A 72089-nucleotide genomic window follows, 5' to 3' on the forward strand; every position below is an offset into this window, starting at 1 on the left:
CCGGAAGTACCGGTCGAAACGACCGGAACTTCCGGTGGAACAGGAAACTGTGCCCAAAAACAGGATTTTGACACGAACAAAGGTGCACTTGGAGAAGTTGAAGGATATGTCTTAGATGAGATAGGCTTAGGACAGATACGCCAAACTGTGAGATGGTACATGATCACTCATTTTTGCAAATAATGCAAATGAAGGCCAAAAATGAGTGATTTCCCATAAACAAGGAGATGTCAATAAAATCCGATGAAAATCCAAACAACTCCAACTCTTCACGAAGAAGAGTGCGGTGGCCTAGGCCACCATATATGAGTGTTATGATATGGCACCGCGAAGATATATCTTGGGTCCAAACCAATACTCATCATTTAAGCTCACATATCAACATATGATATAACGAGAATGAAATCTTTAATGTTGGCATTATGGGGGGAGGGATAGCTCAATAATTTAAACCGCACTCCCCCTATTTCCATGCCCACATCTAAACCAAATAAAGTTTTGAGACGAAGGTGTGTTTGCAAGATGGTCAGGCTATACTCCTTGAATCAATGATATTTAGCTCATTCCTCAAATAAGTGAACCTTGCTTCATCAAGAGGCTTCGTGAATATATCGGCAAGTTGATCTTTGGTAGGAACATAGATGAGCTCAATATCACCACGGGCAACATGATCCCTAATGAAATGATTCCGGATCTCAATATGCTTCGTTCTTGAATGTTGCACCGGATTATAGGCAATCTTGATAGCACTTTCATTGTCACATAATAGAGGCACTTTGTCACAAATGACACCGTATTCCTTTAAAGTTTGCCTCATCCATAACAATTGAGTGCATCCACTTGCGGCGGCAACATATTCGGCTTCGGCGGTGGAGAGAGATATACAATTTTGCTTCTTAGATGACCAACACACCAAGGACCTACCAAGAAATTGGCAAGCCCCGGAGGTTGATTTCCTATCATCCTTGTCTCCCGCCCAATCCGCATTGGTGTACCCATTGAGAATAAAACTTGAGCCTTTGGGGTACCAAATACCATATCTTGGGGTATCAACCAAATATCGAAAGATTCTCTTGAGAGCTATCATGTGGCTCTCCTTAGGAGAAGCTTGATACCTTGCACACACACCAACACTCAACACTATGTCCGGTCTAGATGCACAAAGGTAAAGCAAGGATCCAATCATGGAGCGATATACCTTTTGATCCACCTCTTTACCATTGGGATCAAGTGCAAGATGACATTTGGTAACCATAGGAGTGGCAACACCTTTCATCTCGGTCATCTTGAACCTCTTGAGCATGTCTTGGAGATATTTTGCTTGGTTGATGAAGGTTCCTCCTCTCAATTGCTTGATCTCAAAACCAAGGAAGAACTTCATCTCTCCCATCATAGACATCTCAAACCTATCGGTCATAAGCTTTGAGAATTCATCATTGAAAGCTTTGTTAGTAGAGCCAAAGATAATATCATCAACATATAATTGGCAAACGAAAAGCTCCCCATTGACCCTCTTAGTAAAAAGAGTGGGATCGATTAGCCCAACATCAAACCCACGGTCTACCAATAATTCCTTAAGGTGCTCATACCAAGCTCTAGGAGCTTGTTTGAGACCATAAAGAGCTTTATCGAGCTTGTAGACATGGTTAGGGAAGTTGAGATCCTCGAACCTGGGGTTGCTTAACATAAACCTCTTCATGCAAAGGACCATTAAGAAATGCACTTTTCACATCCATTTGTTGTAACTTAAAGTTATGATGCGATGCATAAGCAAGAAGGATACGGATGGACTCAAGGCGAGCCACGGGAGCATAGGTTTCTCCAAAGTCAATTCCCTCAACTTGAGAGAATCCTTGAGCCACCAATCTTGCCTTGTTCCTCACAACATTGCCAAACTCATCTTGCTTGTTCTTGAATATCCATTTAGTGCCAATATCATTGCGGCACTCCTTTGGCTTCTCTACTAAGGTCCACACTTTGTTGCGCTTGAAGTTGTTGAGTTCTTCGTGCATAGCTTCCATCCAATCCGAATCTTCAAGGGCTTCAAATACTTTCTTGGGTTCCACTAAGGAGATATAAGCATGATGGTTGCTAAAATTAGCCAATTGCCTTCTTGTGGAAACCTTTGCCCTTATATCACCAAGAACCTTATCATGAGTGTGATCACGAAGCTCAAGGTTCCTTTCTCTTCTTGCTAGACGATGGGCCTCGATCTCCTCCTTGGTTCTTCTTGGCCTTGGAGGTATCACTTGATCAACTTGATCTTTTGGGTCCCCGTCTTGACCTTCAACTTGAGCAACTACAATTTCTTGTGAGTGCTCAACATCATGTGCTTGATCTTGGACATCATTTGGTGCGGAGCAAATATCAAATGGATACTCGTCGGAACCATCATGAATTCTTGGTTGATCTTGACTTTGATCTTGTCCTTGATCTTGTCCTTGATCTTGCCCTTGATCTTGTCCTTGATCTTGCACACTAGAGGGAGGGTTTTGTTCTTGTTCTTGGGTTGGTGCATCATTTGCTTCACTTGATGGGGTTTGTTGATGTTGAGAAGATGAGGGCTCCACCGTGGTAGAGCATAGTCCTTCCCGAGACGCCACACCGTGTCCCTCAATGGGGCGGAAAAATCCCACACCCATTCTTACTATGGCATCTTGAGGTATTTCATCACCTGCACAGACATCAACTTGCCCCACTTGGGAGCCATCATTTTCTTCGAACCTCATACTACAAGATTCAATGATAATCCCGGAGGCTATATCAAAGATTCTATAAGTGTGAGACTCGGCACCGTAACCAACAAATATACCCTCCAAAGCTTTAGGAGCGAATTTAGATAAACGAACTCCTTTGATTTTGTAGAAACACTTACACCCGAACACCTTGAAGTATGAGATATTAGGCTTGTTCCCGGTGAGTATTTCATATGGAGTCTTGTTCAAGCCCTTGCGGAGATAGAGCCGGTTGGAGGAGTGACAAGCGGTGGAGATGGCTTCGGCCCAAAAGTTATAGTGGGATTTATACTCCGCCATCATAGACCTTGCCATATCCATAAGAGTCCGGTTCTTCCTCTCTGCAACACCATTTTGTTGAGGGGTGTAAGCAGCGGAATATTGATGACGAATCCCCTCATCACTAAGAAAATCATTGAGTGTGTAGTTCTTGAACTCGGAGCCGTTGTCACTTCTTATTGCCATAATGAGGAGGTTGTGTTGGCGTTGCACCTCGGTAGCAAAGTCAATGAATATTTGTTGAGTCTCATCTTTCGTCTTGAGAAAGTAGACCCAAGTGTATCTTGAGGAGTCATCGACAATCACCAAGCAATGTTTCTTCGCACCAAGACTTGCATGAGTAACGGGACCAAAGAGATCCACATGAAGGAGCTCCAAGATCCTCTTGGAAGAGATAATGGTCTTGCTTGGATGCGGAGAGTCATGCATTTTGCCTTCAACACAAGCCCTACAAACACGATCTTTGGCAAAATACACATTTTCCATTAGTCCCACAATATGGTTCCCCTTGTGAAGACTTTGCAAAGTTCTCATGTTGACATGGGCTAGGCGGTGATGCCACAACCAACCCACGTCCGCCTTTCCGAATAGGCACATCGCACTTGTCGTGGTGGTCCCCGAAAAGTCCACCACATACAAGTTGTGTTCGCGATACCCAACGAATGCGACTTTTAGAGTCTTGCTCCACAAGAGGACCACAATATCTTTATCAATAAAGACGGTGAAACCCATCTTGCCAAGGGCGGAAACGGAAAGCAAATTGTAACCAAGGGTTTTGACAAGCATGACATCCATAAGAGTAATGTTGTGTGCAACCACAACCTTGCCAAAACCCAATACCTCGGATGTAGAATTATCGCCAAAGGAGACGGTGATATGATTTATGTTGGGCCTCAACTCCTTGACGAGGTTCTTGCCGCCGGTCATATGACTTGTACATCCACTATCAAGTACCCATTTTGAACCTCCGGCGGCATAGTCCTACATGAGATCAATTCTTGGATTTAGGTACCCATTTTTCAATGGGTCCTCTTTTGTTAGCAACAAGGGTCTTTGGAACCCAAATAGACCAAGCAACATAACCATCATATGGACCAACATATTTAGCATAAACATCACCATAATAATCTTTAAAGAGAACATAGTGAGGGTTATCTATTCCCGCACCATCATCATTAATGGTGTTGCCCTTTCGGGGTTCACCATTAGCTTTCTCATGTGCGGGCTTGGTCTTTTTCTTATTTGCCTTTTTAGCCTTGATATTAAAACCAAGTCCCTCCTTCCCATTGTTTGACCTTTGCTTACTCAAAAGGTCATCCAAGGAAAGTTTACTTTGGGGAGAGGAGGCCTTAGCAAGTTCATCCTTCAACCTAGCATTTCCTCAATAATATTTGCATGATCACATGAAGGAGTAGAGGTACTAGGTATGTCATATGAAGCTAGCCTAATTTGAAGTTGCTCATAAGACTCGGAGAGGAGAGAGTATTCACTCTTCAAGGCTTTGTGAGCCTTGTCTAGTTCATCTAGATCCTTCACAAGTTTCTCATGATCAACACCAAATTTGGCCTTTTCCTTTATAAGCACTTTAGTCTTAGCTCTAGCAAGATCTCTAGCTTTAGTGAGCTTGTTAAGTTTATCTTGAGGTTCTTCAAGACTTTCTAGCTTCTCTTCAAGAGATGCTATAGTTTCTTGACATTCCTCAAGAGCATTTTTAAGAGCATGTATTTCTAGAGAGTCTTCTCTCTCTATTTGGCACTTTTTCTCAAGTGTATCATTTAGTTGAGCCATACGAACCATGAGACTTGAAACATGCTTCTTAGTGTTACCTTGTAGGTTACTAATGAAATCATCAAACTCTAGCATTTCTTGTTTCACTTTTAGACTAGCGGGATCAACCCCTAGATCATTAGCAATGTTAGGCATAGAGGGGTTAGGAGATGATACCTCGGAAGATTTAGCCATGAGGCAACTTTCTTCATCCACATGAATGACCTCATTGGGAGATTCACTTGTTGATGAAGAGTTAGTAGCGAGGGAGGCAAGGGCAACCAATCCATTTGAGGTTGCATCTTCTTCATCATCAACATCTTCATCTCCGGAGGTATACTCTTCTTGAGTTGATAGCACAATAGATGTGTCCAAGGTGGACCTTGCCATGAAGCAATGTGCATTCTTGCGTTGAGGGTTCTCATTGGGTGAATCAAAGAGAGATGAAGATGGAATGTTGGTGGTGACAATGGCGGCCACTTCTCTTGAGCTTTCCTCTTCATCATCACTAGCACTTGCAATCTCATCGGAAGAGTATTCTTCATTAGCCACTAGCACAATCCTTGAGGGCCTCTTGCCCTTCTTGTTCTTGTTATAGAATTTCTTGTTGGGGGGCTTTGAATATTTGCCCTTTGAGTCTTTGCTCTTGTCCTTGGGGATGAGCCTTCCACCATTAGTCTCCCTATTCTCATAGGGACATTCGGCTATGAAATGGCGCTTGTCATTGCAATTGTAGCAAGATCTTGTTCTTGGGCCCGAGCTTGAGGGACCCCTTGAGTTGTTTCTCTTGATGTTGTCCTCCTTGGCTTTGGACAGATCAATCCAAAAGGTGTTTGCATGGAATGCCATGTGGTCATGGTAGTGGTGTTCCAAGTCTTCCGGGTAGGTCATGATCCAAGATGCCCTATAAGATTCTTGAGGAATCACTTCTTGCACGGGGTTGACCACCAAGGCAAGGTTGGACCCTTTTGTCATCCCAATGGCACGATTGCGAGAATCATGAGAGTTTTGCTCTAGCACCTTGAGAGCTTGCATCTCGTGCACGGCTTGTTGAGAGGCGAGAGAGGCATAGCATTCTCTTCCGACAAGTGTCTTGACATCAATAGGCTCGAACGGCATCATGCACTCAATGTACTTCTCCTTGATCCAAGAGTCATTAATGTGAGAGGCACCAACAATCCGGAAGGCGTCGGCAACGGTGAGACGTCTTCCATACATGTCTTCATGATCTTCATCCGGAAGCCTCATGAATCCTTCGGCTTTATTCCGAAGAGCATTATACTTGTTCCTTCTTGTGCTCTTGCTTCCAATGCAACTCGCGGCCAAAGCATCCCAAGCATCCTTGGCGGTGGTGAAATGCCGAACACGAGTCAACTCCTTTGTCCCCACGGCGGTTTGAATCATGTGCAAGGCGGTGTTGTTGAGTTGACTATCAACCGCTTCTCTTCTAGTCAACTTCTTGGGGTTGTAAGGGTTGAAGCCTTCCTCGATGATTCTCCAAAGTTCATTGGAGGCACTGCGAACATGAGAGCTAAACTCAAATTGCCAAGTATCGTAATCATTAACGGAAAACTTAGGTGGGTCGCCCCGGATGTTTATATGAGGATGGGGAACCGGTATATCGGGTGATTGGAAAGGTGGAGGTACTCGATTGTAGCTCTCACTTCCACTAGTTCCCTTGGGAGATGCAAAATGGGGGGTTTGTCAGTGTTTGAGTTATCACCATCCATGGGTGTGGTAGCGGAGGGTAATACCGAAGTATCACCCTCTACAACCGCATCCGTGATATTAACCTCTATGGTGGGAGCCACGGGACGGGGAGGAGCCAAAAGCTCGGAAATCATTTTTCTCATGCTTTCCATTTGAGCATCCATGGATGATTTCAACGAGTTGATATCCTCCATGGTGACCGGCCTAGTCTCCCCTTCCGATGGTCCATCGTCCGGCATACTCTTAGGCGGTTAAGCCCGAAATAAGAGCCGAGGCTCTGATACCAATTGAAAGGATCGTATGCCGCACCTAGAGGGGGGGGGGGTGAATAGGTGCTAACCAATTTTTAGTTCCTTTTCAATTTAGGCTTGACACAAAAGGTAAATTCTCTAGATATGCAACTAAGTGAATTTACCTATATGACAAGGCTAACAACTAAGCAAGATATAGCAAGGCAATATAAGAGATAGAATAGGATAGAGGTAACCGAGAGTGGAGCACGCGATGACACGGAGATGATTCCCGTAGTTTCCTTCCTTTGCAAGAAGGTACGTCTACGTTTGGAGGAGTGTGGTTGCTACGAAAGCCAAACCAACAGCCACGAAGGCTTCACTCAAATCTCCGGTGAGCAACGCCACGAAGGCCTAGCCCACTTCCACTAAGGGATTTCCTCGAGGCGGAAACCGAGCCTTTACAAGGTTCTTGGGGCACACATCCACAACCAAATTGGAGGCTCCCAAATCTGTTACAACACAACAATCAACAACAATACATCAACACAAATCAACTAGGGAACCAAATAGGAACACTAGCATGAGATCCCTCAAACAAGAGAGGGGGAAATGAAGAACGCTTCGGTGAGGATGTAGATCGGTTTCTTCTCCTTCGAATCCCCAAAGATCAAGAGCTTTGGTTGGGGGAGGAAGGAGATCTTGCAAATCTTGTGTTCTTGAGGTGGCTCTAATGGTGGTGAAGCTTGGCAAATTTTTCTTGCAATGATTGAGCAACTTGTCCCTTTGGAGAAGAAAGCTATTTATATGGGTGGAGCTTTCAGATCTGACCGTTGGGGACGAATTTCACTTACACCGGAAGTTCCGGCCAGGATGGCCGGAAGTTCCGGCTTCCACCGGAAGTACCGGCCATCCGGGCCGGAACTTTCGCCTCTGATAAGATTCCTGCAAAACAAAAGAAGGGGCGGAACTTGGGCGGAACTTCCGGTGACCGGAAGTTCCGGCCAAGTTCTGGCCAAGTTCCGAAAACTTGCGAAAACCTTACTGGACTATACTGAGCCACAAACTCGGAATTCCGGAACTTGTCCGGAAGTTGGGCGGAAGTTCCGCTGGGCGGAACTTCCGGCCAACTTCACCGGAACTTCCGGTCAGGAAGAAAGGAGCTGTGGCCAAACTGCGCTGAGGAGCATCTGCTGAATAAGCCAGGGCAGAACTTCCGCCTGCTGGGGCCGGAACTTCCGCCAGTCACAGAAAAACTGCAGAACTTCAGAACAGCTAAAGCAATTCACCGATCCAACATAATTTTTGATAGCTTGTACCTGTCTACATCAACACACATAAAAATATACATAGTGTTGACGTCAAACACACAAAACCCAAAAGGGCGGGAAATGTTCTTTCAATAATGCAATAAGCAAAGGAAAACTAGACAAGCTCAATTTCAAAATTTTAAGCATATAGAGAGGTGTTTTAGTAACATGAAAACTTCTACAACCATATTTTCATCTCTCATAATAACTTTCAGTAGTATAATGAGCAAACTCAACAATATAACTGTCACATAAAGCATTCTTATCATGAGTCTCATGCATAAAATTATTACTCTCCACATAAACATAGTCAATTTTATTAGTAATAGTGGGAGCAAATTCAACAACGTAGCTATCATTATTATTCTCATCATCAAATATAGGAGGCATATTGTAATCATAATCAAATTTATCCTCCATAACAGGCGGCAACAAAAGACTACTATCATTATAATCATCATAAATAGGAGGCAAAGTATCATCAAAGTAAATTTTCTCCTCAATTCTTGGGGGACTAAAAAGATCATGCTCATAAAAACCAGCTTCCCCAAGCTTAGAATTTTCCATATCATTAGCAACAATGGTATTCAAAGTGTTCATACTAATATGTTCCATGGGTTTTTTAATTTTCGGATCAAACCATCCATGTCTTAACTCAGGAAAAAGAATAAGAAGCTCATTGTTGTCCATTATGCCAAACCAGTGTAAACAAGAAACAAAAAGATGCAATTGCAGGATCTAAAGGAAATAGCTTCGAGCACACACACAATGGCGCCAGAAAAGTACTTATTACCTGGAACCGGAGTATGAGTGCCTTTTACCTTTCCTCCCCGGCAACGGCGCCAGAAAAGTGCTTGATGTCTACGGGAGCTTCTATTATTGTAGACAGTGTTGGGCCTCCAAGAGCAGAGGTTTGTAGAACAGCAACAAGTTTCCCTTAAGTGGATCACCCAAGGTTTATCGATCTCAGGGAGGAAGAGGTCAAAGATATCCCTCTCAAGCAACCCTGCAACCACAAAGCAAGAAGTCTCTTGTGTCCCCAACACACCTAATACACTTGTCAGATGTATAGGTGCACTAGTTCGGCGAAGAGATAGTGAGATGCAAGTAATATGGATGAGTATGAGTGATAATAGCAATCTGAATGAAATATGGAAGCGAGTAAACATTCAACAAAACAGTAAACAAACGGAGATTCGATGCTTGGAAGCAAGGCCCAGGGATCCTGCTTTCACTAGTGGACACTCTCAACAATGATCACATAATAGGACTACTCTACACTCTGTTGTTGGATGATGAACACCACTAATTGTGTAGGATTACACGAACCCTCAATGCCGGAGTTAACAAGCTCCACAATATTCAATGTTCATATTTAAATAACCTTAGAGTGCAAGATAGATCAACATAACCAAATAGATCACATCAATACCATCATAGTAATAGTTAACTTCACAATCCACAAGAGATCACAATCATAAACTACGCCAAGAACTACATGATGCACACACTGTCCACATTACATCATGGAGGAGGAATAGAATACTTTAATAACATCACTAGAGTAGCACATAGATGAATAGTGATACAAAACTCATATGAATCTCAATCATGTAAAGCAGCTCATGAGATTATTGTATTGAAGTACATAGGAGAGAGATTAACCACATAGCTACAGCGGAGCCCTCAGCCTCGGGGGTGAATTACTCCCTCCTCATCATGGAGACAGCGATGGCGGTGAAGACGGCGGTGGAGATGACTCCGGGGGCAATTCCCCGTCCCGGCAGGGTGCCGGAACAGAGACTTCTGTCCCCCGAATTGGAGTTTCGCGATGGCCGCGGCTCTGGATGGTTTTCTCTGGTTTCGTCGAACGGGGGCGAGGTTTTAGGTCAAGGACGATTAAATAGGCGAAGATGCGGAGTCGGAGGGGCCACGGGGTGCCCACACACTAGGGGGGCGCGCCCCCCTGGGCCGCGCCGCCCTGTGGGGTGGGGCCCCCTGGCTCCCCTCTGACTTTTCTCCGGTGCTCTGGAAGCTTCCTGGAATTATAAGATCTCCGGTGTTGATTTCGTCCGATTCCGAAAATATTTCCTTACTAGGATTTCTGAAACCAAAAACAGCAGAAAACAGCAACTGGCCTTTCGGCATCTCGTCAATAGGTTAGTTCCGTAAAACGCATAAATATGACATAAAGTGTGCATAAAACATGTAGATATCATCAATAATGTGGCATGGAACATAAGAAATTATCGATACGTCAGAGACGTATCAGTGAGCTTCTCCTTGTACTCGCGGCCAACTTCGGCCTGCAGAGGAGCCACGTGCTCATGAACCTGTGGTTGGGTGCTAGCTGAGGGAGCATCTACAGAAGGGAAAATAACAATAAAGCATGAGAAACCAAAAGAGAAAACTACCTCGAGGATAACGACCTCATCGTCAGAACCGGAAGCTTCAGAGGAGAAGTTACCGGGACGCGGGGTGTGGGTGCGGCCCATCTTGAGGTCGGTCCAGTGGATGTAAGGATCGGGGTCGACCTCGTCACGATCCCGCTTCCGCTTCGGGCCTCTTTTCTCCGCGGCGATGCGAGGAAAGCGCTCTTTGGCCTGAAAAAGAATGGAAAGATAGTTAGCCACAATGTGAAAGTTACCGGTACAACAACCCGGATTGCACAATATCTTACTTCAGCAGTTGGAGGGTTGGTGAGAGGCGTGAAGCCCCACTCCCAGTCCATTGGCATATCAGTTTGACAGATCTGCTGAGCTTTAAGCACTATGTCCTCCTTGGTCAGAGCGAGGCCGGTGATCTTGGTGGGATCACGAGGGCCATACATCTCACTTATCTTATGCGCCCGACGCTGGAGGGGAAGCACCCGGCGTGAGATGAAAGTGCAGACGATGTCGTCGGAGCTAATATCCGTATCCTTCTTCAGGTTTTCCATGAAGCGGATAATCCGGTTGGTTTCAATATGGGTAGTCTTCGGATTAAAGGTCCAGTTGGCCTTCGTGGGCACCGCCGGATTGAAAGCCGGCAGGTTGATGAGATCAGCCTCGCCGGTGTTCTTCACATAGAAAAAGGTCTCTTGCCATGCCCGTCATGACTCAAGACCGGAAAACTTATAAAAGGGGCTCCCTTGGCGGGAGCCGATGATGCAAGACCCGCATTGAACGGGGGGTTTGGGTTTAGGAATGTCTTTGCCTTGGACCGAGTTGATCCGAAGGCTAAAGAAGCGAGCAAAAGTCTCCTTCGTGGGATGGAGGCCAATGTAGCCCTCCATGAAGGAGACATAGCAAGAAAGATAAAAAAATGGCATTGCCGGGAAGGTGGTGAGGCTGGAGTCCATAAAAATCCAAGAACTCCCGAAAGAAATCGGAAGCAGGAAGGCCGAAGCCGCGCTCAAAATGAGCAAGAAAAACGACGGACTCACCGGGTTCTAGTACCGGCTCGATCTCGTCGCGCGGAAGCCGGCAGGAAACGCCTGCCGGTATCCTTTGGGAGCGGTAGAGCCAATCTATCTCATGCTGCGTGACGTCGGAACCTTTCCAGGCTCCGCGGGTGATGCCGGAAAGATCTACCCCGGAACCCTGGCCGGAGCCGCCGGTCTCTTGGCCTCTTCCGGTATCGGAGTCCATCCGAGAGATTTCAGCAGAAAGGCTATCGGAGATTGCGCTCTGGCGGCTGCTTGAAGAGGATTCGGAAGAATAGCCCTCGCTAGACATGAGGTTTGAACAATACCGGTTTGTATCGAAAAACAGGTTTCCCAAGATCTACTCTTGCGCGAAGATCTACGAGTAAGAGGAAAAGCAACAAAAAAGGAAAATAAATACCCCAACCAGCCCAAGATCTAAGGAGCAAAGAAGAAAGAGGCAAATGTGTATTGGGCCTAACCTGAGGCGGTGGAGATGCTTAAGGAGAAGGTCACCGGAGAAGTGGCGAGCTCGCGAGCACCGACGGAGGCTGGCGACGGAGAAGGGCGAAACTCGCTGAAGAAATCCCGAAGCGGCGGCGGCGAAGAAACACCGGTGGATCTCTCCGCGGCGAAGATCTTCAGCGTAGCAAGAGCGGCAGCGCAAGTTCGTCGGGAGCAGGGCTCTGGCGGCGACCGGCGGTGACGAGGTTGCAGAGGGCGAAGGGCTCGAAGCACTGGGAAGTAGGCGAATGCGGGGAAAGAGATGAAGTGAAACGGAACTCCCCATTTATAGGAGAAGGAGTTAGTGGGCTGGTAACCATTGGCCCACGACGGTTCGGTTCGCGGGCCGCCACGTGGCACGATGATACACGCATAAAAAACAAAAGGCCACAGGGAGGCCGCACGGATCCGGAACGGCAGCCTGGATACGGTGTGTCGCAGTTAATACGGGCGCAGAAGCCGAAGGGAAGTGACCCCTGGCACAGGCACGTCAGAAACAGTGCGCATGTCTCTGACGGGCACTGTACCCGAGAAATGCTCGACTTCACCGAGGAGGAGTTTAATGACAAAGACACTGGAAGATAAGATACCGGAAGTGCTTTACAAAGAGAGAAAGACGTAAGTCCGGCGAAGATGCCGGAAGATTTAACTGACAACCGGAAAGATTAAACCGGTACCTTATAATATGGAAACCTGGCATGGTCCGTCGGATAAAATCCACCGGACTATACCAGCTTCGGGGACTAATGTTGGGGGATGACCCCCGGTATGCCAAAGGCATGCCAAACCGAATGGTTTGAGCCATCAAGATATCGGTTTACACTACAAGAAAAGTTGCCATGGCCGACGAAGTTGAAGTCGCGCCGTAGTTGCTGGTGTACCATGGCCGACGATTTTTGGTCCCTCCGTGGTGCATGTCAAAACTTTTTTTTTCTCGTTTTTGAGGCCACCTAGCCCGACGAAAGCGGCCAAAACGTCGCGTATGGTGGCCCGGGACGTGGTGCATCTCGAAATCTCGGGTTCGCCGGCCGAGTCAACGCAAATCCGCACCGCCGAGGGATGTAGGGCCCAGATGGCAGCCTCTCTGGCATTGTTTTTTTTCTCGATCGCGCCATCTCGTTCAACGTTCTCCGATCGGGACGTTTACGATGCAGGATCAAGGGTCCCGCATGTCATCCTCTATGAACCAAAATTCTTTCTATTCTTGGATTTTTTTTGACCCCCTGATTTCTGGCTACTTCCTTTTTCTTTTGATCCCTTGCCGCCTTGGAAACGTTGAGACCGTTGCTGCTAAATGGGACCCGCATGTCATCCTCTATGTGCAATCAACTTTCTTTTCTTGGAGTTTTTTTTGGCACCTCAAATTTGGTCACTTGCCTTTTTCTTTCGATCCCCTGCCGCCTCTCAAACGGAGATACCGCTGCTACTACAGCGGACCCGCATGTCATCCTCTATGTACTATAAAACTTTATTTTCTTGAATTATTTTTGGCACCTCATATTTGGTCACTTACCTTTTTCTTTCGATCCCCTGCCGCCTCTCAAACGGTGATACCGCTGCTACTAAATGGGACCCGCATGTCATCCTCTATGTACTATAAAACTTTCTTTTCTTGAATTATTTTTGGCTCCTCATATTTTTTCACTTGCCTTTTTCTTTCGATCCCCTGCCGCCTCTCAAACGGTGATACCGCTGCTGCTAAATGGGACCCGCATGTCATCCTCTATGTACTATAAAACTTTCTTTTCTTGAATTATTTTTGGCTCGATATTTTTTCACTTGCCTTTTTCTTTCGATCTCATGCCACGTTTGAAACGTTGAGGAACCTGCAGGATCATGGGTCCCGCATGTCATCCTCTATGTACTATAAAAGTTCATTTTCTTGGTTTTTTTTCACCCTCTGATTTTTGGCAATTTCTTTTTTTCTTTTGATCCCCTGCCGCCTCTCAAACGGTGATACCGCAGCTCCTAAATGGGACCCGCATGTCATCCTCTATGTACTATAAAACTTTCTTTTCTTGAATTATTTTTGGCTCCTCATATTTGGTCACTTGCCTTTTTCTTTCGATCTCATGCCACGTTTGAAACGTTGAGGAACCTGCTTGGCTCATGGGACCCGCATGTCATCCTCTATGTGCTATAAAAGTTTATTTTCTTTATTTTTTCACCCTCCGATTTTTGGCTATTTCCTTTTTCTTTTGATCCCCCGCCGCCTTGGAAACGTTGGGTAAGTCTGACTCATGGGACCCGCATCTCATCCTCTTTGTACTATCTACTTTCTTTTTCTTTCGATCTCAAGCCGCATTTGAAACGTTGAGACCGCTTCTGCTAAATGGGACCCGCATGTCATCCTCTACGTACAATAAAGTTTCTTTTCTTGGATTATCTTTGGCTCTGATATTTTGTCTCTTGCCTTTTTCTTTCGATCTCATGCCTCCTTTGAAACGTTGAGTAAGCTGCTGGCTCATGGGTCCCGCATGTCATCCTCTACGAACAATAAAAGTTTCCTTTCTTGGAGTTATTTTTTACCCCTAATTTCTGGCTATTTGCCTTTTTCTTTTGATCTCCTGCCCCCTACGAAACGATGAGGACGTCATTGGCAGGTCGGTCCCACATGTCATCCTCTATGAACAATAAAAGTTTCCTTTGGTGGATTTATTTTGAACCCCTAATTAATTTCTGGATATTTCCCCGCCGCCTTGGAATCGTTGAGGATCTTTCGCCTCATGGGTCCCGCATGTCATCCTCTCAGAACGGTAAATGTTTATTTTCTTGGATTTTGTTGACCAAATGATTTTTGGCTTATTTTTTCTTTCGATCACATGCAGCCTTTAAAACGTTGAGGACGCTGCTGGCTCACGGGTCCCACATGTCAACCTCTATGAACAATAAACGCTGAGGATCTTCTTGCCTCATGGGACCCGCATGTCATCCTCTCAGGACGAAAATGTTTCTTTTCTTGGATTTTTTACCAACAGATTTATGGTTTATTTTTTCTTTCCATCCCCTGCCGCCTTTAAAACGTTGGCAATATTTGTTGGCTCATGGGTCCCCGATGTCGACCTCCTCGTACAAGAAACATATGATATCTTGATTATTTTGCGAGACAATAAACAATGTATTGCGCTCGAGCTATTTCAAACGGATAATTAAATCTTTATTTTTACATAAACAAACTTATATGTTGAATCTCCTTGTTTTTTTGTCTTTGCGAAGCATAGGACTTTCCTGTTTTTTTAGAAAATTCGGAACTTTCCTGTTTTGGAGTGGGCTGAAATTGAACGAGTCAAAAGGCCAAGCAGGATAGTTCGATGGCCCAGATGTCCAGATGCAGCCCAATTGAAATCTTTCTTCTTGGATTTTTTCACCCCACGATTTACGGCTACTTCATTTTTCTTTTGGTTACGTGCCGCCTTGGAAACGTTGAGACCGCTGCTGCAAAATGGGACCCGCATGTCATCCTCTACGTACAATAAAATTTCTTTTCTTGGATTATTTTTGGCTCCGATATTTGGTCACTTGCCTTTTTCTTTCGATCCCGTGAAGCCTCTCAAACGGTGATACCGCTTCGCTAATTGGGACCCGCATGTCATCCTCTATGTACAATCAAGTTTCTTTTCTTGAATTATTTTTGGCTCCACGATATTTGGTCACTTGCCTTTTTCTTTCGATCTCATGCCACGTTTGAAACGTTGAGGAACCCGCGGCTCATGGGACCCGCATGTCATCCTCTATGTACTATAAAAGTTCATTTTCTTTGTTTTTTTCACCCTCTGATTTTTGGCTATTTCCTTTTTCTTTTGATCCCGCCGCCTTGGAAACGTTGAGTAAGCTACTAGCTCATGGGACCCGCATGTCATCCTCTATGTCCATCAACTTTATTTTCTTGGATTTTTTTGACCCCTAATTTCTCGGCTACTTTCTTTTTCTTTTGATCTCAAGGCGCATTTGAAACGTTGGGACCGGCTCGCAAAATGGGACCCGCATGTCATCCTCTATGTAAATAAAGTTTCTTTTCTTGGATTATCTTGGGCTCCTGATATTTTGTCACTTGCCTTTTTCTTTCGATCTCATGCCGCCTTTGAAACGTTAAGTAAGCTGCTGGCTCATGGGTCCCGCATGTCATCCTCTATGTACAATAAAAGTTTGATTTCTTGGAGTTATTTTTGCCACGTAAATTCTGGCTATTTGGATTTTTCTTTTGATCTCCTGCCCCCTTTGAAACGATGAGGACGCCATTTGTTGGCAGGTCGGTCCCACATGTCATCCTCTATGAACAATAAAACTTTCCTTTGATGGATTTATTTTTAACCCATAATTAATTTATGGCTATTTCCTTTTTTCTTTGATCCCATGCCGCCTTGGAAACGTTGAGGATGTTGTCGCCTCATCGGTCCCGCATGTCATCCTCTCGAACGATAAATGTTTTCTTTTCTTGGATTTTTACCAAGCGATATTTGGTTTTTTATTTTCGATCCCCTGCCGCCTTTGAAACGTTGACGACGCTGCTGGCTCATGGGTCCCCGATGTCACCTCCCGTACAAGAAACATGTGATATCTTGATTATTTTGCAGACAATAAACAGTGTATTTCGCTCTGAGCTATTGCAAACGGATAAATTAAATCTTTATTTTTACAACTTATATCTTGAATCTCCTTGTTTTTTGTTTTGGCGAAGCATAGGACTTTCCTGTTTTTTTTTGAGAAAAATCCGAACTTTCATGTTCTGGAGTGGGCTGAAATTGTACGAGTCAAAAGGCCCAGAAGGATAGTTCGAAGGCCCAGATGTCCGAGATGCAGCCCAATTGAAATCTTTCTTTTCTTGGATTTTTTCACCCCACGATTTACGGCTACTTCATTTTTCTTTTGGTCCTGTGCCGCCTTGGAAACGTTGAGACCGCTGCAAAATGGGACCCGCATGTCATCCTCTATGTACAATAAAGTTTCTTTTCTTGGATTATTTTTGGCTCCTGATATTTGGTCACTTGCCTTTTTCTTTCGATCTCATGCCACGTTTGAAACGTTGAGGAATCTGCTGACTCATGGGACCCGCATGTCATCCTCTATGTACAATAAAAGTTTGATTTCTTGGATTTTTTTCACCCTCTGATTTTTGGCTATTTCCTTTTTCTTTTGATCCCCTGCCGCCTTTGAAACGTTTAGTAAGCTGCTGGCTCATAGGTCCCACATGTCAGCCTGTATGAACGATAAAGCTTTCCTTTCTTGGAGTTTTTTTTGACCCCCTAATTTCTGGCTACTTTCATTTTCTTTTGATCTCAAGCCGCATTTGAAACGTTGGGACCACTGCCACACAATGGGACCCGCATGTCATCCTCTATGTACAATCAAGTTTCTTTTTTTGGATTATTTTTGGCTCCTGATATTTGGTCACTTGCCTTTTTCTTTCGATCTCATGCCACGTTTGAAACGTTGAGGAACCTGCTGGCTCATGGGACCCGCATATCATCCTCTATGTACTACAAAAGTTTATTTTCTAGGGGTTTTTTTTCACTCTCTGATTTTTGGCTATTTCCTTTTTCTTTTGATCCCCTGCCGCCTTGGAAACGTTGAGTAAGCTGCTAACTCGTGGGACTCGCATGTCATCCTCTATGTACAATCAATTTTCTTTTCTTGGAGTTTTTTTTACCCCCTAATTTCTGGCTACTTTCTTTTTCTTTTGATCTCAAGCCGCATTTGAAACGTTGGGACAGCATGTCATCCTCTATGTACAACAAAAGTTTCTTTTCTTGGATTATTTTTCACCCTCTGATTTTTGGTCACTTGCCTTTTTCTTTCGATCTCATGCCGCCCTTGAAAACGTTGAGGAACCTGCTGGCCCATGGGACCCGCATGTCATCCTCTATGTACTACAAAAGTTTCTTTTCTTGGATTTTTTGACCCGCTGATCTTTGGCTAATTCCTTTTTATTTTCATACCCTACAGCCTTGTAAAGGTTAGTAAGGCTCTTGTGGTGGGACCCGCATGTCATCCTCTATGTACAATCAAGTCTCTTTTCTTGGATTTTTTTACCCCCTTATTTTTGTCACTTGCCTTTTTCGTTCGATCTCATGCAGCCTCTGAAACGTTGAGGAAGCTGCTGGCTCATGGGACCCACAGGTCATCCTCGATACTATAAAAGTTTCTTTTCTTGGATTTTTTTTCACCCTCTTATTTTTGGCTGTTTTCTTTTTCTTTTGATCCCCTGCCGCCTTGGAAACATTGATTAAGCTGCTGACACAAGGGGCCCGCATGTCATCCTCTATGTACAATCAACTTGCAAGATCTTGGGGCGGAAGAGCTTGTATAAGTAGGACCCATATGTCATCCTCTATGTACAATAAAAGTTCCTTTTTCTTGGATTATTTTTTGCTCCTGCTATTTGGTCTCTTTCCTTTTTCTTTCGATCTCATGCCGCCTCTGAAACGTTGAGTAAGGTGCTGGGTCATGGGACCCGCATGCCATCCTCTATGTACAATCAACTTTCTTTTCTGGGAGTCTTTTTTACCCCTAATTTCTGGCTACTCTTTTTCTTTTGATCTCAAGCCGCATTTGAAACGTTGACACCGCTGCTGCAAAATGGGACCCGCATGTCATCTTTTATGTACAATAAAGTTTCTTTTCTTGGATTATTTTTGGCTCCTGATATTTGGTCACTTGTCTTTTTCTTTCGATCTCATGCCCCCTTTGAAACGTTGAGGAAGCTGCTAGCGCATGGGTCCCGCATGTCATACTCTATGAACAATAAAAGTTTCCTTCCTTGGAGTTATTTTGACCGCTAATTTCTGGCTACTTCCTTTTTCTTTTGATCCCCTGCCGCCTTGGAAACGTTGAGTAAGCTGCGACACAAGGGTCCGCATGTCATCCTCTATGTACAATCAACTTGCAAGATCTTGGAGCGAAAGAGCTTGTATAAGTGGGACCCATATGTCATCCTCTATGTACAATAAAAGTTTCTTTTCTTGGATTATTTTTTGCTCCTGATATTTGGTCACTTTCCTTTTTCTTTCTATCTCATGCCGCCACTGAAACGTTGAGTAAGGTGCTGGCTCATGGGACTGTACAATAAAGTTTCATTTCTTAGATTTTTTTACCCACTGATTTTTGCTAACTTGCCTTTTTCTTTTCGATCATATGCCGCCTTTGAAATTGAGGTCGCCGCTGGCTCATGGGTCCCACATGTCAGCCTCTATGAATAATAAACCTTTCCTTTGTTGGATTTATTTTTTACCCCTAATTTCTGGCTATTTGCCTTTTTCTTTTGATCCCCTGCGGCCTTTGAAACGATGAGGACGCTGCTGGCAGGTCGGTCCCACATGTCATCCTCTATTAAGAATAAAATTTCCTTTTTGGATTTATTTTTTACCCCTAACTTCTGGCTATTTGCCTTTTTCTTCTGATCCCTGCCGACTTCGAAATGATGAGGCTGCAGCTGGCAGATCGGTCCCACATGTCAGCCTCTATGAACTATAAATGTTTCCTTTGTAGGATTTATTTTTTACCCCTATTTTCGGGCTACTTGCCTTTTTCTTTGAAACGTTGAGGACGCTACTGTCTCATGGGTCCCACATGGCATCCTCTCTGAACGATAAACCTTCATTTCTTGTTAACGATAGGTTTATCAGTATTATTTCATGAGACTAATACAAGCTCTTTGGCTCCAAGATCTTGCAAGTTGATAGATTAAATCAAGGAATTATTAGGATATGTTTTAAATTTCAAATCCACTTTATGAATTTTTAAAAATACCGTTATCCATGTGGGTATGGAGCGATCAAGGATTTTCATATTGGGCATGAGCAATTTCAAAAATTGGAACCCTACAATTCAAAATAAATAAAAACAACTTTTATGTAGAATCTCCGTGTATTTTTATTTGCCAATCATAGGATCTGTGTTTCATTAGAAAAGGGCCGAAATTGCATGAGCAGAAAGGCCCATTTGTAGTTATTGGGCTTCGACTGCCGGATCAAGTAGACCGATAACAATTACCATGTAGATGTTCCTTGGCAACCCAAAAGTGAAATATTGGGCCCAACAGGGGAAGGTTGAACAGTACTTTTTCTATTGGGAAGGTGGTACATGGGGTTATCCTGACAAAAAAAAATGGAACATGGGTTACTGAAGGTTGCCCATTTGTGCCTAATATGTTTGTTAGCAGGAGCTTTACCTTCCGCTGCCGCCGCTCCGCTTCCGCCGCCGCCGCCATGCCTCGTCGCGGGTCGAGCTACCGGTACGGCGGCGTCTCGAGCTCGGGGTACCGCAGCGTCCGCACGCGCCCCAAATTAAGGTACTTCCTCCTCGGGACGGCACCTACGATAGGCTCGGCTGGCCTTGGGGCATTTACCCCTAGCCTCTTCCATGCTCAAGTTTTTGAAATGTTTCTGGCTCTGTTCAACACTGGATCAAATTTGTCAACATGACCATTCTTATGGAGTAGCAACGAGTTGAATCTCTCAAAACTCTTTAAGTTCTGCAATATAACGACTAATTGGTACTACCTTATACAAAATGATTACATATCCTTATTTTGGAAGCAAGCAATCACACACTTATAGTTTGCTAGTCAGCTGCACGTAACGTTAAAAATCGGCAATTATAATGAATAAACCTGTAATTTTCACTTAAAATGCATTAAGGAGCATCAAATTTGACAAATCAAACCATGTCGTACTGAAAATTGACATGTCTTTTCTGACTACCTTCAAAGCTCCAATCCTTCTTCATCATCTTTGTTGTACCGCACTGATGCAAGTGAATGCGAGCTGCTCGCCAGACGCGACTTCGCGTCCGATATGTGTACTATGCCTTCTCCATCTAGTGCTAGTTACGCCTCTGTGCTAATTAATTCAGCACAAACCTCTGTCATTGCAGCTGTGACTCACCTCGACCATTGGAGCCCAATCACAAGAGCGAGCTCAGTCTCAACCAGAGAGGCATGTGTCTCATGGTTAGCTATCTACAACTTGCTGTCTTACTAAAACCGTGCCTATCATAGAGATCACCTCGCTGGTGTAGCAATGGTTGCAAGTAGCTGCTAGCATGAGCGAAGGGGATAAGGAAGAAAAGATTAAAAAAATGGGTTGGGGCCAACAAGCAGGAAAGCTATCTACTAGCTTTATGGATGTTTCTGGAATTGGGTAGAAAATAGTAGATGACACTGTAGCAGCGAATCCCAGAGACCAAGGCCGTTGGATGATGTCTAATGAACGGCAGAACAAAATCGGCGAAATTAGCTTGAATTTTGATAATAAATCTTGGGCATTTTCCCTCGAACATGATTTATCAACTTTGGGTAGTCTCTGGACTAGTCTCCCTCGTCCACCAATTATTATCATACTACTGCGGAAAGTTGAGGGCAGTCCCTAGTCCCGAGCACTTCGCCCACTTTCCCTGGCCTCATCCCAGAGATCTCACACCAACCACCTCACCGTCGACTAGCCGCCAGTCTACAGCCCTCCGAAGAATCCCCAATGGCGGCGACGCCCCTACTAGAGCGCTCCTCACGCGAGCGCATCATCGAGTCTGGCCCACATGTCTTCCGTGCCTGCCGTGTGTCGGCAAGCACGACCGACTTCTCCGTCGGCGAGCCGCCGGCCGTGGGCGAGGGCGAGGCGTCCCCGTACACTATGACAGTGCACATCTTCTTCTCGAGGACGTACGAGCTCAGGAGGATGGCCGGCCCCCTCCCTGCCCCACTGGATGAGGACGATATCACCACTACACCCTGCGAAGAGGTGGTGCTGGATCTTGGCTTGCCTCCGAGGGAGCTGCGTAGTGGGGGCAATGTCGTGCGAACTATGCGCGAGATTCTTGCCCGTGTATGGCTGCTCAAGAACCTGAACCTCACGGAGGAGGAGTGGGACATCATCATGCCTTACGATGTTATGCACCTGATGTGGCAGCAGGCGTGTCGTCGGGTCGGTTGCCTCCACTTCGACCTCACCCTTAGGGTGGACCACCGGCTCATCGTCAACTTGCCGGCGCTGCAGACGCTTGGGTCCTAGTTGCGCCGGAGGACGGCCACCGCAGCATATGCATCTTTGGGGCTGTCGCAGCGCACAACGGTGCGTCTCCGGGGATGCAAACACCCGTTCCATAGGAAGTGCATCTTCTCCTGGTTTGTAACGAACGCCACCTGCCCTATCTGCCACGATAAAGTGCTGACCCATCTTATTTTCGATTTGTAGCATAGTATGAATAAAACCCCTGTATGATAGGGATGCCATGCCAACTTGAATCCTATGTCAAGAGAAATTCTATTTGATTGTGGTTATAAGATATTCTGCATTAGTTTGATCAAGTATTATCATTCTATTTTCCTATGGGATATGACCCTATGAATCAAACAGCATGGGATTACTTCCACACAATTAATTTTGACCAACTTTTAGTAGGACAACAAACATAAATAATTAGTCATCATGGGATTACAATCCAACAGATAATTGTCTTCAGGACTCATACATTTTCCAAATAGAAAAATCAAAACAAATCATGGTTCTTCATCTCACAGCATGATACAGAGACAAGAGTCTAATCATCATCATCATCATCATCACCTCCGTCTTCATTCTGATATTCGTGCATGGTCTCATCCTGCTCGTCGTGTCCATTCTCCTCCCGAGATTCACCAGGTAGCTTCAGTTTATCCATCTCTTTGTCGACTATGCTAACCTCAACAGTGAAATCTACTTCTCCATCATGTGCAGGGATACCTGTATCCAACGAGGTTTCATCAATGTCAGCAACTTTAGTTTGCATACAACCAGCGAAATCATCTTGCTGGGCACCAATTATTAGATCCGCATTCTCATCCAAATCATATATGTTCCTTGCCACAAACTTTTGCACATCGCCATCCTTTTCTAGATCTGTCTTCCAAGAAAAGTACCTTGGCCGCTTGAGGTACCAAAATATAAGGATCATCCTTGTACCACTGAGCGATAGTATTAAGCGATATGAAATACCCATCATTTACGGCACCTTTGCCCTTGTTTGGATCTTGGTTGTACCAATAACACTTAAATAGAACCACGAGATCGGACAAAGAACCTTATCACTATAAAACAACTGAATAACCTCTTCTATGTGACCATAATGGTCAAATGACTCTGATCTCTTCTTTCTGGTTGTCAAGTGATCTCCACTGGTTGTGATGCCACTATTTCGTGTCTTCAAATGTTGTTCACGCTCATAGGAGCTGTAATGGACACCATTGGCATTGCAAGCTGCAGCTACCAACACCCTCTTATCTGGACCACGTGATAGGACAACGAGATCAGCACTAACAGCGCCTAGATTCTCCGCATGGAGTTTCGAGATCTACGATTACAAAATAGACAAGAGGTCATCTCATGTGAAAACACATAGACAAGTCGAGTGCAATTGAACATCTTACATATTTCTCAAACCAGTCCTGAAACCCACTCCCACGTGCCGATAGCTTTCCATTCGTTTCCATGTACAACCTGCAAAACATAGCCAAGTCAGCTGAATATATTTCATTTTGATACAAGTTCATAGTATATGCGAGGAACTGAGTATTTCGTGTGCATAGTACTCACTTAACATATTCATCGGCCTCTGTGGCATTATTCAGCACATACCAAGACAATTGTTCAAATTCAGACTGCTCTAATGTTTTTCGGTCCTCTTTCCTATTAGCTCAACACCATGATTAAAAACAGATCCTCCAACTTCCAAAATTCTGCGACCCCGGTTGAATCTGGTCTCAATATCAGGAATATATCTTGAGGCAAATGTATATGCTTCAAAGCAATATACGCCAACTGCAATGCAAGCCTCCGGTCTAGCTTTGTTCCTAAGCGTATTCTTGAAAGTGCACGATCGACGTTCTATAGGGTACATCCATCCATCTTGTACCGGACCTCTTAAAAGTGCCTCATCGAGGTAGATGAACAGCCAAATGCACCATCACATCAAAGAAGGCTGGAGGATATATCAGCTCCAGCTTGCACAGGATTCTTGCTATGTCCACCTTAAGACGTTCTACAATAGCTCGCTTAGAGTTTTACTACATATTTCCCTAAAGAACCTTCCCAACTCGCAATCACGTTGTACATATTTGGCTTCACTAAATCTTTAATGCCAATAGCTAAAAGCCTTTGCAGCGAGGATATGACAATCGTGAGTTTTCAACCCTTGGAGCTTGTTTCCTTCAGCATTGAGACAATTTGCAATGTTGGAAGCAAATCCGAACGGGAACATCACACCTCGGAGGTACTCACAAAATAATCTCCTTTTAGGCATCGGCAATGTGAATTCCGCGCCTCCAAATTTATAATGTTTTTCCTTGCCTTTGTTCACTTTGTCATTACGATCCAGTTGCAAGTGCTGTTAACATTCAATGTTGCACAATCAATCCTAGCATTTGAGCTATCTTTTGTCTTGGATGGAATGTTGAGTAATGTGCCGACAATGCTTTGTCACATATATTCTTCTCCATGTGCATGATATCAATATTATGCCGAAGCTTCTTACCAGCCCAATACGGCAAGTCCCAAAGAGTGGTCTGCGCTTATAAAATATTCTCGGTCTATCATTTTCCATTTCCTTCCTCTTGGTACATGCTGCTATTTCACCTCCCATCTTCCTTTTGGTAGCTGCTAGACTCAGTTCATCTCCTCTCTTCTTCCTTTTTCTATCTGCTACTCTGCTGCTGCATCTTACGTATCCTTCTCTGCTGTACTGCTTTGTGGCGGCTGGTGGTTTTCCTGGTTTAACATTTCTGACCGCTTCTAGGTGCGCCTCCAACTCGTGACTCTTAAAGTGCTGCGGTTTAGTCTTTTGCTGTGCACGATCACCAATAAATTGCAATTTTTTTCTATTTTTTCGGAACCGTGATCTAATGGAAGGAAACGACGATGGCCCATATAGCATATCTTGTTTATTATCCTCACTTTGCCACCTGATCAGTATCACGGTGAACACATGCATTATAACCTGATGTTACTCTGCACGACATAGTGCCCAAAGCTGGATAATCATGGGTGCAATACGATCTGAAGCACGTAATAGAAAATTTTGTTCTTTAGGTTGACACACATCCCGTGTAGGGACACCCTACCATAATGTTTGCAAGTCTCTAATAAGAGGCTGCATGAACACATCAAAATCCTTCCCAGGAGATTTGGGACTGGGATGAGTAAGGCCATCATACGATTCGGCGATCGGTGCATGTCCGGAAGCCTGGTTGTAAGGTGTAACTAGTACTGGTCACATGCTATACGAGTTGCTCATGTTGCCAAATGGGTTGAATCCATCTCAGCAGGGCCAAGTCTCGGGTTCCTTGGATCTGCGACAAAATCTGGATGATCCAGGTCGAATTGCTTCCATTCATCGCCATCAGCGGGATGCCTCGATAAATCAGGGGTCGGGCGTGAGAATCTCTTTGTGCCATCTTGTTTCCCGAGATGTTTGTTCTAAAGCAAACAACCTCTGCAATCTTTGTACAAGTGGAAAGTATCTCGAGAACCTTCCAAGGAATCTTTTCTTACCACCAGCTCCATCATGTTTCCATCTTGATTCCTTACATACTTGGACATTCATCGAGGTCATTATACTCCATCCAAAACGATTGCACGATTATTTTTGCAAAAATCAATCTTCTCATATCCAAGTCCCATTACCTTGATGTCTTGCTTCACCTCATAAAAGGATTTTGGCGATCCAGCCCCAGGGAGTGCATCGCTGTATGTCTTCGCAACTGCATTGAACGCTTTATTGGTAATCCCCTGGTATGACTTGTCATGAAGTAATTTCACAATTAATTCGAATCTTGACACAACAGAACCAGGGGCCACTAAGCGCTTAGCATCTTCTATCAGGTCATGGAAAAGAGGCTTTTTGTGATAACCATGGGGCTGTTGGCTTGCATATGGATACAGATCCCGTAACAAATTAGCAGTAGCCTCATCCTGGACGAGATCTTCAGGCTGATAACCATCGGAATAAAGAGGATCAATAATGTCAGGCTGATCATAGTGTTCACCATGGTTAATCCACCTGATATATGTCTGGTCCATCCCATAAATGAATAAATGATCTGAGACTACATGTTGAGGCTTGGACCCAATATTCAAACATACGCAGCATGGACAAATCACTTCCTTTGTCTTGTCGCCGTCAGTAAAATCACTAACGTGCTTCATGAAGTCTTCAATACCACTCAAATATGTTGGTGTGTTTAATGAGTGAAAGAATATCCAAGTTATGTCCATCTGTTGAGGAGATAGATGGTCAGAGAAGCGATAAGCTATTTCAACAAACAGGTCACCTACGAATGTAAGCAAACATACCTGAGCAAACAGGTCGAATATAAAACTATAAATGCTACATTATTTGAGCTGATTTCAGCAAACGAACTGAGTGCAAAACTACGGCTACCTAGCAAACAAATTTTTTTTAGGCTGACCAGTGGGTTTCCCCACTTTGTATTTTTTTATTAATAAAAAGAGGGAAATATGTACAAAAGTTGCTGGAGAGCAGCAACTAAAAGGATCATAGATCCCAAACAGCAAAATATATATAAAATGTTCTACCCATGATATGATTTCCTCTTTGCCTTATGAACAAGGAGAGCAATTTCATCCTTGAATCTCTTGTGCCATCTGTAAATGCTTGGGGGGGAGGGGCGAACAGATCTATCGAAAGCAATACAATACCAACACATTCTTTCTTCTTTTTTGCCGTAATTCCGTCGATCTATTAGCAGTGCAAAGAAGCCAAAAGTAATAAGATTACATACAGGTTCATAGACCACCAGGGCCGTACCTGAGAATACGGAGGGCCTGAGCAAAACAAGAAATAGAGGCCCTCAACATGATCATTGGCAACTAAAATGATTTTATATATACTACTCACTCCATTTCAATAAACAATGCACCCTTGTTTTTCGTATTTTATCTTTGAAAAAATATTAATCTATATCTCTCTATTTAAAAATGATGTTTCAATTTTATGTAGATATACATGTATTTAGATGAGTTTAGTTTGCAGATACATGCAAGTTTTGATGAAGTTGAAACATATTTTTCAGGATGAAGTATATAAAAAAATTGATATAAAACTGGTATCATTAGAAAGTATTTTCCAACACGATTCTAACAATGTTGCTTATGTATTATATGATCGTGATATTGTTGTCCTATTTATTTGGTCAAGGTTCACATTGAAATGTGGTAAAATAAATTAAAAGAAGTGCATCATGTGAAAAAGCAATCTAAGAATTCAAAAGTGCTAATTGTTAGTCGAAACATGACATCATTGAGACAAAATATTAATATTCATTGGAAGACTAACTGAATTAGCTGCACTCGCGATGAAAGAGAAAGAGAAGATATGGGTAAGAGCAAGTACAATAAGGTACAATCTTTTTTTGTTTGTTTGGGTTGCTCATCAAGCTTATCGCTCGATACAATAAGGTACAGTCAGCGGGAGTGGTGTTTGGAACATGGGTGCATAGTGGGTGGTATCATAGAGTACTATCATAGATATGCTATATTTATTATAGTGGAGTATTGAAAATGGCATATATAGAAGGGGATATTGAGAATTGAGAGTGGCATAAACACAACTTCAGTTTTTGTAATGGCATAAACACAACTTGTGAATTGAGGAGTGGCATAGAACCAATTAACACTTGTTTCAATAACAGCCATCAAAAGCCAATCGAACGCACGAGAATGGATACAAAATTTACCATTTTAAGTTTCACGAGAAAATTTAAACTTAAAATTAAATCGCCTAGAAGTTTTTGAAACAAAAATCCAGTAAATCTTATATGTCGGGTTATGCATTCTGGGGAGTTTCATCAGATTCAGCCATATTGTTTATCAATAAACCTCATTTTATGTTTTACAACCAACTTTAAACTTAAAATTCAAACTGTCCAGTAAAAAGAACAACATTCCAAGAAATCTTATATATTTCTTACGCATTCCGCGAAAGATTGGTCGGATTCAAAAAAAATAGTTTGGGAATAAACATTGTTTTAGTCTGGAAACGACTTATTGTAGAGTGATTTTTGGTTGGATACATTCATGTGTGTTCGATTGGCTTTGGATGGCTGATATTGAACCAAAGTCAACGCTGGGCTTTTGACCTGAACGTCACTGGAGCTGCGTCAAAAGTCCAGCCATGACTTTGTCTCAATAACAGCTATCAAAAGCCGATCGAACGCACAGGAATGGATCCAACCAAAAATCACTCAACCGCTGGAATTTTGACACGAAAGTCATCGAAGCTGTGTCCATACTTGCCCAACAGGTTGCGTATGAATGTAAACCAACATATCTGAGCAAACAGGTCGAATATAAAACTATATAACTAAATGCCACGTTATTTGAGCCGATTTCAGCAAACCAACCGAGGTCTATTTTTTAGGCTGGACGGTGGTTTCCTCGCTGTGTATTTTTCTTGTAATAAAAAAGAGGGAAAATGTTCCGGAGAGCAGCAACTAAAAGGATCATAGATCCCAAACAACAAAATCTAGCTAAAAAGGTTATACCCATGATGATAAGCCATGATATGATTTCCTCTTTGCCTTACAAACAAACAAAGGTGTCTGATACGAACGAATTTGAGCAAATAGGTAAAGCGGAAAACAATGTCAAACAAACACATCGAGAGGAAAACAATATCAATCGATCGATTCGAACGAACTAACGAACTTATAAGGGCTGGGCGACGGCGACTGACTTCGATTGAGCTATAATGAATCGTACTTGCCCAGGCCTGAAGATAGCATGCATACCGTGAGGATCTACCAATGACCGCGCTGCCGGTGCGGCTGGAGAAGAACGGCGCCACCAGCGATCGCGGTGACGCAATGATAGACAGCGTGGGGAAGTTTTGGTGCGCGGCCTGGTTCACCGAGGGTGTGTCTAGAGAAGAACAGGCGCTCGAAGGAGGTGTCTAGAGAAGAACAAGGTGGGCTGGGTGCTGAGTTAAAGGCGAGCGTTCGAAATATTGGGCGCGCGTTCGAAAGTTTAGGTGCGCGAGGGAGGTGTCTGCTGAGTTAAAGGCGAGCGTTCGAAATTTCCCTGTCCTCTTCTTTTTTGGGCTAATCTATCTATACCTCTATTCTATCTACATGTTTTTTATTTTTTTTCTATTCTATACATGAGTTTTTGAATTTGAATTTTTTCACTCATCAGCCTTCTTCCGGCCAATGCTCATTTGAAGTAATTGAAGCTGTTGATTTGCAGCTTAGAGGTGCTATCTACCGCTCATCATACAAGGACTCTTCAGATCTAGCCGTGAATGCACGGATTCGTCACCCATCCTTCCCTTGGGTGGCGATGCTGAAAGCCTGAAACACCGGAACCCTCTAGATACTTCGGGATACCTCATCGCCCCACATTATTAAACAGGCCTTTTCCGACACGGGAAGTCAAAAGTTGGGGGCTCCATGCAGTACATATGAATACTCGCTAGCTGCATGGTCTAGAAGCAGACTAGAGTAAATCATCAATTCGTCAAATCAATTGGTGTATAATTTTTTTAGGAGCTAAGACGCCGGCATTAACCATTTTATCAACATGAATGCTTACTACATGACATAAGAAGACTATGTACTTTGGTTTTTCATTTTTCTGATTTTTTAAATTTTGTGCCCATTTGAATCTTGGTCAAATCCTAGGTTTGACCAAGATTAAACAAGTTTAAAACATGAAAATGAAAAGGTAATCATGGATCCTTCTTAGTCACTCTAAAATGAAGCTTTTGGGATGTTCTTGAAATTTCCATGTTTGAAACCCAAAACGACTTCTCTTCATGCTTGACTTCATAAGACAGAGTTTAGGGGTTAGGGGGTAGATACATGATTTGTCTAGTTTGCTTATGTCTAGACCTTGTTTATCAACTTTAATGCTTACTATATGACATAAGAAGACTATGTGCTTTGGTTTTTCATTTTTCTATTTTTTTGAATTTTATGCCCATATATTTGAATCTTTGTCAAATCCTAGGTTTGACCAGGATTTAAACAAGTTTAAAACATGAAAATGAAAAGGTAAGCCTGTATCCTTCTTAGTCACTCTAAAATGAAGCTTTTGGGAGGTTCTTGAAATTTCCATGTTTGAAACCCAAAACCACTTCTCTTCATGATTGACTTCATAAGACAGAGTTTAGGGTTAGGGGTAGATATATACATGATTTTCTGGTTTGAATATGTCTAGACCTTGTTTATCAACTTGAATGCTTACTATATGACATAAGAAAACTATGTGCTTTGGTTTTCATTTTTCCGATTTTTTTATGCCTGTTTGAATCTTTTGGTCAAATCTTAGGTTTGACCAAGAATTAAACAAGTTTAAGACATGAAAATGAAAAGGGGAGCATGCATCCTTCTTAATTAGTCACTCTAAAATGAATTTTGTAAGAGGTTTTTGAAATTTCCATGTTTGAAACCCAAAACCACTTCTCTTCATGCTGGACTTCATAAGACAGAGTTTAGGGGTTAGGGGGTAGAGACATGATTTGTCTAGGTTGAATATGTCTAGACCTTGTTTATCAACTTTAATGCTTGCTATATGACATAAGAAGACTATGTGCTTTGGTTTTTCATTTTTCTATTTTTTTGAATTTTATACCCATATATTTGAATCTTTGTGAAATCCTAGTTTTGACCAGGATTTAAACAAGTTTAGAACATGAAAATGAAAAGGTAAGCCTGGATCATCCTTCTTAGTCACACTCTAAAATGAAGCTTTTGGGAGGTTCTTGGAATTCCAATGTTTGAAACCCAAAACCACTTCTCTTCATGATTAACTTCATAAGACAGAGTTTAGGGTTAGGGGTAGATATATACATGATTTTTCTGGTTTGAATATGTCTAGACCTTGTTTATCAACTTGAATGCTTACTATGTGACATATAGACTATGTGCTTTGGTTTTCATTTTTCTATTTTTTATATTTTATACACATATATTTGAATCTTTGTGAAATCCTGGGTTTGACCAGGATTTAAACAAGTTTAGTACATGAAAATGAAAAAGCTAAGCCTGGATCCTTCTTAGTCACACTCTAAAATGAAGCTTTTGGGAGGTTCTTGAAATATCCATGTTTGAAACCCAAAACCACTTCTCTTCATGATTGACTTCATAAGACAGAGTTTAGGGTTATGGGTAGATATATACATGATTTTCTGGTTTGAATATGTCTAGACCTTATTTATCAACTTGAATGCTTACTATATGACACAAGAAGACTATATGCTTTTGTTTTTCATTTTTCTGATTTTTTTTTTGAATTTTATGCCCGTTTGAATCTTTTGGTCAAATCTTAGGTTTGACCAAGATTTAAACAAGTTTAAGACATGAAAATGAAAAGGGAAGCTTGCATCCTTCTTAGTCACTCTAAAATGAATTTTTAAGAGGTTTTTGAAATTTCCATGTTGGAAACCCAAAACCACTTCTCTTCATGCTTGACTTCATAATACAGAGTTTAGGGGTTAAGGGGGAGATACATGATTTGTCTAGTTTGAATATGTCTAGACCTTGTTTATCAACTTTAATGCTTACTATATGACATAAGAAGACTATGTGCTTTCGTTTTTCATTTTTCTATTTTTTTGTATTTTATACCCATATATTTGAATCTTTGTGAAATCCTAGGTTTGACTAGGATTTAAACAAGTTTAGAACATGAAAGTGAAAAGGTAAGCCTGGATCCTTCTTAGTCACACTCTAAAATGAAGCTTTTGGGAGGTTCTTGAAATTTCCATGTTTGAAACCCAAAACCACTTCTCTTCATAAGACAGAGTTTAGGGTTAGGGGTAGATATATACATGATTTTTCTGGTTTGAATATGTCTAGACCTTGTTTATCAACTTGAATGCTTACTATATGACATAAGAAGACTATATGCTTTTGTTTTTCATTTTTCTGATTTTTTTGAATTTTATGCCCGTTTGAATCTTTTGGTCAAATCTTAGGTTTGACCAAGATTTAAACAAGTTTAAGACAAGAAAATGAAAAGGGAAGCCTGCATCATATCCTTCTTAGTCACTCTAAAATGAATTTTTAAGAGGTTTTTGAAATTTCCATGTTTGAAACCCAAAACCACTTCTCTTCATGCTTGACTTCATAAGACAGAGTTTAGGGTTAGGGGGTAGATACATGATTTGTATGGTTTGAATATGTCTAGACCTTGTTTATCAACTTGAATGCTTACTATATGACATAAGAAGACTATGTACTTTGGTTTTTCATTTTTTTGATTTTTTTAATTTTCTGCCCATTTGAATCTTGGTCAAATCCTAGGTTTGACCAAGATTTAAACAAGTTTAAAACATGAAAATGAAAAGGTAAGCCTGGATCCTTCTTACTCACTCTAAAATGAAGCTTTTTGGGATGTTCTTGAAATTTCCATGTTTGAAACCCAAAATGACTTCTCTGCACTATAGTTTGTACATACTCTCAGATAATCTGGACCGTACTTTGCACCAATGTTTAATGGATCATATGTGCCCAGAAATGGCTCATATTAGAATAGTAGACTCATATTAGTGTTCTTGACATTCTGTAAAATTATCAGATTTTTCGAAGTTTGTTTTTTTGGACAAAATTTTACCAATTTCTAGACAGAACAGAAAATGTCAGTCTTTTTATGCAAATCTGCACATAAATGGCTCAAATTAAAACAGTATACTCGTTTCAGTGTTTTTGATTTCCTATAAAAAAAATAGATTTTCCTGAGAAGTTCTAATTTTTGCCAGAATTTGAAAATTTTGGATTTCTTCTGTGCCCGAAACACCCAAAAGTCGTTCCAAATCTGAAAACTGGATTATTTTGGTCAATACGAAAGTATAAACTGAAATACGACTATTTATTGAACCATTTTCATGTTGTATTGTTGAAAATGGCATAGAAGGGGGTATTGAGAATTGAGAGTGGCATAAACACAACTTCAGTTTTTGGAATGGCATAAACACAACTTGTGAACTGAGGAGTGGCATAAAACCAATTAATCCTAGAACCAATTAACCCCACCAAAAATGGGTGATGCATGTCTCCTTCACCAAAACAGCAATACCTGTCTGAAACAAGTACATGAACACAAGTACACCACCATAATAATAATACTAGGTGACTCAACGACTCAACATTGACTCGACTCAGACACAACTACTACATTGACACAAGTACTAATATAATAAAGTAAGAGTACTAGTTTGTTTACATTTCCACAGGCCAATTTTACGAACAAAATTTCGAAAATTAACCTTCAGAAACTCGGAAGCCAGGTGACACAGCAGTCATCAAGGATTGCAGCTAGTGGTACACAGTGACCTGGTCAAGATCTACCTTGAGCCTGCTTGATGCTTCAGCTCGGAGTTGAGAGCCTTCTCCTGTGACAGCTCGGCCTCTAGTTTGTCCGTCCTAACCGTGAGGTTCAGGATCAGTCCGGCGAGTTTGTCCATGGTCTCCGCCTGGCCGAGGCTCCGCCGCTGGATCTCATTACTCGCAGTGAACGATTTCATGGCGATATCGTCGAGAATGCGAATCCGGATCTTCTCAGTGGCGAGCTCAGAATAAAGTCTCATGCACTCATCGGCGAGGGTGCTTCTGTCCGCCGTCTTGACGCAGAAATCGCCCATAACCATTTCTAAAATGGGCCCGATCTCGTAGCGGGGCTCCTATCAGATGGGGATGGAGCACAAAATCAGAAGTGTACCCAGAGAAGTACCAAGAAAGAGAAAATGGGAATCCCAATTTGCACGAATGTCTATACCTCGCTGCTTTGAGAACTTGGCTCCGTGGAAGATGTTTCCGCAGGCAGGAGGGCTGCGGGAAAACTAAGGCCGCCCGACCTGAATATACGATTGAGAGAAGGTAAGAAAAGGAGGGGATGATAAGTTGTGAAAGACATAGAAAGATGCACAAGAACGGAGGATCGCCTGAAGCTGGCAGTCGTGGGCTGCGACGCCCTTGAAGACTCTTGCGCAGAAGGCACCTCGACAGCAGCACAGGGACGGCATTGCTGGGATTCCCTCAGCTTCGCCGCAGCCGCACGAGCCCTTCGGTGGCGAGACTTGCTCCCGGTCATGGTGGCGAAGTAGTATTCCAAGAGGTAAACAAAGTGGTGAACTGAGGAAGACGGCAAGAGCAAAGGTTAGTCCTTAAATTTGGCCTCCCCGTCTCCTCGGCACCTCGCGAGTAGTAATACTTATCTGGTCAAAGAGCAAACTTCGAGGCAGAGACTTGGTGGGCCATTCATCTCCAACTATACTTCCTCCGATCCGAATGATACCAAATTTTTGAATGACAAATCACCCAAAACAGTATTCCAAGAGTATATGTAAGCTTTCATTTTGGAGTGACTAAGAAGGATGCAGGCTTACCTTTTCATTTTCATGTTATAAACTTGTTTAAATATTGGTTAAACCTATGATTTGACCAAGATCAAATGGGCATAAAAATTCAGAAAAAAATCAAAAAAATGAAAATCAAAGCACATAGTATTATTATGTCATATAGTAAGCATTCAAGTTGATAAACAAGGTCTAAACAACAAACCAGACAAATCATGTATCTACCCCCAACCCTAAACTCTGTCTTATGAAGTCAAGCATGAAGAGAAGTGGTTTTGGGTTTCAAATATGGAAATTTCAAAAAACTCCCAAAAGCTTCTCATTTTAGAGTGACTAAGAAGGATTCATGCTCACCTTTTCATTTTCATGTTTTAAACTTGTTCAAATCTTGGTCAAACTTAGGATTTGACCAAGATTCAAATGGGCATAAAAATTGGGAGGAAGGGTATGAATTACAATTCAAAAAAAAACAAGGTAACTTAAATACTTGGATGACTCATATTAGTGTTCTTGAAATTCTGTAAAATTATCAGATTTTTCGAAGAAGTTTGATTTTTTGGACAAAATTTTACCAATTTCTAGACAACAGAGAAAATGTCAGCCTTTTTATGCAAATCTGCACATAAATGGCTCAAATTAAAATAGTATACTCGTTTCAGTGTTTTTGATTTCCTATAAAAAAATTAGATTTTTCTGAGAAGTTCTAATTTTTGCCAGAATTTGAAAATTTTGGATTTCTTGTGTGCCCGAAACACCCAAAAGTTGCTCCAAATCTGAACACAGGTTTATTTTGGTCAATACGAAAGTATAAACTGAAATACGACTATTTATTGAACTGTTTTCATGTTGCATTGTTGAAAATGGCATAGAAGGGGGTATTGAGAATTGAGAGTGGCATAAACACAACTTCAGTTTTTGGAATGGCATAAACACAACTTGTGAATTGAGGAGTGGCATAGAACCAATTAACCCTAGAACCAATTAACCCCACCAAAAATGGATGATGCATGTCTCCTTCACCAAAACAACAATACCTGTCTGAAACAAGTACATGAACACAAGTACACCACCATAATAATAATACTAGGTGACTCAACGACTCAACATTGACTCGACTCAGACACAACTTTATATAGTAAGCACTCAAGTTGATAAACAAAGTCTAGACATATTCAAACCAAAAAAATCATGTATCTCTACCCCTAACCCTAAACTTTGTCTTAATTATGAAGTCAAGCACGAAGAGAAGTCGTTTTGGGTTTCAAACATGGACATTTCAAAAACCCTCCCAAAAGCTTCATTGTGGTGTGACGTACTAAGAAGGATACATGCTTACATTTTCAACAACCCCCCTAAAAGCTTCATTATAGAGTGACTAAGAAGGATCCAGTCTGGCGGGCTTACCTTTTATTTTATTGTTTTAAACTTGTTCAAACCTAGGATTTGACCAAGATTCAAAATGTGCATCAAAATTCAAAAAAAATATAAAAATTAAAAACCAAATTAAAGCACATAGTGTTCTTATGTCATATAGTAAGCATTAAAGTTGATAAACAAGGTCTTGACACATATTCAAACAAGACAAATCATGTATCTATACCCCTAACCCCTAAACTCTATCTTATGAAGTCAACAACATGCATGAAGAGAAGTGGTTTTGGGTTTCAAACATGGAAATTTCAAAAACCTCCCAAAAGCTTCATTTTAGAGTGACTAATATATATAAGAAGGATCCATGCCTGCTTACCACCTTTTCATTTTCATATTTTAAACTTGTTTAAATTAATCCGTGTCAAATTAAACCAAGGATTTGACCAAAAGATTCAAATGGGCATAAAATTTTAAAAAAAAATCAGAAAAATAAAAAAAGCATATAGTCTTCTTATGTCATATAGTAAGCATTCAAGTTGATAAACAAGGTTTGGACATGCATATTCAAACCTAGGCAAATCATGTATCTATCCCCTAGCCCCTAAACTCTATCTTATGAAGTAAAGCATGAAGAGAAGTGGTTTTGGGTTTCAAACATGAAAATTTCAAGAACATCCCAAAAACTTCATTTTAGAGTGACTAAGAAGGATACAGGCTTCCCCTTTTCATTTTCATGTTTTATACTTGTTTAAATCTTGGTCAAACCTAGGATTTGACAAAGATTCAAATGTGCATCAAAATAAAAAATCAGAAAAATTAAAAACCAAAGCACATAGTTTTCTTATGTCATATAGTTAGCATTAAAGTTGATATAAACAAGGTCTAGATATATTCAAACAAGAAAAATCATGTATCTACCCCTAACCCTAAACTCTGTATGTCTTATGTAGTCAAGCATGAAGAGAAGTACGTGGTTTTGGGTTTCAAACTTGGAAATTTCAAGAACCCCCCAAAAGCTTCATTTTAGAGTGACTAAAGGATCCAGGTCGGGCTTACCTTTTATTTTCATGTTTTAAAATTGTTCAAATCTTGGTCAAACTGAACCTAGGATTTGATCAAGATTCAAATGGGCATAAAATTCCAAAAAAATGAAAAACCAAAGCATATAGCCTTCTTATGTCATATAGTAAGCACTCAAGTTGATAAACAAGGTCTAGACATATTCAAACCAGAAAAATCATGTTTCTACCCCTAGCCCTAAACTTTGTCTTATGAAGTCAAGCACGAAGAGAAGTCGTTTTGGATTTCAAACATGGAAATTTCAAAAACCTTCCCAAAAGCTTCATTTTGGAGTGACTAATTAAGAAGGATACAGGCTTACCTTTTCATTTTCATGTTTTAAACTTGTTTAAATATTGGTTAAGCCTAGGATTTGACCAAGATCAAATGGGCATAAAAATTCAGAAAAAATCAAAAAAATGAAAACCAAAGCACATAGTATTATTATGTCATATAGTAAGCATTCAAGTTGATAAACAAGGTCTAAACAACAAACTAGACAAATCATGTATCTACCCCCTAACCCTAAATTAACTCTGTCTTATGAAGTCAAGCATGAAGAGAAGTGGTTTTGGGTTTCAAACATGGAAATTTCAAAAAACTCCCAAAAGCTTCTTGATACGTCTCCGACGTATTGATAATTTCTTATGTTCCATGCCACATTATTGATGTTATCTACATGTTTTATGCACACTTTATGTCATATTCGTGCATTTTCTGGAACTAACCTATTAACAAGATGCCGAAGTGCCATTCTTTGTTTTCTGCTGTTTTTGGTTTCAGAAATCCTAGTAACGAAATATTCTCGGAATTGGACGAAATCAACGCCCAGGGTCCTATTTTGCCACGAAGCTTCCAGAAGTCCGAAGAAGAGACGAAGAGGGGCCACGAGGGGGCCACACCCTAGGGCGGCGCGGCCCCCCCCTTGGCCGCGCGGCCCTGTGGTGTGGGGCCCTCGTGCCGCCTCTTGACCTGCCCTTCCGCCTACTTAAAGCCTCCGTTGCGAAAACCCCAGTACCGAGAGCCACGATACGGAAAACCTTCCAGAGACGCCGCCGCCGCCGATCCCATCTCGGGGGATCCAGGAGATCGCCTCCGGCACCCTGCCGGAGAGGGGAATCATCTCCCGGAGGACTCTACGCCGCCATGGTCGCCTCCGGAGTGATGTGTGAGTAGTCTACCCCTGGACTATGGGTCCATAGCAGTAGCTAGATGGTTGTCTTCTCCCCATTGTGCTATCATTGTTGGATCTTGTGAGCTGCCTAACATGATCAAGATCATCTATCTGTAATTCTATATGTTGCGTTTGTTGGGATCCGATGAATAGAGAATACTTGTTATGCTGATTATCAAAGCTATGTCTATGTGTTGTTTATGATCTTGCATGCTCTCCGTTATTAGTAGATGCTCTGGCCAAGTTGATGCTAGTAACTCCAAGAGGGAGTATTTATGCTCGATAGTGGGTTCATGTCTCCGTGAATCTGGAGGAGTGACAAGAACCACTAAGGTTACGGATGTGCTGTTGCCACTAGGGATAAAACATTGGTGCTATGTTCAAGGATGTAGTCACTAGTTACATTACGCGCAATACTTAATGCAATTGTCTGTTGTTAGCAACTTAATACTGGAGGGGGTTCGGATGATAACCTGAAGGTGGAATTTTTAGGCATAGATGCAGTTGGATGGCGGTCTATGTACTTTGTCGTAATGCCCAATTAAATCTCACTATACTCATCATAATATGTATGTGCATGGTCATGCCCTCTTTATTTGTCAATTGCCCAACTGTAATTTGTTCACCCAACATGCTGTTTATCTTATGGGAGAGACACCTCTAGTGAACTGTGGACCCCGGTCCAATTCTCTATACTGAAATACAATCTACTGCAATACTGTTCTACTGTTTTCTGCAAACAATCATCTTCCACACAATACGGTTAATCCTTTGTTACAGCAAGCCGGTGAGATTGACAACCTCACTGTTTCGTTGGGGCAAAGTACTTCGGTTGTGTTGTGCAGGTTCCACGTTGGCGCCGGAATCCCTGGTGTTGCGCCGCACTACATCCCGCCGCCATCAACCTTCAACATGCTTCTTGGCTCCTCCTGGTTCGATAAACCTTGGTTTCTTTCTGAGGGAAAACTTGCTGCTGTGCGCATCATACCTTCCTCTTGGGGTTCCCAACGAACGTGTGAGTTACACGCCATCAAGCTCTTTTTCTGGCGCCGTTGCCGGGGAGATCAAGACACGCTGCAAGGGGAGTCTCCACTTCTCAATCTCTTTACTTTGTTTTTGTCTTGCTTAGTTTTATTTACTACTTTGTTTGCTGCACTAAATCAAAATACAAAAAAATTAGTTGCTAGTTTTACTTTATTTGCTATCTTGTTTGCTATATCAAAAACACAAAAAAATTAGTTACTCGCATTTACTTTACTTAATTCATCATGTTTCCTTTTAATTTTACCACGAAAGACATACCGGTAGGACGTTGGTCTATAATTGGGAGAAATAATATAGAAGAATTCTTCAACCATGTTAGTTCCGTTGACGATTTTGAGGATAGACACTTGGTAGACCTTGCCCCTACCTATGAAATTGCTGCTGCTGCTTTAGTTCGCATGTTGGAAACTAAATTTGTTAATCTCAATCCTATAATCCAACACATGTTTCTCACACTTGGCGATATGGAAGAAGGGGAAAAGAAAGATTTTGTTTTAGAAACCCTTCTTAGAGAATTTGGTGGTCTAGCAAGAGAAGCTAGAAAGGTCTTTGCTAAATTTAATATGCTTGGTTCTCATACTAATTTTGTTAGTCTCTTTGAAAAGATGGATATGGATAGAATAAGATACACTAATAATATTGATGATGGTGGGGAGATCAAAGCACCAATACCATGTAAACTCTTAGCTATGAATGATGCACTAGAAAATAACTATGCTTGGCTTGTTCCGGAAAATTTGTTTGATGAGAGTAGCACGCCTAAGACTAATGAAAAGGGAGATGCTAAAACTTATGTATCTAATATACTATGCCTGGTTGAGAAAACTCCGCACCCCGCTGAGAATGCACCACCCTTCGATAATACTTGATGCACACTTTCTGCGCCTAGCTGAAAGGCGTTAAAGAAAAAAGCGCTTATGGGAGACAACCCATGTTTTTACCTACAGTACTTTGTTTTTATTTTGTGTCTTGGAAGTTGTTTACTACTGTAGCAACCTCTCCTTATCTTAGTTTAGTGTTTTGTTGTGCCAAGTAAAGCCGTTGATAGAAAAGTTCATACTAGATTTGGATTACTGCGCAGAAACAGATTTCTTTGCTATCACGAATCTGGGCTGTTTTCCCCTGTAGGTAACTCAGAAAATTATGCCAATTTACGTTAGTGATCCTCAGATATGTACGCAACTTTCATTCAATTTGAGCATTTTCATTTGAGCAAGTCTGGTGCCTCGATAAAATTCGTCAATACGAACTGTTCTGTTTTGACAGATTCTGCCTTTTATTTCGCATTGCCTCTTTTGCTATGTTGGATGAATTTCTTTGATCCATTAATGTCCAGTAGCTTTATGCAATGTCCAGAAGTGTTAAGAATGATTGTGTCACCTCTGAATATGTTAATTTTTATTGTCGCTAACCCTCTAATGAGTTGTTCTAAGTTTGGTGTGGAGGAAGTTTTCAAGGATCAAGAGAGGAGTATGATGCAACATGATCAAGGAGAGTGAAAGCTCTAAGTTTGGGGATGCCCCGGTGGTTCACCCCTGCATATATCAAGAAGACTCAAGCGTCTAAGCTTGGGGATGCCCAAGGCATCCCCTTCTTCATCGACAACATTATCAGGTTCCTCCCCTGAAACTATATTTTTATTCCATCACATCTTATGTGCTTTGCTTGGAGCGTCGGTTTGTTTTTGTTTTTTGTTTTGTTTGAATAAAATGGATCCTAGCATTCACTTTATGGGAGAGAGACACGTTCCGCTGTAGCATATGGACAAGTATGTCCTTAGTTTCTACTCATAGTATTCATGGCGAAGTTTCTCCTTCGTTAAATTGTTATATGGTTGGAATTGGAAAATGATACATGTAGTAATTGCTATAAATGTCTTGGGTAATGTGATACTTGGCAATTGTTGTGCTCATGTTTAAGCTCTTGCATCATATGCTTTGCACCCATTAATGAAGAAATACATAGAGCATGCTAAAATTTGGTTTGCATATTTGGTTTCTCTAAGGTCTAGATAATTTCTAGTATTGAGTTTGAACAACAAGGAAGACGGTGTAGAGTCTTATAATGTTTTCAATATGTCTTTTATGTGAGTATTGCTGCACCGGTTCATCCTTGTATTTGTTTCAAATAAGCCTTGCTAGCCTAAACCTTGTATCGAGAGGGAATACTTCTCATGCATCCAAAATACTTGAGCCAACCACCATGCCATTTGTGTCCACCATACACTCCTACTACATGGTATTATCCGCCATTCCAAAGTAAATTGCTTGAGTGCTACCTTTAAAATTCCATCATTCACCTTTGCAATATATAGCTCATGGGACAAATAGCTTAAAAACTATTGTGGTATTGAATATGTAATTATGCACTTTATCTCTTATTAAGTTGCTTGTTGTGCGATAACCATGTTTACTGGGGACGCCATCAACTATTCATTGTTGAATTTCATGTGAGTTGCTATGCATGTTCGTCTTGTCTGAAGTAAGAGCGATCTACCACCTTATGGTTAAGCATGCATATTGTTAGAGAAGAACATTGGGCCGCTAACTAAAGCCATGATCCATGGTGGAAGTTTCAGTTTTGGACATATATCCTCAATCTCAAATGAGAAAATTATTAATTGTTGTTACATGCTTATGCATAAAAGAGGAGTCCATTATCTGTTGTCTATGTTGTCCCGGTATGGATGTCTAAGTTGAGAATAATCAATAGCGAGAAATCCAATGCGAGCTTTCTCCTTAGACCTTTGTACAGGCGGCATAGAGGTACCCCTTTGTGACACTTGGTTAAAACATGTGCATTGTGATGATCCGGTAGTCCAAGCTAATTAGGACAAGGTGCGGGCACTATTAGTATACTATGCATGAGGCTTGCAACTTGTAAGATATAATTTACATGATACATATGCTTTATTACTACCGTTGACAAAATTGTTTCATGTTTTCAAAATCAAAGCTCTAGCACAAATATAGCAATCGATGCTTTTCCTCTATGGAGGACCATTCTTTTACTTTCAATGTTGAGTCAGTTCACCTATTTCTCTCCACCTTAAGAAGCAAACACTTGTGTGAACTGTGCATTGATTCCTACATACTTGCTTATTGCACTTATTATATTACTCTATGTTGACAATATCCATGAGATATACATGTTACAAGTTGAAAGCAACCGCTGAAACTTAATCTTCCTTTGTGTTGCTTCAATGCTTTTACTTTGAATTATTGCTTTATGAGTTAACTCTTATGCAAGACTTATTGATGCTTGTCTTGAAGTGCTATTCATGAAAAGTCTTTGCTATATGATTCACTTGTTTACTCATGTCATATACATTGTTTTGATCGCTGCATTCACTACATATGCTTTACAAATAGTATGATCAAGGTTATGATGGCATGTCACTCCAGAAATTATCTGTGTTATCGTTTTACCTGCTCGGGACGAGCAGAACTAAGCTTGGGGATGCTGATACGTCTCCGACGTATCGATAATTTCTTATGTTTCATGCCACATTATTGATGTTATCTACATGTTTTATGCACACTTTATGTCATATTCGTGCATTTTCTGGAACTAACCTATTAACAAGATGCCGAAGTGCCGATTCTTGTTTTCTGCTGTTTTTGGTTTCAGAAATCCTAGTAACGAAATATTCTCGGAATTGGACGAAATCAACGCCCAGGGTCCTATTTTGCCACGAAGCTTCCAGAAGTCCGAAGAAGAGACGAAGAGGGGCCACGAGGGGGCCACACCCTAGGGCGGCGCGGCCCCCCCCTTGGCCGCGCGGCCCTGTGGTGTGGGGCCCTCGTGCCGCCTCTTGCTTGCCCTTCCGCCTACTTAAAGCCTCTGTTGCGAAAACCCCAGTACCGAGAGCCACGATACGGAAAACCTTCCAGAGACGCCACCGCCGCCGATCCCATCTCGGGGGATCCAGGAGATCGCCTCCGGCACCCTGCCGGAGAGGGGAATCATCTCCCGGAGGACTCTACGCCGCCATGGTCGCCTCCGGAGTGATGTGTGAGTAGTCTACCCCTGGACTATGGGTCCATAGCAGTAGCTAGATGGTTGTCTTCTCCCCATTGTGCTATCATTGTTGGATCTTGTGAGCTTCCTAACATGATCAAGATCATCTATCTGTAATTCTATATGTTGCGTTTGTTGGGATCCGATGAATAGAGAATACTTGTTATGTTGATTATCAAAGCTATGTCTATGTGTTGTTTATGATCTTGCATGCTCTCCGTTATTAGTAGATGCTCTGGCCAAGTTGATGCTAGTAACTCCAAGAGGGAGTATTTATGCTCGATAGTGGGTTCATGTCTCCGTGAATCTGGAGGAGTGACAAGAACCACTAAGGTTACGGATGTGCTGTTGCCACTAGGGATAAAACATTGGTGATATGTTCAAGGATGTAGTCACTAGTTACATTACGCGCAATACTTAATGCAATTGTCTGTTGTTAGCAACTTAATACTGGAGGGGGTTCGGATGATAACCTGAAGGTGGACTTTTTAGGCATAGATGCAGTTGGATGGCGGTCTATGTACTTTGTCGTAATGCCCAATTAAATCTCACTATACTCATCATAATATGTATGTGCATGGTCATGCCCTCTTTATTTGTCAATTGCCCAACTGTAATTTGTTCACCCAACATGCTGTTTATCTTATGGGAGAGACACCTCTAGTGAACTGTGGACCCCATTCCAATTCTCTATACTGAAATACAATCTACTGCAATACTGTTCTTCTGTTTTCTGCAATCAATCATCTTCCACACAATACGGTTAATCCTTTGTTACAGCAAGCCGGTGAGATTGACAACCTCACTGTTTCGTTGGGGAAAAGTACTTTGGTTGTGTTGTGCAGGTTCCACGTTGGCGCCGGAATCCCTGGTGTTGCGCCGCACTACATCCCGCCGCCATCAACCTTCAACGTGCTTCTTGGCTCCTCCTGGTTCGATAAACCTTGGTTTCTTTCTGAGGGAAAACTTGCTGCTGTGCGCATCATACCTTCCTCTTGGGGTTCCCAACGAACGTGTGATTTACACGCCATCACTTCTCATTTTAGAGTGACTAAGAAGGATTCAGGCTTACCTTTTCATTTTCATGTTTTAAACTTGTTCAAATCTTGGTCAAACTTTGGATTTGACCAAGATTCAAATGGGCATAAAAATTGGGAGGAAGGGTATGAATTACAATTCAAAAAAACAAGGTAACTTAAACACTTGGATGCCCCAAAGATGTGTGGAAGCCCAAAACAATGGCAAAACATGTGCGCACGCTGCATCCAATTCAAGTAGAACACATAGTAGGCATCGATAGTTTGACCTAAATTTGAAATCAAAGAGAAGGTGGTTAGAAAAAATCGAAATTGGCAAAGCAAAGCATGAAATCATAAATTTGTGATGCACTATAGCTATGAAAAGTATCAAACAATGCATACCAAAATGATTTTTTAGAGGAATACTAGTTCAACTTATTTTAATTTTATATTAGTAGCCCAAAATCGAAGTAGTAGTTGGATATTTTTGAACTTGATCTGTAGTAGTGGGCAAAACCCTAGTTTAACCTATTTAATCATAGATTCGTAGGTCGATTTTTCTACTTTTTTATTATTACTATGCAGCACATGTGTGTTTGCCCGTCGAGTGAAACTCGGAGGAAGAGGGATCACTCGGAAGGAGAGAAGAAGGGAGAGAATTATGGTGTCTCCCCTTTTTCGTGTGATGATGTTGACTTTTGTGCAGGGTTTGTCAGTGAGCAGGAGCGAGCGAGCGAGCGAGTCGAGCGAGGCTGAGAATGAGAGAGATTTGTTTTTTGTGTGTGAGAGGGACAACCGAAGGATCCAGAAGGACCCACATACTTCCGATACGCATCCTGATGCGTCTTCTCTTGACAAAGAAAATGGCTGGGAGTTTGCGTACCTATTGCACGTGACTTGTGCTCACTGAAGTGTGGGACCTCACGCATGGGCACCACACGTAAGTGACAGACCTGTTGATGTAAAAACTCGGTTGATTATTATACTACTACATTTATACAAAGTTTCCTATGGATTCAAGGGTACGAAAGCCAAGTTAAATCATTTACATGACATTATTTTTTCCATGAAGCCAAGTTAACTCATTTATCAATTGGTACATTTTGGAGTGACTAAGAAGGATCCAGGCTTACTTTTTCATTTTCATGTTTTAAACATGTTTAAATCTTGGTCAAACCTATGACTTGACCAAGATTCAAATGGGCATAAAAATTCAAAAAAGAAAAAAGAAAAAACAAAAAACAAAAGCACGCCGTCTTCCTATGTCATATAGTAAGCATTCAAGGTGATAAACAAGGTCTAGCATATTCAAACCACAAAAATCATGTGTCTACCCCCTAACCCTAAACAAGGATCCAGGCTTACCCTTTTCATTTTCATGTTTTAAACTTGTTCAAATCTTGGTCAAACTTAGGATTTGATGAAGATTCAAATGGGCGTAAAAATACTTAGAAAAATCATGTACGTATCTACCCCAAACCCTAAACTCTAACTTACGAAGCCAAGCATGAAGAGAAGTGGTTTTGGGTTTCAAACATGGAAATTTCAAAAACGTCCCAAAAGCTTCATTTTAGAGTGACTAAGAAGGATCCATGCTTACCTTTTATTTTCATGTTTTAAACATGTTCAAATCTTGGTCAAACCGTACGTACCTAGGATTTGACCAAGATTCAAATGGGCATAAAAATTCAAAAAAAATGAAAAACCAAAGCACATAGCCTAGCTTCTTATATATGCCATATAGTAAGCACTCAAGTTGATAAACAAAGTCTAGACATATTCAAACCAGAAAAATCATGTATCTACCCCTAACCCTAAACTTTGTCTTAATTATGAAGTCAAGCACGAAGAGAAGTCGTTTTCGGTTTCAAACATGGACATTTAAAAAACCCTCCCAAAAGCTTCATTGTGGTGTGACGTACTAAGAAGGATACATGCTTACATTTTCAACAACCCCCCTAAAAGCTTCATTATAGAGTGACTAAGAAGGATCCAGTCTGGCGGGCTTACCTTTTATTTTCTTGTTTTAAACTTGTTCAAATCTCGGTCAAACCTAGGATTTGACCAAGATTCAAAATGTGCATCAAAATTCAAAAAAAAATTATAAAAATTAAAAACCAAATTAAAGCACATAGTGTTCTGATGTCATATAGTAAGCATTAAAGTTGATAAACAAGGTCTAGACACATATTCAAACAAGACAAATCATGTATCTATACCCCTAACCCCTAAACTCTATCTTATGAAGTCAACAACATGCATGAAGAGAAGTGGTTTTGGGTTTCAAACATGGAAATTTCAAAAACCTCCCAAAAGCTTCATTTTAGAGTGACTAATATATATAAGAAGGATCCATGCCTGCTTACCACCTTTTCATTTTCATATTTTAAACTTGTTTAAATCCGTGTCAAATTAAACCAAGGATTTGACCAAAAGATTCAAATGGGCATAAAATTTAAAAAAAATCAGAAAAATGAAAAACAAAAGCATATAGTCTTCTTATGTCATATACTAAGCATTCAAGTTGATAAACAAGGTTTGGACATGCATATTCAAACCTAGGCAAATCATGTATCTATCCCCTAGCCCCTAAACTATATCTTATGAAGTCAAGCATGAAGAGAAGTGGTTTTGGGTTTCAAACATGAAAATTTCAAGAACATCCCAAAAACTTCATTTTAGAGTGACTAAGAAGGATACAGGCTTCCCCTTTTCATTTTCATGTTTTATACTTGTTTAAATCTTGGTCAAACCTAGGATTTGACAAAGATTCAAATGTGCATCAAAATAAAAAATCAGAAAATTTTAAAACCAAAGCACATAGTTTTCTTATGTCATATAGTTAGCATTAAAGTTGATATAAACAAGGTCTAGATATATTCAAACAAGAAAAATCATGTATCTACCCCTAACCCTAAACTCTGTCTTATGTAGTCAAGCATGAAGAGAAGTGGTTTTGGGTTTCAAACTTGGAAATTTCAAGAACCCCCAAAAGCTTCATTTTAGAGTGACTAAAGGATCCAGGTCGGGCTTACCTTTTATTTTCATGTTTTAAAATTGTTCAAATCTTGGTCAAACCGTACCTAGGATTTGATCAAGATTCAAATGGGCATAAAATTTCAAAAAAAATGAAAAACCAAAGCATATAGCCTTCTTATGTCATATAGTAAGCACTCAAGTTGATAAACAAGGTCTAGACATATTCAAACCAGAAAAATCATGTTTCTACCCCTAGCCCTAAACTTTGTCTTATGAAGTCAAGCACGAAGAGAAGTCGTTTTGGATTTCAAACATGGAAATTTCAAAAACCTTCCCAAAAGCTTCATTTTAGAGTGTGTTATCACCAGAATTTGACCGAATCAGAGGTGGGCCGCGATCAAGATGGGCTTGAAGAATATACATGGAAGAATATACGTGAATCGGCCTTATATGCAAAGTTTGGGCTAGTTTGCCCTTGTATCTGTAATATAGTAGGATACGTGTCGGTTAGTTAGAGTTTGTCTCGTGCACGGTGGGGATTATTCCCAAGTTAGAAAGTCTACGGACTATAAATATGTATCTAGGGTTTATGAAATAAACAACAATCACGTTCACCACAAACCAATCTAGGCGCATCGCCAACTCCCTTGTCTCGAGGGTTTCCTTCCGGGTAAACATCATGCTGCCTAGATCGCATCTTGCGATCTAGGCAGCACAAGTTTATTCGTTGTTCATGCGTTGCTCGTACTGAAGCCTTTTTGATGGCGAGCAACGTAGTTATCTTAGACGTGTTAGGGTTAGCATTGTTCTTCGTATCATATGCTGTTGTAGTGCAACCCTGAGACGTCTAGCCGCCCTTACACCTATCTTAGGTGTAGGGGCGGCACCCCGCTTGATCATTATTTAGTAGATCCGATCCTTTATGGTTGCTCCTTGTTCTTCAAGGATTAGTTTAATATCTGCATAGTTAGGCCTTACAAAGGGTTGAAGGATCCAGCGGCGCGTAGGGTGTAGTTTGCTAGCCCTAGACAGGATGTTCTGGGGATCAACCTCGTGTTGGTTTTTAGGCCTTGTCTAGGATCGGCTTACGAACACCGTGCGCGGCCGCGAGGCTCAATCACGAGTAGGATGTTCCGATTATGCGGTGAAAACCCTAAATCGTAGTAGATCGCTTTAGCTTTATTCTGATCAAGCAGGACCACCATATATTCGTACACCTCGTGCGAATCATGGGTGGATCGGCTCTTCGAGCCGATTCACAGGACAACCTGAGAGCAGATCGAGGCTCGTATTTAATGTTTACGTGTATGCCATGCAGGAAACTAAGCGAGGCATCTTCATCACCTTCCTGACCAGGTATAGGTCAGGTAGCACGCCCTTGCACCAGCATCGGACGTGCGTGCCGGAGTCTTTGCGGGCCGTCGCTCGGAGGGACCAGGGCCAGCCGCAGTCCTGGGAGCCTCCCGGCTCTCCTGTGTTGCCCGTCGCTGCTCGCCGGTGGGTTTCTGACCGCAACACATTCTGGCACGCCCGGTGGGACGATCTTCGACATCAACCACATCGCCATCTACATCTGAGATGGCGGACGGCACCCCAGTCACGTACGAGGATCTGACCGAGGAGCTCAAGAAGAAGTATGACGAGGTCAAAGCAATCCTCGAAGCCGACCTCATCGGCTCTTTTCACAGAACCCGCTCACATGGCATCAGGTGGAAAGGGTTCTCACCTGAAGGCGCGCTCGATGGAGTGGACCTGTCCTCCCCATCAGAAGAACGCACCAGGTCCCTGCGTCAGGAGATTAACTACATGGTGGCTCACTCGCTGCACCGCCATTCCGAGAGCCTGGTGAACAATTTGGAGTGTGTCGCTCTTCGGGTGATCCAGGAAATCATGAGGCATCAGTACTCTCCGTCAGGACCAGCTCTCGGGACTTACCAAGGAGAGATGCTACTCCAGTCCCGTACACCGCTGCCATTCGCGTTGGCAGCACCAGAAGTGCCGAATTCACCGGCATACGTCGTCTACAAGATCGGTGGTGACCCTAGCGACTACCAGTTCTTGCATGAGGCGCCTAAGGAGATCCCTCACGGTTACACGTGCACATACGTGCCAGACTGCAGTAACTGGGCGCTCACAAACCAGACTGCAACAGCAGGGACTTCTGGAAAAGCAGGAGGAACTTCAGCGACAGATCTTGAGAAGCAGACGTGGCTAGCTAAGTATGCCACTCCGACAAACCTCCAGAGCTCAGCTCCTGCAGTTGGCTCAGAGATGGAAAAGCAAGCATGGCTGGCTAAGTATGCCACTCCGGCGAATCTTCAGAGTTCGACTCCTGCAGCCAGCACCGCGGATCAAATCAGTACGATCCTGAGAGACCAGTTCGGCATGGTGCTGAAAAGGAGGACAATCGGCTATTCCAAGCCGTACCCCAATGAGTACGAGTTGATCCCGCTACCACCCAAATATCGGCTCCCTGATTTCTCCAAGTTTAATGGATCAGATGGTTCCAGCTCCATCGAGCATGTGAGCCGATATTTGGCACAGCTGGGCACGATCTCAGCAGCAGATGAACTGCGTGTGAGGTTCTTCGCACAGTCCCTCACAGGATCGGCTTTCGGGTGGTACACATCGCTGCCACCAGACTCAATCCGGACGTGGAAGCAGTTGGAAGAGCAGTTCCACATGCAGTATCACTCAGAGACTTCCGAGGCCGGCATTGCCGATCTAGCACAAGTACGTCAGAAGCGTGGAGAAACTGTGGCAGAATACGTCCAGCGCTTCAGACTTGTTAGGAACCGATGTTATTCGGCTCGTGTGACTGAAACAGAAGCAGTCGAGTTGGCGGTGGTGGGCCTTGCATCACCAATCAAGGATATGGCCTCCCAAGCGGACTACCCTTCACCGGCGCACATGGTTCGGGCGTCGTTATATGAATAGCGCCACCCAGACTTGTACCAGGACAAATTCAAGCGTGCGGTCGTCCTGGTTGAGGCAGATGAAGACGAAGGCTCTGCGGGAGATCAAGAGGTAGCAGTGGCTGAATGGACTCGGGGGGCAACCCCCGTGTCCTGCAAATGGGTTAAGCCACCAGGTCCGCCCAGAGGGTTTGATTTCGACGTAACTAAAACTGAGCAAAATTTTGACCTCTTACTTAAGGAGAAGCAGTTGAAGTTACCCGAAGGCCTCAAAATCCCCACGGTACAGGAGCTGAACGGAAAGCCATACTGCAAATGGCATAACTCGTTCTCCCATACCACCAACGACTGCAGGGTGTGGCGTTAGCAGATCCAAATGGCGATAGAACAAGGACGTCTAATTTTCAACCAGTACGCCATGAAAGTCGACACTCACCCCTTCCCCGCCGTTAACATGGTGGAACGCACGTACCCTGGGAGGTGCCAGCCAAGATTCTCGTTCAACATCAACATGGTAGGACTTGGGCGCCACCCTGGTAAGGACAGAGACGATGGCAGCTGCTCTCGTAGCAAGGACACAGAGGAGGCCGCTCCACGCGATCGGCTCCGTCACGATGGCAAGCGCTACATCACAGAGGGAGAAGTAAGGAATGTGAGATATCAGCGACCTCTCTCTGATCACCTCCTCAACAAGTATGTGAGTCAGTATGACCAACGCCGACGACCCAACGACGATGATGAAAGAGATCGCCTGGCTAGGGACGCCAGGAGACATCGTCGGCATGATCACGATGAGGAGGAGTACGAGCACCGTGCCAAGAAAAATCGAGGGAGCAGGACGACGAGGATAGGCACTGGGATTGTCCCTTCTTCAGGCACTGCTGGGATTCAGGAATGATCCGATTGCCTACAATCGGCAACTGCCCAGAATGTAAACAGAAGAGGAAGGATGCAGCTAACGTGTCCGTGTTCAAACGTCTAGGGCCTCTCCCGCCTCGGAACAAGCACGCTGAGTCCCCTCGGGTGGAAGATCTCGAGGATTTGGAAGACGATGATGAAGAAGAAGACAGGTACCACCGGCCAAGGTGGTGCCCTGATGGACTCAGCCGTTCCCAAAAACGTAGGGTTCAGCGACTGCGTGGCTTGGAGGAAGCCGAAAGGTTATACCTGCACACGCTAAGGAAGGCGCGGCCCGACCTGGCCGCGAAAATTCAACGAACCCTGGATGAAGAGGGTCGACCACAAAAAATGGAGTGGCGCCCCAAGCAAAGGAAAGCCGATGATGAAACATCGGCTGGCACAAACATGGTGTTCATCCTTCCGACGGAGTTTAGTGCTCCAGGATTAGATGAGGCACCCGTGGCACAACTCGACTGCGGCCCACGGCCAGTTATCTTCGAGAAGCCACGAGGTAGAAGCTACAGACATCTGAAGGCCCTGTACTTGCGAGGTTATATCGACAGGAGGCCTGTCAACAAGATTCTAGTAGACACCGGAGCGGCAGTCAACATTATGCCATACTCCATGCTACGTCGGTTGGGACGCTCTAGCTCGGATCTGATCAAGACCAACATGACATTGAGTGATTTCAACGGCCAAGCGTCTGACGCACAAGGTGTTCTGAACGTGGATCTGACCGTAGGAAGGAAAACCATCCCTACGACGTTCTTTATTGTCGATAGCAAGAGCACCTATGCTGTCCTACTCGAAAGAGATTGGATCCACGCCAACTGTTGCATTCCATCCACGATGCACCAATGTGTAATACAGTGGGATGGAGATGAGGTAGAGGTCGTCCAGGCAGATGACTCAGCCGAGATTTCAACGGCTGGCATGAACGCTTGGGAAACAGCAGGCCAAGAGCCACTCTCAGGCATCAATTTGGACGACTGCGAGCACATCGACGTGACAAAGGATGGGGTTAGGCTGGTCTTATCCACCGGCCTGACCGTATAGCAAGAACAAACCTATGGACAAACGTGGCGAGGCCGATCCTTGGGATCGGCCCCAAAGATCTATGGAGGAACATTACAAAACCTTCATTGAGCGATCCAATCGACATGGAGGCCGATTCCAGCAATCGGCCAAAATTATCCTCACCACGCATTCTGCCGGTGTTCAACGTCGATCTAATGGGCAGCGGTTTTACGTCGGCTGATGAGTTGGAAACAATCAACATTGGTCCTACCGGAGCCGACGTGCAAATACAGTGCCTTGGCTAACTACAGAGCCGATATCTGCAGTCACCTGACAGATTCGGCTCGGGGGGGCACCTAATCAGACGAACATGTGCGATACATGTGCGGTGAAATATTGGGGGCCGATAGAAAATCGGCCAGTAAGAACATGTGCGATACATGTGCGGTGAAATATTGGGGGCCGATAGAAAATCGGCCAGTAAAAAAAAATATTCTCATGGTATACAGCCGATGCACGGACATCGACTTTAGAGCTAAGAAACAAAGCCGATGTACAGCCATCGACTCTAGTACAATTACACAGGATCTACCTGCTGCGTGTTCAAGACGCGGATCTTTCACCAAAGTCCAGTTCAGCTGTGAGGCCTTCTGCTTCCTCGAAGGGGTGAACAATGAGAGCTGCCTCAGCTGCAAGGAGCCGATTTTGGTGCCCGAACCTTATCTTCGAGGACTTCCAACCCTTTGCGCCAGTTCAGTAGTATTGACAGAAGCATCAGTTTTGGCATGCAAGGCAGCCTCTTTCTCATTAAGCTATTGGTGTTTCGTCTACAACATCGGCTTTCAGCGGAAGAAAAGTGATCAATGGGGGCAAGTTTGGATGACTCTGCATGGTGGCTGTCTCAGATTACTTGAGTTCAAAGCCCTTTGTTTGATCTGTGCATCCTCACCGCTATTCTCGCCTTGACTGAGGCTCGGGGGGCAGCTGGCCTGGTAGATGCTTTGTTTTAGAAGCCGATTGGGGTGTCATTGGCTGATCCTTCGTCGCAACCTTCTTCAAAAATGGTGAATTCTTGCAGAAGAGGATCACTGGACCTGGTGGGAGGAATTTAAGGGCTCTCTTGAAGACTCCACGTTATCCACCAGATCTCAAAGTCATCAGTTGAAGAATTGAAGGATGGATTGTGATGGACCGATGCGTTGCTATCGGCTCATTAAGCATTGGCTAAGTGGACAAATCGGCAAAATCAGTATGAGGGGAAATCGGCTAAATTAGCTCAAGGGAAATCGGCAAAATCAACTTGGGGAAATTCTTCATTGATAAGCAGGATTTCTTACATGAAGAGCTGATTGCTCTCAAAAGGAAGTACTAGGGGATGCATTGCCCCATCTACTACTACTGATCCTATGCTAATGGTCCTATCTACGGGCCATCGCTGCCCTCGTCGTCGCCGTTGTCACCGCTGTCGGCGCTACTCCCGGCGGGCTCGTCGTCGCTGCTGTAGCGGCCGCCGACAGGACCCTCGTTGTCCTCATCCTCCTCGCCAGCGTCGTTGTCGTCGCTGTCGAAGTCGCTGAGGTTCCCCGGCCAGGGGCAGAAGCGCTTGGCCGGCGGTTCGTCGGAGGAGGTGTCGTCCTCCTCCTCCTCCTTCTCCTCCTCCTCCTCCTCGGGGGAGGTGAAGTCGTCGCAGGAGAAGCGATCGTCATCGCTCTCCTCCTCCGTTTCCCCGTCGGCGAGGAAGCGGAGGTCACTTTTCCCGTCAGTCGAGGACTTGTCGTCCTCGGACCAAACGGAGAAGTCGTGACTAGACTCCTCCCCGGCTTCAATGGCGCGGCGGATGTTGGCCGCGTGGGCCTCCTCCGGGTTCCACTCCGGCGTCGGCTCGCGGGAAGAGGAGGATTGGGTGGAAAGATCCGATGAGGCAGAGGAGGAAGAAGACATGGTGGCGCAGGAGGGCTTTTGGAGTGCTAATGCGAAGGGGATAAAAAGGTGAACTGTTTGGAGCGGTTAAATAAAAGGGGATATAGTGGAGATTCAATGCCACAGCAGTTTCCGAGGAAGTGGTGCCCAAGAAAAAAAAACAACAAAAACTGCCAAGTCACGCGGAGAAGTTGAGAAGGCAAGGCATCATGATGAAGGATACTGCGACGGTTCTGCCACGACATGACCCGATGAAGAAAAGCAGAGTGATTTTGGAATTATCAATTCCAAAACCAGGGGGGCATGTGTTATCACCAGAATTTGACCGAATCAGAGGTGGGCCGCGATCAAGATGGGCTTGAAGAATATACATGGAAGAATATACGTGAATCGGCCTTATATGCAAGGGATTTCTATTTTCGTGCCCCTGCTTCGTTAGTTGTACTCAGTTTTCCCCAGCTCGTTAGTTTTTCCTCAGCTTTCCCCTCCCTCTAGTTTGAAACCCCTCGAAGACGCGGGTTGCCGTCAGGTCAGAGGCCTTACCGTTACCGTTAATCTGACGGGTGGGGCTGCATAGAGGGCAGTTCCTCTCTGACCGTCTCGTGCTGATGCATGGATCGTTTTATTTCCTGATTGTATACACGGTGCTGCCAATGACAAATGGGGCCGCTCTATGGGGCTGCCGCAGCCAATGACCTGTGGGTCGTCTATTTATTTATAGAAAATTATATTGCCGCTCTGTGGGGCCTCCGCAGCCAATGACCACTGTGGCAGGTGACTATTTTCGCAGCTTAATCTAAAGTGACTCTTATGCTAAACATTGTGCATCCCGACGTTGACCTAGCAGTGGCGGCGAGCATAGCCGTTCTGACCATGCCGATATCGGCATCGGCATCGGCATCGTTTGGAGGATGTGGTGCTCGAATAATAGTGGAAATGCGACATTATCTTTTACATGTGCATAATTTATAGAAAATAGTTAGATCTCTAAATCGATGCATATGAAGCTACATATATATTCTTGGTCATAATCCCCTTATCTAAAGGGGATGGATGCATGGCTTCACGTCGTCGTCGCTTTCATCGTCAGTATCTTCGTCATCCGAGTAGTAGTACTTCCTGCACATTGTTCCGTCGAACACCTTCACTGTGAGCACATCATCGCCTTCATATTTGAAGTGTACGAAGCAGCCGAAATCCACACCGTGCGCGATGGCGAATTTCTCCCAGCCCTTGTCGAGGTACATCCGGCCTTGACCGTCAAATAGGACCTCCACGGTCCAGAGACGAGGACCACGATCCAAATTTGCCAGATACACCTTAGTTGGCTCCTGGCCGTCAAGATAGTCCGCAAACTTTTTTGGGAGAGCCTGCAAAGAGATCGAGCGCCGATCGTTTGAAATTAAAGGTTTTTTAGAACATGCCCATAATTAATCACATGCATCATATATGTGGGAACGCGTACGTACCTTCTTGACCAAAGGGTCTTCATAGACGACGATGAAGAACTCCTCTATGATCAATGGCAGTGTTGACGGTGGTGGTGGCAATGATGATGATCCACTTCCCCTTCCCCTTCCCCTTCCCCTTCCCCTTCCCCTTCCGGTCCGCGTCCGAGACGTGGAAGCCATGGCAATGGATCAAGTGTATGTGAACGAAGAAGAGAGAGGCAGAACCTATTGACACAAGGGATGGCCGTGTGGGTGTTTATAAGGGAGAGATGACCGTTGTAGGGGTTTACACAATAAAATAAGGAGGAGGTGAACGTTGGTGGGGGTTTACACAATAAATAAATTAAGGAGGAGATGACCGTTGTGGGGGTTTACACAATAAATTAAGGAGGAGACGACCATTGTGGGGGTATATATCTCAACAAAATTAAAAGTAATGCGGACTATCTTGATGGAAATGGAACTCCGTGATATAGTTTATCATTTTACCGTGAAAAATAATGCCTAAAAGAAATGGTAATTTGTGATAGTTTATCATTTACCGTAATGGCTACAACAAATCGTTGATGGTTTATCATTTTTTGCGTGAAAAGTAATGGCTACAATGGGTGATGGTGTATCATTTTTTGCGTGACAAGTAATGGCTACAACAAAATCGGTGATGGTTTATCGTTTTTTGCGTGAAAAGTAATGGCTACAAGAAATGTGTGATGGTGTATCATTTTTTGCGTGAAAAGTAATGTCTACAACAAAATCGGTGATGGTTTATCGTTTTTTTGCGTGAAAAGTAATGGCTACAAGAAATGGGTGATGGTGTATCATTTTGCGTGAAAAGTAATGTCTACAACAAAATCGGTGATGGTTTATCGTTTTTTTGCGTGAAAAGTAATGGCTACAAGAAATGGGTGATGGTGTATCATTTTGCGTGAAAAGTAATGGCTACAACAAAATCGGTGATGGTTTATCGTTTTTTGCGTGAAAAGTAATGGCTACAAGAAATGGGTGATGGTGTATCATTTTTAGCGTGAAAAGTAATGGCTACAACAAAATCGGTGATGGTTTATCGTTTTTTGCGTGAAAAGTAATGGCTACAACAAATCGGTGATGGTGTATCATTTTTTTGCGTGAAAAGTAATGGCTACAACAAATCGGTGATGGTTTATCATGTTTTGCGTGAAACGTAATGCCTAAAAAGAGTTTATAATTTAGCTCGTGAAAAATAATGCAGAAAACCAAACTTTGCGTGAAGCTAACCGACGATAGAGAGAGAGAGGGTGGTGGCCCCGACCAGAGAGAGAGATAGGGGTTATCCTGCCCGTTAGATCATATGATCAACGGTCGGCGGGCACGATCCGCGTGACATGGGCTAGACCAATCAGGGCAATGTTGGGCGTCTGTGAGAGTTTGTGAAGGGAGAGGGCAAAACTGAGTAGTATCAAGAAACCAAGGGCAAGTGAGTAGTAAACAGACTAAGGGATTCAAATATGAGATTGAAAAAATGGAAAATGCGTGTTTTGTACAATGAAACCCATCTTGGCCTACCTCAAACTATTTGCAATACAAATCTACATGAGTGTGAAAATTATGGCCTCATTCAGACAAAGTATGTTTTGGGGAAAGCTGTTTTGGGTAGGGCTTATTATGGAAAACCATGCACCTTCATAGCTACTAGGTGATTTGAGAAGTGGCAATTTGTGGTGAAACTTGATTTATCTATGATTTATCTATGATTTGAGAAGTGGCAATTTGTGGTAAAGACTCAATGAGTAAGTGCCACTCTTTTTCGGAATTTTTTGCACATTAAATAACTCATTTAACTAGTTAATCCCATTTGTTGACTCTCTGTTGACCAGCCACTTGAGGGTAAAACTGAGTATATTGCACTAGCCAGTATTAGCACTCAAGGGGAAAACTGAGCACACAAAAAATGCTAGTATATGGCTCGAGGGTATACCTGAGTATATCTAAATTTCCAGGGTTAGACCCGAGGACGCGTGTTGCGATGCAGAAGTGGAAGACGTGCCTTTGTTGACGCGTGTCGCGGTGCAGACGTGCAAATAGTGGACGCGTAGGACGCGGGTCGCATTTAGGACGCGTAAGCCCCTCCCTCCCTCCCTCTCGCACACGATCGTCTCATTCTCGCTCACGCACGAAACCACCCCTCACGTCCCATCAACTTCTCCAAATCGAAAAAAACCCCAACCGCCGTACGCACGCTACCTGCCGGCGATGGAGAAGAAGAATGCGCCGGCGGTCGTCGCCTCCGAGCCCGTCGCCTCCGCGCCCGTCGCCTCCGAGCCCATCGCCGCCGAGCCCGTCGCCTCCGAGCCCGTCGCCGCGAGCCCGTCGCCGCCGAGCCCGTCGCCGCCGAGGGCGGCGCATCCAAGCGCGGCGCCTCCATGAACCGGGCCTCTCTCTCGGCTGATGGACCACTTCACAAGATCGGCGAATGCTTATCGGCGAACGAGGAGTACGCCGACACCTACTCTGCTATGAGGCAAGTACGCAGAAATTGGCGCTCAGGTTTGCTCGAGCCCGATGTGCACCTGGACGAATGGATCATGCTAGACCACGCCCTTCCACGCGTCGCTGAGTTCACCTTCCTCCAACTCGGCACATCACGCTACGTCACCATAGATCTATCGGAAGTTCATACAAGGTTCAAATTCCTCCATATCTACCTTTTTATTTTCAATCTTAAACATCTTAGTGCTGAATGTTATCTTCATCAATATATTTTAGATACTACTTCGTCGGCTTTTGCCGTGGCATCATCGTGCTTGCCCAGAAGAATCCGCCGCACAAGATACGGCTGCTGAACCCACTCACAAAGAAATCGAACACTATGTTTGAGGCGCAGATGCCATCCGTTTTTACGAAATCGCCGTTGTTATCAAATCCCCGACTATGGTCTTCGTTGCCGCACATTACCCGCCGGAAATTGGTTGGGTCGATGAGAGCACTCCAACTAAGGATATAAATGAAGATTGGGGAGAAGGAAGATTTTCGATCAAGAACCATTGTCTGCGTTGCATTACCCCGTTCAATGGTGAACCGTATGCGATAGCTGCGGACAATTTTGAGATCGGAAGAATAGTGTGCACCAATGTACACAGCAAACAGCCACGCGAGCAATCGTCAAGATGGAGACACTAATTTCATTTCCAGAACTTGGACGTCAGAAGTTCTACCTTGTGAAGTCGGATGGTGATCTGCTGCTTGTGTTGTTGGTCAGCGAGGCTTTGGCGGGCAGACCATTGGTGTACCGTGTGGACACTCAGAGCCGCTCTCTCCATCCGGTCGATAACATTGGCGTAATGCCTTCTTCGTGAATTATATCCGGTGTATCTCCGTCGACACCGAGTGTGTACCCGACACTTCAACTTTGGCAGCATCTACTACACGGATTTGGGTTATATCAGAGAGTACTCTCATGATACAAAGGCCTGGGATGAGTGGCCACTACGTGTGGATAGAATAGGACTCTACGGTTTGAGAAATGAACACAGGCCATACCGTTTGGAGGATGTATTGGCCTCACACTGCAGACGGAAGGAGTTCAATGCATATTTCCTTGTGGTAATGCACGAATGGAGGGAGGAAGATATATATGGGGAGGATTGAAGAACAAATTCATTCATCCTGGGGTCCCTATCCTAATCTTCTTGTTGTCCATACATTGCGTGCGTCTTGTATATTTTTCAGCTTAGTTTGTCGTGAACATTAACAACGTTATTGGCTGCTTTTGGCTGCTGTATGCAGTTTATGTATTATACTTAGTTTTCTGATTATGCTGTTGTGAATTTATCATATACTAGCTTCTAGATTTGCTGCCATATTGGGCAAAAAACGAGGGCCAAAAGGCATAAATAACCCCAGAGATTTGCTACTAGATTTGCTACTAGATTTGCTGCCATATTGAAGAAAGACAGAAATAGAAGCTTCTCTAGATTTGATACTAATTTGGTGAAAAAGACAGAGAGAGAAAGAGGGGAAAAGGTGCTCTTAAAAATGCCAATTTGGGCCGAGAGAGACAAAACCCAGCTCCTGCTCACGTGCAACCAAACGCTTCTCGTCCTGTCCCACGCGGTCCCTTTCTACCAGCCCCACACGACGCGGCCCCACAGACGACGCAGCGCAACACGTCAGCACAGAACGTCCAAAACCCAGCTCCTGCTCACGTGCAACCAAACGCTTCTCGTCCTGTCCCACGCGGTCCCTTTCTACCAGCCCCACACGACGCGGCCCCACAGACGACGCGGCGCAACACGTCAGCACAGAACGTCCAAATAAACGGATTCCTTCCGTCTGAGCTCCTTCTGCGGGTCTTTAGACAAAGGCTAGGGTAAAACTGAGGAAAAACTAAGGGGCTGGGGAAAACTGAGTACAACTAAGGACCCGAGGGCACGAAAATAGAAATCCCTATATGCAAAGTTTGGGCTAGTTTGCCCTTGTATCTGTAATATAGTAGGATACGTGTCGGTTAGTTAGAGTTTGTCTCGTGCACGGTGGGGATTATTCCCACGTTAGAAAGTATACGGACTATAAATATGTATCTAGGGTTTATGAAATAAACAACAATCACGTTCACCACAAACCAATCTAGGCGCATCGCCAACTCCCTTGTCTCGAGGGTTTTCTTCCGGGTAAACATCATGCTGCCTAGATCGCATCTTGCGATCTAGGCAGCACAAGTTTATTCGTTGTTCATGCGTTGCTCGTACTGAAGCCTTTTTGATGGCGAGCAACGTAGTTATCTTAGACGTGTTAGGGTTAGCATTGTTCTTCGTATCATATGCTGTTGTAGTGCAACCCTAAGACGTCTAGCCGCCCTTACACCTATCTTAGGTGTAGGGGCGGCACCCCGCTTGATCGTTATTTAGTAGATCCGATCCGTTATGGTTGCTCCTTGTTCTTCAAGGATTAGTTTAATATCTGCATAGTTAGGCCTTACAAAGGGTTGAAGGATCCAGCGGCGCGTAGGGTGTAGTTTGCTAGCCCTAGACAGGATGTTCCGGGGATCAACCTCGTGTTGGTTTTTAGGCCTTGTCTAGGATCGGCTTACGAACACCGTGCGCGGCCGCGAGGCTCAATCACGAGTAGGATGTTCCGATTATGCGGTGAAAACCCTAAATCGTAGTAGATCGCTTTAGCTTTATTCTGATCAAGCAGGACCACCATATATTCGTACACCTCGTGCGAATCATGGGTGGATCGGCTCTTCGAGCCGATTCACAGGACAACCTGAGAGCCGATCGAGGCTCGTATTTAATGTTTACGTGTATGCCATGCAGGAAACTAAGCGAGGCATCTTCATCACCTTCCTGACCAGGTATAGGTCAGGTGGCACGCCCTTGCACCAGCATCGGACGTGCGTGCCGGAGTATTTGCGGGCCGTCGCTCGGAGGGACCAGGGCCAGCCGCAGTCCTGGGAGCCTCCCGGCTCTCCTGTGTTGCCCGTCACTGCTCGCCGGTGGGTTTCTGACCGCAACAGAGTGACTAATTAAGAAGGATACAGGCTTACCTTTTCATTTTCATGTTTTAAACTTGTTTAAATGTTGGTTAAGCCTAGGATTTGACCAAGATCAAATGGGCATAAAAATTCAGAAAAAATCAAAAAAATGAAAACAAAAGCACATAGTATTATTATGTCATATAGTAAGCATTCAAGTTGATAAACAAGGTCTAAACAACAAACTAGACAAATCATGTATCTACCCCCTAACCCTAAATTAACTCTGTCTTATGAAGTCAAGCATAAAGAGAAGTGGTTTTGGGTTTCAAACATGGAAATTTCAAAAAAACTCCCAAAAGCTTCTCATTTTAGAGTGACTAAGAAGGATTCAGGCTTACCTTTTCATTTTCATGTTTTAAACTTGTTCAAATCTTGGTCAAACTTAGGATTTTACCAATATTCAAATGGGCATAAAAATTGGGAGGAAGGGTATGAATTACAATTCAAAAAAACAAGGTAACTTAAATACTTGGATGCCCCAAAGATGTGTGGAAGCCCAAAACAATGGCAAAACATGTGCGCACGCTGCATCCAATTCAAGTAGAACACATAGTAGGCATCGATAGTTTGACCTAAATTTGAAATCAAAGAGAAGGTGGTTAGAAAAAATCAAAATTGGCAAAGCAAAGCATGAAATCATAAATTTGTGATGCACTATAGCTATGAAAAGTATCAAACAATGCATACCAAAATGATTTTTTAGAGGAATACTAGTTCAACTTATTTTAATTTTATATTAGTAGCCCAAAATCGAAGTAGTAGTTGGATATTTTTGAACTTGATCTGTAGTAGTGGGCAAAACCCTAGTTTAACCTATTTAATCATAGATTCGTAGGTCGATTTTTCTACTTTTTTATTATTACTATGCAGCACATGTGTGTTTGCCCGTCGAGTGAAACTCGGAGGAAGAGGGATCACTCGGAAGGAGAGAAGAAGGGAGAGAATTATGGTGTCTCCCCTTTTTCGTGTGATGATGTTGACTTTTGTGCAGGGTTTGTCAGTGAGCAGGAGCGAGCGAGCGAGCGAGTCGAGCGAGGCCGAGAATGAGAGAGATTTGTTTTTTTGTGTGAGAGGGACAACCGAAGGATCCAGAAGGACCCACATACTTCCGATACGCATCCTGATGTGTCTTCTCTTGACAAAGAAAATGGCTGGGAGTTTGCATACCTATTGCACGTGACTTGTGCTCACTGAAGTGTGGGACCTCACGCATGGGCACCACATGTAAGTGACAGACCTGTTGATGTAAAAACTCGGTTGATTATTATACTACTACATTTATACAAAGTTTCCTATGGATTCAAGGGTACGAAAGCCAAGTTAAATCATTTACATGACATTATTTTTTCCATGAAGCCAAGTTAACTCATTTATCAATTGGTACATTTTGGAGTGACTAAGAAGGATCCAGGCTTACTTTTTCATTTTCATGTTTTAAACATGTTTAAATCTTGGTCAAACCTATGACTTGACCAAGATTCAAATGGGCATAAAAATTCAAAAAAAAAAGAAAAAACAAAAGCACGCCGTCTTCGTATGTCATATAGTAAGCATTCAAGGTGATAAACAAGGTCTGGCATATTCAAACCACAAAAATCATGTATCTACCCCCTAACCCTAAACAAGGATCCAGGCTTACCCTTTTCATTTTCATGTTTTAAACTTGTTCAAATCTTGGTCAAACTTAGGATTTGACGAAGATTCAAATGGGCGTAAAAATACTTAGAAAAATCATGTACGTATCTACCCCAAACCCTAAACTCTATCTTACGAAGCCAAGCATGAAGAGAAGTGGTTTTGGGTTTCAAACATGGAAATTTCAAAAACCTCCAAAAAGCTTCATTTTAGAGTGACTAAGAAGGATCCATGCTTACCTTTTATTTTCATGTTTTAAACATGTTCAAATCTTGGTCAAACCGTACGTACCTAGGATTTGACCAAGATTCAAATGGGCATAAAAATTCAAAAAAAAAAATGAAAAACCAAAGCACATAGCCTAGCTTCTTATATATGCCATATAGTAAGCACTCAAGTTGATAAACAAAGTCTAGACATATTCAAACCAGAAAAATCATGTATCTACCCCTAACCCTAAACTTTGTCTTAATTATGAAGTCAAGCACGAAGAGAAGTCGTTTTCGGTTTCAAACATGGACATTTAAAAAACCCTCCCGAAAGCTTCATTGTGGTGTGACGTACTAAGAAGGATACATGCTTACATTTTCAACAACCCCCCTAAAAGCTTCACTATAGAGTGACTAAGAAGGATCCAGTCTGGCGGGCTTACCTTTTATTTTATTGTTTTGAACTTGTTCAAATCTCGGTCAAACCTGGGATTTGACCAAGATTCAAAATGTGCATCAAAATTCAAAAAAAATTATAAAAATTAAAAACCAAATTAAAGCACATAGTGTTCTTATGTCATATAGTAAGCATTAAAGTTGATAAATAAGGTCTAGACACATATTCAAACAAGACAAATCATGTATCTATACCCCTAACCCCTAAACTCTATCTTATGAAGTCAACAACATGAAGAGAAGTGGTTTTGGGTTTCAAACATGGAAATTTCAAAAACCTCCCAAAAGCTTCATTTTAGAGTGACTAATATATATAAGAAGGATCCATGCCTGCTTACCACCTTTTCATTTTCATATTTTAAACTTGTTTAAATCCGTGTCAAATTAAACCAAGGATTTGACCAAAAGATTCAAATGGGCATAAAATTTAAAAAAATGAGAAAAATGAAAAACAAAAGCATATAGTCTTCTTATGTCATATACTAAGCATTCAAGTTGATAAACAAGGTTTGGACATGCATATTCAAACCTAGGCAAATCATGTATCTATCCCCTAGCCCCTAAACTATATCTTATGAAGTCAAGCATGAAGAGAAGTGGTTTTGGGTTTCAAACATGAAAATTTCAAGAACATCCCAAAAACTTCATTTTAGAGTGACTAAGAAGGATACATGCTTCCCCTTTTCATTTTCATGTTTTATACTTGTTTAAATCTTGGTCAAACCTAGGATTTGACAAAGATTCAAATGTGCATCAAAATAAAAAAAATAGAAAAATTAGAAACCAAAGCACATAGTTTTCTTATGTCATATAGTTAGCATTAAAGTTGACAAACAAGGTCTAGATATATTCAAACAAGAAAAATCATGTATCTACCCCTAACCCTAAACTCTGTCTTATGTAGTCAAGCATGAAGAGAAGTGGTTTTGGGTTTCAAACTTGGAAATTTCAAGAACCCGCCAAAAGCTTCATTTTAGAGTGACTAAGAAGGATCCATGCTTACCTTTTCATTTTCATGTTTTAAACTTGTTTACATCTTGGTCATAGCTAGTGTATTTGACCAAGATTCAAATGGGCATAAAATTAAAAAAACAAAAAAATGAAAAACCAAAGTACATAGTCTTCTTATGTCATATAGTAAGCATTCAAGCTGATAAACAAGGTCTAGACATATTCAAACCAAACAAATCATGTATCTACCCCCTAACCCCTAAAGTTTATCTTATGAAGCCAAGCATGAAGAGAAGTGGTTCTTGGTTTCAAACATGGAAATATCAAAAACCTCCCAAAAGCTTCATTTTAGAGTGACTAAGAAGTATCCATGCTTACCTTTTCATTTTCATATTTTAAACTTGTTTAAATCATTGTCAAACCTAGGATTTGACCAAGATACAAGTATGGGCACAAAACCCTCTTAGCCAAAATCAACTACGAGCAAGATTTTCTGTATTGTAGATGCCCCAATTGACTCTCATCCCCAATGTAGTCTTTTTTTATGTCAGTATAGACTTCTTTACTGGATGTATACTATCGTACATGGCATGCATTTGCCTAATGAGCAGCATTGTTTAGCCGTTCTAGCCAACCCGATCAATCTGTCAAGCTTCATGCACGAGATGCCAATTTACTCCCTCGCTCCGATCCATATTTCTTGGTGCTAAAAAGAATGTGAATCGGAGGGAGTACTTTTCTTAGATAGTACTATATCAGTTCAAAAAAAAAGTATAGTACTACTACATCACAAATGCATCAAAAGAGTACTAGTACTGTACATCACAAGACCACGACAGTTGTATAGTAGAGTTTAATGCTGAACTTTAAATAGGACCAGGAGCATCAGGGCCAGCAGCAGGGGCGTTGACCGGCAACAAACCAGTCAAAAGACGTAAGGAAGAGACCATATGCTGGGTGCTTGGCCTTGATTGCAGGGTGGTGATTCTTCGCCGCTCGCCATGTATTCACGCCGTACCAGTTCTGCGTCGCCCGCGAGCGGATCGAAGCGATCCCGCGCGCCGGACACGCTCGAGGAGGCGTGGCGGCTCCAGTGCAAGCAGTCCGCCGCCGGGAGTCGGCGCGCGGCGTGCAGGTACAGAGGCTCCCTGTACATGCCGTCGTCGCTCCGCGAGTTTGCCCCGGGCGGGCTCTGGTACAAGGCGGATCCGCCGCTCAAACCGATGAGCGGCCCCGTCTTCAACAAATGGCGCGCCGACTGGGAGAGGAACCGCCAGTCAAAGGCGGCGTGGGAGGCGAGCACCAGCGGCGGATTCGCGCCGCCAGCCGGCGAGGAGGCGGAGGAGGCGGAGGAAGGGGAAGACCCCCTCTTCTTGAAGGCGCTGGCCGCGTCCCTCAAGGACGATGCCGACAAGAAGAGGGCGGAGGAAGAAGACAAGGCGGCGGCCATCGCCGCCGTGAAGGAGAGGGAGGCGCGGGATGCGGAGGAGAACGCGACCATCATCTTCCTCGACGACTAGATAGGTTAGAAGTCGCGATAAGGATCGCGCAATTCTGTATGTATGATCCGTATGTATGATCAACTATGAGTTATGAACAATGAACTATCAAACCAAACCACATAGTTTTTTTATGTCATATAGTAAGAATTCAAGTTGATAAAACAAGGTCTAGACATATTCAAACTAGACAAATCACGTATATCTACCCCTAACCCTAAACTCTGTCTTATGAAGTAAAGCATGAAGAGAAGTGGTTTTGGGTTTCAAACATGGAAATTTCAAAAACCTTCCCAAAAGCTTCATTTTGGAGTGACTAAGAAGGATGCAGGCTTACCTTTTCATTTTCATGTCTTAAACTTGTTTAAATCTTGGTTAAACCTAGGATTTGACCAAGATCAAATGGGCAAAAAAAATCAAAAAAAATCAAAAAAATGAAAACTAAAGCACATAGTATTCTTATGTCATATAGTAAGCATTCAATTTGATAAACAAGGTCTAAACATATTCAAACCAAACAAATCATGTATCTACCCACTAACCCTAAATTCTGTCTTATGAAGTCGATCAAGCATGAAGAGAAGTGGTTTTGGGTTTCAAACATGGAAATTTCAAAAACCTCCCAAAAGCTTCATTTTAGAGTTACTAAGAAGGATCCATGCTTACCTTTTATTTTCATGTTTTAAACATGTTCAAATCTTGGTCAAACCGTACCTAGGATTTGACCAAGATTCAAATGGGTATAAAAATTCAAAAAAACTGAAAAACCAAAGCACATAGCCTTCTTATGTCATATGTAGTAAGCACTCAAGTTGGTAAACAAGGTCTAGAGATATTCAAACCAGAAAAATCTTGTATCTACCCCTAACCCTAAACTTTGTCTTATGAAGTCAAGCACGAAGAGAAGTCGTTTTGGGTTTCAAACATGGAAATTACAAAAACCTTCCCAAAAGCCTCATTTTGGAGTGACTAAGAAGGATGCAGGCTTACCTTTTCATTTTCATGTTTTAAACTTGTTTAAACCTTGGTTAAACCTAGGATTTGACCAAGATCAAATGGGCATAAAAATTCAGAAAAAATCAAAAAATGAAAACCAAAGCACATAGTATTCTTATGTCATATATTAACCATTCAAGTTGATAAACAAGGTCAAGACATATTCAAACCAGACAAATCATGTATCTACCCTAACCCTAAACTCTGTCTTATGAAGTCAAGCATGAAGAGACGTGGTTTTGGGTTTCAAACATGGAAATTTCAAGAACCCCCCAAAAGCTTCATTTTAGAGTGACTAAGAAGGATCCAGGTCGAGCTTACCTTTTATTTTTATGTTTTAAACTTGTTCAAATCTTGGTCAAACCTAGGATTTGACCAAGATTCAAATGGGTATAAAAAAATGAAAAACCAAAGCACATAGCCTTTTTATGTCATATAATAAGCACTCAAGTTGATAAACAAGGTCTAGACATATTCAAACCACAAAAATCATGTATCTACCCCTAACCCTAAACTTTGTCTTATGAAGTCAAGCACGAAGAGAAGTCGTTTTTGGGTTTCAAACATGGAAATTTCAAAAACCTTCCCAAAAACTTCATTTTGGAGTGACTAAGAAGGATGCAGGCTTACCTTTTCATTTTCATATTTTAAACATGTTTAAATCTTGGTCAAACCTATGATTTGACCAAGATTCATATGGGCATAAAAATAGTTAGACAAATCATGTATCTACCCTAACCCTAAACTCTGTCTTATGAAGTCAAGCATGAAGAGAAGTGGTTTTGGGTTTCAAACATGGAAATTTCAAAAACCTCCCAAAAGCTTCATTTCAGAGTGACTAAGAAGGATCCAGACCGGGCTTACATTTTATTTTCATATTTTAAACTTGTTCAAATCTTGGTCAAACCATACCTAGGATTTGACCAAGATTCAAATGGGCATAAAATTTCAAAAAAAAAAAAGAAAAACCAAAGCACATAGCCTTCTTATGTCATATAGTAAGCACTCAAGTTGATAAACAAGGTCTAGTCATATTCAAACCAGAAAAATCATGTATCTACCCCTAAGCCTGAACTTTGTCTTATGAAGTCAATCACGAAGAGAAGTCGTTTTGGGTTTCAAACATGGAAATTTCAAATACCTTCCGAAAAGCTTCATTTTGGAGTGACTAAGAAGGATGCAGGCTTACCTTTTCATTTTCATGTTTTAAACATGTTTAAATAAGGATGCGTGGTTCTGAAACCTCATACACATTGTTGCAAAAGTAATTACATCACCTAAACAATACTACCAGTTCACAATTCTAAACTTATGTACAATCTTGGAAACATATAACGCCAGCCTAGTTCACCAATTATCATCATCCCTCTTGATGCGCTTGCCGGTGCCGCTTGTACCTGCCTCCCATGGGTTGGCAGTCCAAGTTCTGCACTCGTTCGCACTTCGTGTGTCGGGAATCCTTGTTGGAGCTTCCCAACCAGATACAGTGCCCCCGCCCTTGCTAGCTCACCACATCCAGCCGTTGCCCTAGCTTGCTCACCATGTGAACCGCCATCCCACGGAGACCCCGAAGTAGGCTCGCACGGGTCCTTTATCCATGGTGGCATATTCTTCGGATCAAATGGTATGTTGTGCCTAAAGCAATAAGATACAAATTCCCAGTAGGTTGTCCCGACACACTGCTTCTTCTCGTCGCGCCAGGCAGGGGGAAGAGCGGCCAACCTAGCCGCTTCCTTGCAATCCGGGCAAACCACTTCCCTTGGAATTGGTTGTGCTTGACGCTGCCCATCATTGATTTTTTTGAGTCGCATGTACAACTCAAAACTGACATACCCATCAATCGCAGCATACCTCAAGTTTACTTCAGGCAATGGCATGCACTCCCATTGATCGTGGCTGCTAGTAGGGAACTTGGTCTTCATGTCTTTGTAAGATGGGTCAATGATGTCGGCTGCCAAATCACCCATGCCAGTCCTATTGCCAGGACCATTGAAATTGATCATATCCTGAATGTCAATCCAATTATGTTTAGGAATTTTAATGCCATCTCTAGCAAACCTGTGATGGCGTGTAACTCACACGTTCGTTGGGAACCCCAAGAGGAAGGTATGATGCGCACAGCAGCAAGTTTTCCCTCAGAAAGAAACCAAGGTTTATCGAACCAGGAGGAGCCAAGAAGCACGTTGAAGGTTGATGGCGGCGGGATGTAGTGCGGCGCAACACCAGGGATTCCGGCGCCAACGTGGAACCTGCACAACACAACCAAAGTACTTTGCCCCAACGAAACAGTGAGGTTGTCAATCTCACCGGCTTGCTGTAACAAAGGATTAACCGTATTGTGTGGAAGATGATTGTTTGCAGAAAACAGTAGAACAAGTATTGCAGTAGATTGTATTTCAGTATAGAGAATTGGACCGGGGTCCACAGTTCACTAGAGGTGTCTCTCCCATAAGACAAACAGCATGTTGGGTGAACAAATTACAGTTGGGCAATTGACAAATAAAGAGAGCATGACAATGCACATACATATTATGATGAGTATAGTGAGATTTAATTGGGCATTACGACAAAGTACATAGACCGCCATCCAACTGCATCTATGCCTAAAAAGTCCACCTTCAGGTTATCATCCGAACCCCCTCCAGTATTAAGTTGCTAACAACAGACAATTGCATTAAGTATGGTGCGTAATGTAACTAGTGACTACATCCTTGAACATAGCACTAATGTTTTATCCCTAGTGGCAACAGCACAACACAACCTTAGAACTTTCTCATCCGTCCCGGTGTCAATGCAGGCATGAACCCACTATCGAGCATAAGTACTCCCTCTTGGAGTTACAAGCATCTACTTGGCCAGAGCATCTACTAGTAACGGAGAGCATGCAAGATCATAAACAACACATAAGCATAACTTTGATAATCAACATAACAAGTATTCTCTATTCATCGGATCCCAACAAACGCAACATATAGAATTATAGATAGATGATCTTGATCATGTTAGGCAGCTCACAAGATCCGACAATGAAGCATAATGGGGAGAAGACAACCATCTAGCTACTGCTATGGACCCATAGTCCAGGGGTAGACTACTCACACATCACACCGGAGGCGACCATGGCGGCGTAGAGTCCTCCGGGAGATGATTCCCCTCTCCGGCAGGTGGTGCCGGAGGCGATCTCTGGATCCCCCGAGATGGGATCGGCGGCGGCGGCGTCTCCGGAAGGTTTTCCGTATCGTGGCTCTCGCAGATCGGGGGTTTCGTCACGGAGGCTTTTTATAGGCGGAAGGGCAGGTCAAGAGGCGGCACGGGGGCCCCACACCACAGGGCCGCGCGGCCAAGGGGGGGCCGCACCGCCCTATGGTTTGGCTCCCCTGTGGCCCCTCTTCGTCTCTCCTTCGGACTTCTGGAAGCTTCGTGAGAAAATAGGCCCCTGGGCTTTGATTTCGTCCAATTCCGAGAATATTTCCTTACTAGGATTTCTGAAACCAAAAACAGCAGAAAACAAAGAATCGGCACTTCGGCATCTTGTTAATAGGTTAGTTCCAGAAAGTGCACGAATATGACATAAAGTGTGCATAAAACATGTAGATAACATCAATAATGTGGCATGGAACATAAGAAATTATCGATACGTCGGAGACGTATCAGCATCCCCAAGCTTAGTTCTGCTCGTCCCGAGCAGGTAAAACGATAACACAGATAATTTCTGGAGTGACATGCCATCATAATCTTGATCATACTATTTGTAAAGCATATGTAGTGAATGCAGCGATCAAAACAATATATATGACATGAGTAAACAAGTGAATCATATAGCAAAGACTTTTCATGAATAGAACTTCAAGACAAGCATCAATAAGTCTTGCATAAGAGTTAACTCATAAAGCAATAATTCAAAGTAAAGGCATTGAAGCAACACAAAAGAAGATTAAGTTTCAGCGGTTGCTTTCAACTTGTAACATGTATATCTCATGGATATTGTCAACATAGAGTAATATAATAAGTGCAATAAGCAAATATGTAGGAATCAATGCACAGTTCACACAAGTGTTTGCTTCTTGAGGTGGAGAGAAATAGGTGAACTGACTCAACATTGAAAGTAAAAGAATGGTCCTCCATAGAGGAAAAGCATCGATTGCTATATTTGTGCTAGAGCTTTGATTTTGAAAACATGAAACAATTTTGTCAACGGTAGTAATAAAGCATATGCATCATGTAAATTATATCTTATAAGTTGCAAGCCTCATGCATAATGTACTAATAGTGCCCGCACCTTGTCCTAATTAGCTTGGACTACCGGATCATCACAATGCATTGTTTTTACCAAGTGTCACAAAGGGGTACCTCTATGCACTTTGTACAAAGGTCTAAGGAGAAAGCTCGCATTGGATTTCTCGCTATTGATTATTCTTCAACTTAGACATCCATACCGGGACAACATAGACAACAGATAATGGACTCCTCTTTTATGCATAAGCATATAACAACAATTAATAATTTTCTCATTTGAGATTTGAGGATATATGTCCAAAACTGAAACTTCCACCATGGAGCATGGCTTTAGTTAGCGGCCCAATGTTCTTCTCTAACATATGCATGCTTAACCATATGGTGGTAGATCTCTCTTGCTTCAGACAAGACGAACATGCATAGCAACTCACATGAAATTCAACAATGAATAGTTGATGGCGTCCCCAGTAAACATGGTTATCGCACAACAAGCAACTTAATAAGAGATAAAGTGCATAATTACATATTCAATACCACAATAGTTTTTAAGCTATTTGTCCCATGAGCTATATATTGCAAAGGTGAATGATGGAATTTTAAAGGTAGCACTCAAGCAATTTACTTTGGAATGGCGGGAAAATACCATGTAGTATAGGTAGGTATGGTGGACACAAATGGCATAGTGGTTGGCTCAAGTATTTTGGATGCATGAGAAGTATTCCCTCTCGATGCAAGGTTTAGGCTAGCAAGGCTTATTTGAAACAAACACAAGGATGAACCGGTGCAGCAAAACTCACATAAAAGACATATTGAAAACATTATAAGACTCTACACCGTCTTCCTTGTTGTTCAAACTCAATACTAGAAATTATCTGGACCTTAGAGAAACCAAATATGCAAACCAAATTTTAGCATGCTCTATGTATTTCTTCATTAATGGGTGCAAAGCATATGATGCAAGAGCTTAAACATGAGCACAACAATTGCCAAGTATCACATTACCCAAGACATTAATAGCAATTACTACATGTATCATTTTCCAATTCCAACCATATAACAATTTAACGAAGGAGAAACTTCGCTATGAATACTATGAGTAGAAACCAAGGACATACTTGTCCATATGCTACAGCGGAGCGTGTCTCTCTCCCATAAAGTGAATGCTAGGATCCATTTTATTCAAACAAAACAAAAAACAAACCGACGCTCCAAGAAAAAGCACATAAGATGTGATGGAATAAAAATATAGTTTCAGGGGAGGAACCTGATAATGTTGTCGATGAAGAAGGGGATGCCTTGGGCATCCCCAAGCTTAGACGCTTGAGTCTTCTTGATATATGCAGGGGTGAACCACCGGGTGCATCCCCAAGCTTAGAGCTTTCACTCTCCTTGATCATGTTGCATCATACTCCTCTCTTGATCCTTGAAAACTTCCTCCACACCAAAC

This window comes from Lolium perenne, chromosome 3, assembly GCF_019359855.2.
Source record: "Lolium perenne isolate Kyuss_39 chromosome 3, Kyuss_2.0, whole genome shotgun sequence".
NCBI lineage: Eukaryota > Viridiplantae > Streptophyta > Magnoliopsida > Poales > Poaceae > Lolium > Lolium perenne.